Below are 72,089 nucleotides of genomic sequence, written 5' to 3'. Positions count from 1 at the left end.
CTATCATGGCTTGAAACTAGGAACTATAGACTCTTTTAGTGCTTGGTCAAGGATTTTCTAGTGTTGAGGGGATGAGCGTAGAAAATCAAGAATAGATATTTGTGTAGGAGTCTTGCCAAGTTGGTCAACAAGATTATAATCAGAAGTAGCTAGAGCTCTAGAGGAATTTGCAGGTCTAAGAGGATCTAGAGGTCTCGAAGGGGCTCTTGGTAAGGTAAGTTTTGTACAACAGGTAGTAACAACACATTGAGGATCTTGGTTCTTAATGGTAAATGTGTATACATGTGTATCAATCTCCTCAAAGCAGTTGATAGTATAGTCATATTCAGTGCGGGTGTAGTTAACATTGGATTTACCATTTGAATTTGAACTAGAGGCATTTTCTTTATCATGGTCCACCAAGGATTTTTGAAAATGGTGTGATCAATATTGGAAGATAATAATGATGACGGATCTACCTCAACCAATCATTAGTCTATCAAGTCTTGAACTGCATGTTTAAGTTGAAAACAAGAAGTTGTCTTATGTCCTTTTGTTCGATGGTAATCATAGAATTTCTTGTCATCCCACCATGAAGGTTTTACTTCTGGTTCATCTTTGACTTTTGGTAGTTGTATAAAGTTATTTTGGATTAATTGTTGAAGGACAACATCAAGTGGTAACCCCAAGGGTGTAAACTTTCGGTCCTTATTTCCAGGAGGTTCTCTGAATTGATTCTAAGCTGAAGTATCAAAGGTTTATGTTCAAGGTGTTGTATGAGGTTTAGTTTGTGTGTTTTTTGTACTAGGACCCTTGATAGTGAACTTGGGTTGTGTGGTGCTAATCATTCGAGCATCAACAATAGCATCATTTGTGACATTCTTATTTTTAGAAAAGAATTTTTCTTTATCAGTGTTTGTGCTCATGTTGTTTGTATCCTTATTGATCTCTAGGATTCCCTTGCAAATAAGGGCATCTTCAATGCTAACCCCTTTTTTCATTAACTTGGTAATGGTGCTAGGACTCTTGATCTTAAGTTCATACATCAACTCAGAAACTAGGTTCTCAATACATAAGCCCACTTGTTGTTCTTCTAGGATATCTATTGTGATTTGATTGGCAAGATTTCTCCAACGTAGTAAGAATTTCATAAATGATTCTCCATTCTTTTGCTTTTTTATACATAGATCAGATAATGTCACTTCATTTGTTATGTTAAACAAAAAATGGGATATAAATTTTTTTGCCAATTCATTCCAAGATTTGATTTCGCCAGATAGTTTAGAGTACCGTTCGAGTGCTGGTCCACCAAGGCTTCGAGGAAATAATCTCATAAGATACATTTTTTCTTGATCTATTTCCATACAAGAGGCACAAAACTCTCTAATTTGGTCAAGTGGATTTCACTTGCCTCAATATTTATCAAATCTTAGTGTCTCAAAGTGTTTTGGAAAAGGAGGCATCTATAGACTTTTATCAAATGGATTAGGACACAAACCTCATTCAGTGTATAAAAATTTCTTATGTTGAAATTCCAATGCCTCAACTTGCTTACTCAATTAATTAAGCTTTTGGACCATCTCGTTATTAGGCATAGAATCAAAAGTAGTTATTTTCCCCTTTTTCTTGTGGGTTGACCTTTTACTTGAATGAGCGTTATGTCGACTATGCTCTAATGCATCTGAATCTGAAGTATATGGGGATGCATCACTAGGTGGCGGCAATATGTTAGCACCATGGATACGAAATGGTTGTTTTTGTGGTTGTGTCATTTGTTGTACATGTTGTTGAGGTACCTCCACTTGTTGTTGGGTCTCTGGAAATGTATGATATTGTTGTTGTGGAGTTAATTGTTGGAACTATTGTGACACATATTGTTGTTGTTGTAGCAATTGTTGTTGGTATTCTTGTTGTTTTTTTAATTGTTTCCATGCCATGTATCTTTGTAATTATTCATTGTGTGTTCTCAATTATTGGTCATGAATTTCTTTTTGTTGTCACATTTGTTGTTGGTACATGGCATGTATGTTATGTGGGTTTTGTTTGTGTTGTGTAATAGGAGGATTGGATGCTTGACTCACATATTGGTGTTGTTTTTTTTCTTGTTGCTTTGGTTGATGATTATTTCCTAAAGGTGCAAATAGCATCTTGAGATATTGAACCTTATACTTTTGAGGTTCTAAGATGTTTCCTTGGGACATCATATTCACTTGGTTTTATTGCAATTATTGTTTTTGTTTAGGTTGTATGTTCTTTGGTGGAACTAGTGTAATGTCAATGAGACTCTTTTGTTTCAATTCAACAGGCGCACTTGCAACAATAGTTGTGGTTACACGGTCCTAGGTTCAAAATGAGGACTAAAGTGAAGATTATGAGAGATATGCAAGGACCTAGGTGCTAAATGCATGCAAGGCATCAAAGGATCAAAATGAGGACTAAGGACTAAAAGATGAAAAATGGAAGTGCAGGATAAACCAAGCAAGATAGCTTAAGTGCAAATAGAATGATGATTATGCAAGATGAAAATGAGTCTTAAGGGTCATGTCAATGAACACTAAGGCTACAAGTTTCCATGTCTACAATTGTTTCAAATGTCAACAAGTGTTTGTTCGCAGGAATGTTTCAAAAGTCACAATGTGTTGTTGAGAGAGTGTACAAGTTATTTTTGCAATTATCTTGATTAATGAAAACACTCACACAAGACACAATAGATAGAATGGTTGTTGTTAAAAATGAACAAACACACCACAGCCTAGGCTAAAAGGACTGTATCCACTGAATTCTCGCTTGAACCAAAATTCAACTATGCTTATCTAGAGTAGACAACCTAGAATATTGGTAGCACATGCTCTCCCTTACAGTGCACTCACTTCTTGGGCATACCAAGATCTGCTTCCCAAGGGGCATCACTTCCCAAGGGACTATTGTCTCTACTAAGGACCATGAAAGTGTGAGATGTCTTCACAGGCATGGGTGACCCCTTGAGCCAATGGATAGAAGGGTTTTGGCCACTACAAAAAAGGTTTTTAGTATGGGACACTCTGTTCAGCAGGTGGATGATAAACTCTAGTAGGAGGTCTCCCAGCCTTGAGAACTAGGGTTTGACGCACCTCTAAGGGTACTGGAGGAGAGATATCTCCTAGCCATACCGTTGATTAGGCATTACCCACAATCAAGCCTTTATATAGCAGTTAGAGAGGAGACCTAGCTTTGGCCTATTACCGCCCTGAAGTCATCGCCTGGCATACCCAATATTAGATATTTTGGTCCAAGGAAAGCTTCTCTAAAAGAATTATACAGATCTCTCTTATACCCAAGATCCATGAAGGCGAGGGGAGAGGATATTCCTGTATAACCCTCTGGGATTTTAGACATTGTAGACATGTCAAGCAGAATAGAAAATGTTCATTTTAGAGCACCAAAACCAAGTATTTTCTAATCTACTAAAAACCACACACAATATTTTGACAAACACACAAGGTCTTCATCATACGTCCTGCATCAAATGCATTAGTAGTTATTAGTATTTTTCTTCGTCAAACAAAAAATGGACATCTCCTCCTTCCTACATAAAAAATAAATAAACAAAAATTAGTCTCTAAAATTTTTTAAATTAGTTTCTAAAAGATGAATCAAATCTATTTTAACAAAACATTAAAAAAATAAAAGTCAATCTAAAGTTAATCTTAATTAAAAAAATAAAAAACTAAGTTAACAAAATTTTTAAAAATAATAATAATAAATCTAACTAAAAACTAATCTAAAACTAAACCTAAACTAACTTAAAACTAAAAAAAGACCATTTAAGAAAGTCTCTTTTGCTACTCCCTCAAGAGTTGGGCGAAAGCAAGATCAGGAAAAAATTAAACTTACAGGAGATTTATTGGTAGAATATGGGGTTGTCAGGACCTTGGATGAGCATTTTCCCCACTCTACTCAATGATTATTCTCTCATGGAATGTGAGGGGGTCGAATAGCATCCCCAAAAAAAAACCTATTCATGAGCTGGTGGTTGAGCATTCTTCGAATATTCTATGTATCCAGGAGACCAAGTTTTCAATGGACTCCATGTTTAGATGTGCTCCTAACATTTGGTTTCTAGGCCAATATTAGTGCATTGGTGCTTTGGGGAGCTCTGGTGGTCTTGCCATTTGTTGGGATCCTAGGAAAGTTATGCCACTTTACTAAGTCTCTTGTCTCTCGGCTATCTCAATGTTTTCATCCTCTCTAGAAACTAGAGAGATGATTTTTGTTACTAATGTGTATGCTCCTATTGATCTCTCTAGCAAGCTTAAGCTCTAGGATCATATTAGGCATGTCAGAATCTGTCATCCTTTATTGCCTTGGATTGTGGCTAGAGACTTCAACTCTGTTCTCAGTCTTGAGGAGAAGAGGGGTGGGTTGGCTCGCTTGGGTCCTTCTTTTGAGTTCCCAAAATATTGATCATTTACATCTCTCTGATGTCAAACCTCTCAATGGGCTCTTTACTTGGGAAAATCATAGGGTTGGAAATGATGCCATCTCAGAACACTTGGACAGGTTCCTTGTTTCTTGCTTTTGGAATTGTGGCTCTCTTTCGCTCTCTTTTGAAATTTTTGATTGGAGAGGTTCTGACCACAGGCCTATTAAGCTCACAGCTAGCTATGTTGTTGTCCCCAAGAAGCCTCCCTTTAAGTTCCAGTTGATGTGACTTTGAGACTCTTCTCTTCATGACTTAATGGCTTACTAGTGGAGATAGGGAGGCCCTGCCTATGGCACTACTATGTTCTCCTTCTCTAAAAAACTTCAATATGTTAAAAGGAAATTGAAGCATTAGAATAGGAATTGTTTTGGTAATCTTCATATTATGAAGAAGAGGGCTCAGGATCGTCTTGATGTTATTACCAGGCAGATTTGGGATTTGGGTTTTTCTAAAGCTCTTGGTATAGCAAAATCATGAGCTTTTACTAATTTAGCTGAGTGGGATCTTAGAGAATAAATTTATTGGAAACAAAAGGCTCAAGTTGACTGGCTTTAGGAAGGGGACAAGAACAGTGCATTTTTCCATAAATCTATATAGGCTCGACGTAATAGGAGTTACATTTCTTCTCTTGTTACTTCTGATGGGATGCATCTAACCTCCTCTCAAGCTATTTCCAAGGAAGCTATTCAGTTTTACTCTACTCTCTTTTTAGATGATTTAGCTCCAGCAAAGATTGAGGAGAATACTATCTTGTCATGTATTCCCTCTATTGTGACTAGGGAGATGAATGATTCTCTTATGAAGCCAATTAGTGTGTTTGACTTGGAGGGGGTAGTCTTCAGCTTGCGAAAGGGCAAAGCTCTGGGGCCTGATGGCTTCCCTATTGAATTCTTTCAAAAATTTTGGGATATTATCAATCAAGAGTCCTATTCCAACAAAGAAATGCTTTAGGCCTTTGTTGATAAATAGATTCCTCTCTTGTTTCTTATGAAGATACGACTCTTAATGCCTAAATAATGAACAATATCTATTTACAACAGTTGAAAATTCATTCTCTGATTACTGGTTTCTCTCTGAAATGGTAGGTACAGCTCCCTGTGTGAATGATGTTCAAAGAATTGTGTTTTATTCCTAAGGCTAATATGGGGTATTTTCTTAACCTGAGAGCAGAAGAGACAAACCAAATTAAGCCTAACTAGAACTTAATTCAGGCGTGAAAGACTTTTAAATACTGAAGTAGATTCACGTATCCACACTTCTTATGAATCCATAAATCTATTCGCATATGACTAGAATAATTTGAAATTCAAATCTAAACTATGATTGATAAATCGAGAAAACTAAAGGAATCCTTTTGTCAAATGAATTATAACAATACTTATTACATTCATTTGTATTCTGGAAAATAGGGGATATGAAACTCTATTCTTCCTTAGTTATCTGGAATATAGAAAGGAAATATTCACTAATCACAAAATCTACTGGAATGAAAAATGATTGAAACAAAATACCATTCAACTGTCTCTGCAAAAAAATAGTACTTCACACCAAAATTTTGCTGACCTTTGATTAATCATTGAATTTCATACATATAGGATTTGAGAGATGACTGTTACAATGGGAATGTTAATCGGTTCATCTTCTCTTGATGACAAATAGCAAGATGCCAATTTATCATATCAAAATATTGACAAAGATTTCAAAAATTACAACAAAAAATGAAAAGGGGGTAATCTGAATCACTTGGACTTCTTCCCCTTTTCAGTTTTCATCCTATATGTTTTAGCAGTCACCATGATGGGAATCAACTCTTCATGATTGGGTACTTGCACGTTGGTGAATCTCAAAAGCCACCTTGAATGCTCTAGAGCTAGTTCTTTTACTTCATTCAGCTGACTTGCCACTTCTTCAGCAGCCATGTGCACGCATCCACCAAGTGTTTATAGTTCTGTTACCCTGTTTTGACTGCTTGAAGCTATCCTAGATAGGTTACTTAAATATGTAGAGAAATTATTCTTCATCACTTCTTTATTGATAAAGGATTTCCCTTGTCCACTAGTTTGTGACTCAGTGTGCAATCCTCGCATAAGCTCAAATGCTCTGTCTTGGGTCTTCTTCACTTTGTCCCCTGCTTCCCTAAGTCCTTTCTTAGTCTCTTGAATCATTTCCAGCTTGAACTGCATACTCTGGAGCCATTCATTCAGAGGTTCATTTCCTTTCTTAAGAATCTTTGCTTCAATTGCATCCTTTGCTTTCATCTGAATAACCATCATCAAGAGAGAAATACATTCTATACACCTCGCTCTTTCTCCAGCCAAGGTATTACTATTAGACATAATATTATCCTTTTTAATTTCTAGTCAGAGGGTAATATTCCCAATTTGATTGATTAGGGAAACTCCATCTACATTGAGTTTCTCGATCCATTCCTTTCCAATCTGACGAAAATGCCTATCTTTTTGGAACTGTGATATGAAGGCTTGTACCTCTTCTGCTGAAGGATTTTCAGTGGTAGGCACACCAGTAATAGTTGCCAATGGAACAACTAATTGCCTGATGAACCTTCTTAACTCTTCTATTTTAGCTTTCATTCTGATCTTTGATGACTTGAGGCTCTCCAGTTGCTCTTCTATCACCTCATTACTCGATTTCCATAGGCCTACCTTTGTATCATGTCTCGCCTCTCCCAGATCAATTGAATGTAGAGTGAAGTCCTCTGGCATTATATCTTCAATTTTCCCTACCTTGTTTGGTTTTTCTACCTCCATAGTTAAGTGCCCTATTTCTAGATCTTGTCCCAATATTGACAAGGTCTTCTACTTTTTAGCTTTTACTATGGCAAATCCTGAGTGAATCGCTTGAGATACAACATCTTTTGAAGGAACACTTTCATCTTTTCTTTTTCGCTTCTTCTCCAAAGTATCCTTGAGCCAAGACTCTATATTAATCACTTTGGAGGCTATTCCAAGTGATTCAATGCTGAACATTTTCTTCTTCACTGGAGTCGTTGTCGCTGTAGTTGCAAAAAAGGGGGTCTTTGGATCTTGAGAAAGAAGCCTAGATGAACCTGGAGTATTCTCTTATTCTTGAGTTTTCTTTGCAACTTCATCAAACTCAGTGGATTCACTACTACTACTTTTATCATCTCCAATCCCTACTATTTGAATAGGAGAACCAGTGGGCTTTAGAAAATGAGCACTTATAGATGGTGTAGGGCTATGATGAGGGGATAAGACAGGGGCAACATGAGGAGATGAGACTGGAGAAGCTTGAGGAGATGGGGGTAGAGTGGCATGTGGAGGTGAGACTGGGGCAGGAGATCCATCTTTCTGTTCTTTCATTTCTTTTTCAGCTTTGGCTTGAGCTCCAATGATTGGTAGTGATCCACCTTGACAGGTTGGGGCTATTGGAACATTCTTCTCTGGGGGTTGATCACCTCCTCTTGCAGATTGAGCTGGACCTTGAGTAGGTGTAGTAGTAGCACTAGGTGCGGCACTTTGAGATGAAGCAAGAGTAGCTGCAACTGGAGAAGCTTGAGTAGTTTTGCTCTTACTCTGGCCTTTCTTAGCTATCCACTCAACCCACTTCCCAGTCCTTTTGATAATTCTTGCCATCATGACATCAAAATCTTCTTCTATGTCAACATATGGTTCAGAGCTAATGGGAGTATTCCTCAATTTTGTCAAATATGTATTATTGTACATATTTTGACCATCGTCTTCCAACCCTTCCACATTTAAATTTATACCATATGTCTTTACTTGATCAATTGTAAATCTAGAAAAGGCACAATCTTGACTCTCCAGTTCATTTTTACAGTCTGCCCAATAATCCTCCATGGTTGTCACATGTTTGATTACGCTTCCAATTTGAAGCATGTCTCTGGCATATCCATTTGGATCAAACATGGGCCTTACTACCTCATATTCTTCCAATTTGTATTTACTCTCAAATGCTTTGAGTATATTCTTTGCATCTGATCTAGTCTCACAATTGTATGCTCTGACTTTTATAGGGAATTCATATGCTTTCTTCCTCAGGCTAGCGCTCAACAGGTTTACTTGTATTTCTTGCCTCATGATCTCCATGAGCACAATCATATCATCTAGGTACCTGGGCAGCTTCAGTGGGAATCCATCGAACGCTGCAAGATGCAAATAAGAAAATGATGAGAACTAAATGAAATAACTGCCAAATTGGCTGATAGTCACCATCGCTTTTGGACTAAAACTCCGCTCTGGACACCCTTGGAGCTCCCTGCAAATCCTCATGGTGAATGCATCATTTACCCGGATGTATTCTGCATAACTATTCTGTATTTGCAAGCATGGATAAAACTCATAACTTTTTACATTATCAGGAAAATTCTCAATTCTAGGGAGTCCCGGCCACAATTGAAGAGAAGCCAACATGTATATCAAGAAAGAGGACATATAAAATGAATTATAAAACTTAGCCACACTGAGAGCCCTAGAAAGATGCTCATTGACCTCATACGCCTAGTCAATATACTGTGTCTGAGAAAATAACTTGCACCAAAAAGAAGTACTGCTCTAAAAAAATAAAAGCTTCTACCTCACCTTTGAGTCGATGCAATAGAACCAAAATGTCAACAATTTCTGGTTTGAGGTCTGTGCAGAAAAGATTTTTAGGGACTTTACTCCTAGCTCCCCTTGGCTTTTGAAACCAAGACTGCATGATCTCCTTCCTCCAAACCATCTTCTTCAAGGAGAACTCATACATAGCTCCACTCATCGTTAAATCAGAGAACTCCCGTTCTAAAATCTGCAAGCAATTCACCACTGCTTGGCAATCAATTGAAATCAATATTGTTTGGTCAGGCAATAGAATCTACCTTGTATCCGGGTTGTAATGATTGATGCATTCCAAAATCAACTTTGAGGCTTGTACTACTACAAGGAACCCAGTTGCTTCCACTAATCCACTTCCTCAAAGTTTCTTCATTATGGGATGAACTGGCTCTGCTCTTAATCTCCTTTGAAAATCTTGCATATCATAGAAACGGAGTGAAGTATCTGTGATAGTCGACCACGCTGACTTAATTCCACCCAATCCATCGAAACCCGTGAATCTTGTTGCCATTTTATTTTATGTATGATAGTAAAAACTCAAACAGTTGCAACTGGCACAAGAAGCAAACTTTGTAACTTTGAAAATTACTTAAAAGTGTTATCTGATACAACAGTATAATAGTAAATGGTAGTTTGAAAATCTGTTACTTCCCTCTTTATAGAATAACCTTGGATTTGCCCATTGAATTTCATAAATCGCACCACACGAGCGGAATTAAGGGTTAATCCATTGGATTGGTGAAAGTAAAGGTTCTAACGGATTTATCTTTATCTTTTCACTGTTTCTGTTGGCTCAATGGTAACTTTCACTAATTACTGGTTTACTTTCAGTTTTCACCCATCTTTCGAAAAAATAAGAACGGAGTACTTCCTTGGGCAAAATTCGCTTAACTCAATTATGTTTGCAAAAACCTAATCAATCCACTGATTTTCTTACATTTACTTGCCCAAAATAATATGCAATCAACTCACATACTTACCATGCTTGCAGGAATGATTTTTCTTGAAATGCGAAAAATGGCCTTCGAGGGTAGAAAACCCACAGCGGAGAAGCAGATTTTTTATTTTCCTCGTAAGCTTCTAATTTTACCTTTCTACCCTAAGCACTTTACTAAAAACCTTCGAGAAACATAAAAGAGGCTTCACGAGCAAAAAATAGGGCCCGCTAGTAACTTTACCTTTCTATTTAGGCCTTTGCAGAAAATTTACCTCTTGGTTCGAAGTCCGCCAGAGGAGTAGCTACTTCTGAGTTTTTCGACGATGCTTATCCTGATCATCTTAATGAGTTTCGAGTAATTTCCACTATGAAAACATGATAATTTTGAATTATTTGACCTTAATATGGCTTACCTTTCCTTCTTTCAACCTCCAAATAGCATTTATGGATCACTGCAGAGTTTCACCTTCTGGGTGCAAAAACCCGCTATTGAGAAGAAGAAACTTTGTTTTTCGCCAATGCCCATTGTTTTACTTCTTCTGCCCTATTCACTTTATTTTAAGCCTTTGGAAAACACAAAACTGACTTTGCAAGTGAGAGATGGGACCCATTGGATCTCTTAATTCCTTTACATACACCTCTTTGGAAAACTAATTTCTGACTTCGAAATCCGCCATGGAGAAGCTCTTTACTAATTTTCCACCGATCACTATTTCGATTATTTTTTGGACTTTAAAATGATTCTCGCTATGAAATCATGACATCAACTAAATGATCTTTTCATAACATGATTTTCTTTACTTCAATAAAGCTTACAAATAGCATTTTCCAGCCTTTGCGAAAATTCACCTTCGGGGTGCAAAAACCTACTAAGGAGAAGTCGGAACCTGATTTTCCGCCAATTCAATTTTCTCTATCTCCAGACTAAATGAGCTGCAATAAATTCAAATGATGTATCACAATTTGAGAATCTCCATCGAGTATGGCTCTAAATTACCCCTAAGACTCATGATAATCAAGAAATACCCACCCGGGCTATATGTGACACGGGAGAAGGGAAAAGATGAAAACCCGATGGAGAAACTCAGCATCTAAAGAGGAAAGAGCTATTGACCAGACTTTGACAAAACATGAAATTAGTTCACTTTCCACTTTGCAAAATTTGTATATGGTGAAAAGTGGGGCAATAGCCTTGAATGCTACTTTCTTAGTCCTTATTCCGAAAAAGGAAGAGGCTAATCGGCTAGACTTTTTAAGGCCCATTGCTCTTTGTAATGTGGTCTATAAAATCATTACTAAGCTCCTAGTAGAGAGGCTTAAATTTTGGCTTCCCATGCTTATCTCTAAGGAACAAAGGGGTTTTGTGGCAAGAAAACAAATTTTCGATGGGGTGATTATTGCTTCTGAAGCTATTCACTCTATGTGTACTTCCAAGGAATGTGCTATGTTTATTAAGCTTGATATGGCTAAGGCTTATGACAGAGTCAATTGGGATTTCTTGCAGAAAGTTCTTTTGGCTTTTGGCTACAATTAGGAATGGGTTAGATGGGTTCTTAGTTGTGTTACTACTCCTTCCTTCTCAGTCCTTCTTAATGGTGAATCGATGGAGCTTTTTGGGGCATCTAGAGGTCTTCGCCAAGGCAATCCTCTCTCTCCATATTTGTTTATCATTATGGCTGAGGGACTTGATAGACTTATGAAGTTTCATGTTTCCCAAAATTTGATTCAAGGATGGCAATGGGGAAATGCTTTGCCCACTCTTTCCCACCTCCAATTTTTTGATGACACGGCCCTTGCTAGGAGAGCTTAGATTCAAGAAGCTAAAGCCTTTCGGCTCACCTTGAATACTTATTTGGCTATCTCTAGGCAGAAAATTAATGACCACAAGTCCTCTATTTTTTTCTTCAACACTCCTGAGCTGATCTAGCAAAGGATTGCTAATATCCTAAGATTTCAGATTGCGTCTCTCCCTCTGACTTACTCAGGGGTCCCTATTGAGGTGGGTAGATAGCCTAGGCTTTTCTGGCAAAGCTTGCTTGAAAAACTTTGACAAAGAGTCAATCATTGGACTCACGGGTGGCTCTCTACTGTTGGTAGGGTGACACTCCTTCAATCTATGATTTAGGCCCTTCCCATATACAAAAGTATGGTTCAGGCTGCCTCGATGTATTTTCTTAAAGAATTTGATGCCCTCTCTCACCAATTTATTTAGAGTGGCAATTTGCAAAATACTAAATGGAGCCCCGTCAATTGGAATATTGTTTGCAAGCCAAAAAAGGAAGGAGGCCTCAACCTTCATTCTGCTATCTTGTGCAATCAAGCTCTTGTTGCCAAACTCTATTGGCATTGGTGTACTAGTCAATCTCAGCTTTGGGCCCGTATCCTATCACACAAGTATTTCCCTAGTGTTGAACCTTCAGATTTCCAAGTTTTCTCTTGAGGGAAGAGGCTCTATGGTGTGGAATACTCTCAAGTTTGGTGCTCACCTGGTGAAGAGAAGTTTATTTTGGATCTGTAATAGAGGCATCGAGGCTCTATTTTGGAGTGATTCTTGGAATGGGCATCCTCCTCTCTTATCCTCTCATCCTCACTTGTAGTCTCTTTGTGGTGCTTTCCTTTATGTTGGATGGAACAAGGTGGCTCATTATAAGGAGGCTTTTAACCTGGGCCTTGATGTGGGTTATAGATAGAATAATTCTTCTAATTGGCTACTGGATGCCTCTCTGGGGGATCGGTGGGAACTATCTCAGATATTGGCTTCTAGGGAGTGTAGCTTGTTGCAGGAACCTAATGTTTTGGCTTGGGGAGGTGCTTCTTCTAGCAAGTATTATGTTTCTTCCAAGTACCTTGCACTGACGAAGAAACTTTTTGGTGAGGTGGAGGTCTCTTGGTGGAAGAAAGTTTGGAATAGTTTTTCATGGCCTAAGTGTAATTTTTTTCCCTAGATTCAAGTTTACAATCATTGTCTTACTTGGGATAATCTGTGCAACTGAGGCTTCCAAGGGCCTTCCATCCATGTTTTTTGCCACAATAATGAAGAGACTATATCTCACCTTTTTTTCTAGTGCCCCTTTGCCAAACAGATTTGGCACTTCTAGTGGAGTGTGTGGGGATGTACATGTTGGCATGTTTCCTCTCTATCTGAATTCTGAGACTGTTTGGGCCATTCCCCTTCCAAGACTTCTTTTCTTCAAGTTGCTTAGACTATTGGCCCTTCCCTTATTTTATGGCGTGTTTGGCTTGAGAGGAATAGGAGGATCTTTTATGATCTACAGTTTGAGATCAGGCACCTGTGGGGGAAAATTGTTAATTCTCTTCATGAAACACTCCTAGCTAAATGTGATATTGGTGGAGGTTTGGATCCTAGAGATGCTGGTGTTTACTCTTGCCTCTCCTTTTCTCTTCAAGGCTGCACTCCCTCAATCCCCCACACATACTTTGGGAATAAAGCTAAGAAACACTCTCAGTGTGTTAATTATGAGGGACATTGGTCTCCTCCTGAGGTGGGCATTCTTAAAATCAACATTGATGGCTCTTCAAGGGGAAATCCTAGTCCGATTGGTATTGGGGAAGTTGAACGTGATAGTTCTGGTCATATTTAGTTTTTGTTTTATATATGCAAGGGTTACCATACTAATAACCTTATGGAAGCTCTGGCTATCTTGGTTGCAGTGGAACAATGTTGTCAACATGGCTAGAAAAGAATCATATGTGAGACTGACTCGCAGATGGTTGTGAATTTATTGAATAGAAGGAACCTTATGTGTGTGGATTGGCATTTGGCTCTAGTTATTTAGCAGATCATTCAGTTATGCAATTCTCTGGATTTTGTGTCTTTTACGCATATCCCTCGTGAGTGGAATGGTGTGGTTGATTGTCTGGCTAAATGGGCCTCTGAGCAAGGGCTGGCTTGGAATATTATTGATCATAGGATGCTTCCCCTTGATTTATCTCAAATGTTGGTTCAACTTGTGGACTAGGATAAAGCTTTGTAGTTCCCTTTGTTTCTTGTGTTGTTCTGATCTCTTTGGTATTCAATAAAAATTTTACCCCTCTTTTAGTTCAACTTAAAACTAAAACTAACCAAAACAAAACCACTTTTTAAGAAAAAATTCAGCCCTTATGGAGTGTATTTATAAAATAGAAACTAACGTCTATGCCTAAATTTGTCAATGTTAAAAGTCTTTTTAAAGTTAGTTTATGCAAAAGGGAGAACACATGTTATTTCAAAAAAGTGCGGATATTTACAAACTTCAGAGAAGTTATTGCTAGATAAATGCACAATGCCAAGATTTGAGTTAAGTAGAACAAATTGGTTTATGCAGATGTAAATGAATAGTGTCCAACACATATTCAATGCCTATATAATGGCTGTAAATGATTTTTTTTTTTGGCTGAATTTTAAATCATTTTTTTCCAGCAAACATTAACTCTATGGGTGCAGATTTGTCATTGCCTTTAATAGATTTAAAATTATTTTCAGCATGCACTATGACTTAAAACATTTTTTTCCAGCAAACATTAACTCTGTGTGCAGATTTGTCATTGCATTTAGTAGATTTAAAATTATTTTCAGCATGCACTATGACTAAAAATATTTTTTTCCAGCAAACATTAACTCTATGTGTGCAGATTTGTCATTGTATTTAGTAGATTTAAAATTATTTTTAACATGCACTATGACTTAAAACATTTGCCATTTGAAAATAAGTGCAGCAAGAAGCTTGCAAAATTTGAATTAAAACACTATGAATTCATTATTGAAATCATATTATTAATCCTCCAACAAATGAATACAATATTTTAAGCTTCCAAACTTGCAACCATTCACAAAACCACATTAGTAATAGCATGATTCACGTCGGGTTCACCAAATGTAAGACTAGAAAATGAGTAAATTTGCATAATGAAAGCAACCACAAACTTCCAAAGAAATGCAAACCAATCTAATCTACCATTGAAACCATTGAAATGAAAATGCATAAATAAATATGAAAAACTCATAAAAGACACTCCCTTCACATAATGCTCCAATGTTATCATTTCTTCTCCATAGAGTTGATGTTGATGTAGCCCTAATTGACAAGATGCGCCTACAATTGAAAGCAAGATAATGATATGATAGCAAGAATAATTGGATTGTGGTTAGCCAAAACAAGTGCATAATGGCTCAATTTATAGGATTTTAAAGCCAAATGCAAGAAATGGAAAGAAAGAATGGAAAAGAGAAAGATGTCATAATTATGTGTGAATTTTAGAAATTGCTATGAAAAAGAGGTGAAATTGGAAAATTTATGACACAATATGACAAATTATGACAATGTGACAGAATTATGCATAAAAATGTGTAAGGAAAAATGGAAGAAGAAAGTGTAAGAAAATGCATAGAAAATTATAAATTATAGAATTGGAAATAGAAAATGGAAAATGAGAAATAAGAAATTAGAATTAGAATTTAAGAAATTAGAAATTCCCATAATTCTTGAAAATGGAATCAATTAATTAATAAAGATTAATTAATTGATAACAGATAGTAAAGAGGAATAATTAATAAGAGGGGATGAAATTAAATGATAAAGACATAGGAATAGACTTTGGGTTATCTAATCCTATACAAGAAATTAACAAATTGATTGGCCAAGATGATGAAATAAATGCAAGATAATCCTAGTGAAGGATCATGATGAAAATCAAATGTGATGATATAAAGAAATGATTGAATGAAATAACCAACACTAGACGAATGATGGGAAATGATGACTTGTCAAGGACACATGACAAGGGTTGATGACATATGACATATGACACCACAAGATTGATTGAAATTGATTGATAGGGATTAATCATAATAACATCAACAGACACAATCATTGCTATCAAATTAATTGAATAAAGACATGATTAGACATTAAAGGACTCAACAATTTCGAGGATCAAATTGATGAATAATGATGATATGCCAACGACACATGATATATATTAATGAATGTTGATAAGGCACTGAAGGACATAAAAATGCCTAAAGGATCGATGATGATGAGATGATATTGAAATGGTTTTTGAATTGATTCTAAGATGATTTGCATTTTGATTGAATGATGATCAAGTTGGACAAAAGATCAAAGTTAGTGAAATGAGAAAATGGGACAAGTTAGGATATAAAGGTGATAAAAGAGTGGCACGAACCATTTTTGAGCATCTACAACTGTACGATTGCTTCACAACCTGAGTCGAAGCTAAGGGCGAGAAGAAGGTTGTAATAAGTTGTGTCTGGGTCTGACTCCTAGGAAATGATAGTTGTAAAGTATAGTCACGAAGCTATAAGGACTCATGGAGATAGAGTGCAATGCAACGCTGATCTATGTACCTAAAAAAATCTGTGAGAGATCTACAATCTCTAAACAGACAATAAAATCTCCCTCTAATCTCATAGTATATGGGGCATCTGAAAAGGAAATAAATCTCAGATTTTGCCTCTACTAATGTACAAAGTCTACACACCCAATCCTCTCTAGCAATATGGTGATCGACCTAGATCTGGGGTTGGTGCAAGCCCACCTTGAAGGAACCAAGGGAGATACACAAGACATGTATCCAATATCTATGTAAGTACTCAAGGCATAGAATAATCTCATCCCAAATATCTAAGAAGTGTTCAGCATAGAAAGCCATCTTCGGACATAGTCCCCCTAGAGGATCAACCTAGGTCCGTATAATATACTGCCTATAGATGTCAAGTTTGGCATGCCCGTTCAACTCTTGTCGAGAGGGGAGGAGATGAGTAGGAGCGCCCAATGAGAACTGGCAGGGAGGTAGATGGTCAATGTCGATCCCAACTGAACTCAATAGGATAGTAGCCTGGGCATATCAACAACGGACTCTAGTGGCTAGATCGAAGTCTGCAATAGCAACTAAAGAGTAGTAGGCTAAGTAAGGGTATCTATGTTGGCCTTCAGCCAAGTCTGCAAAGCCATGAAGACAATGGAGAAACTAGATCAGGTCAAAATGGCTACAAGCCTGAAGGGTCTAATTGTGCACACGAAAATGGTTTGAGTCGCAGACACCATTAGCCAAAGGAGAGTTGCTAATGGTTTTTTCTAATAGATTACAATTCCACTTCCAATGGGTGTGACCACTCTTGATAAATCTAAAACACCTATGTGATATAGTTACTCAACATTTCTAATTCACCAAATGTGATTAATAGTTTGATTAACAGACGTAACACTAAAAGAGTTATTCTCTTAGACCTAAAAATATTTATTATACATGTAGCTTTATTTCAAACAATTTTACAATTAGATTGGTAATTATAGAATTAACATATCAATTCTTTTTTTAATTGGAAAATGATGGTGGAAGCGAATGTATGCCCCCTCCTTCTCAATGAACACTCGGAGCTTGTCTAGAGATTTTGGAGGAGAGATACATTTCAATGGGATATATCATTGTGTTTAGTAAATTTTATAAATTTGATATCCTTAGTGACTCCTTATATTTGACCAAATTATTCCATACTAGAAAATGCTATTACTTAGTACAAAAATTGATGTGTTAATCTGTACTTTGGTTTAGTTTTAATATATGAAATTTGATTAATGGAAATACCTTCTTCAATATTTTTTTTTAAAATAATAATAAGACTAAAGTCTTACATTTACATCAAGAGACGAATGAATACTCACAATATATGATAACTAAAATAAAATAATGCATGTAAGTTTGTTTTACTTTTTTCAATTGCATATTACTCACATACTTTTGATACTTTTGTAGCTTTTTGTTCTACACCTGGGCAAACAATTTTCCATGCATGATATCATTATGTTGACATATTTTATATTTATAAATAAATGTATTGGTAAGATAAGATAATATAATGATATTAATGTCCAACAAGAGACCAACAAAGGTCTATGAGACTGAAAGATACAACAGTGCAAAGAAGAATAAAATAGCAGTCCAAGGTACAAAAATAATTATTTTTTAAAAAAAGTATACATCTAAAGAATGTTAATTATTGATAATAGTATAAATGTATATATATTTAATTTTAGTAAAAATCTTATCAAAAAATTTATAGAAAGAAAAATGGATCTAATATACTAAAAAAAACATTTCGACTAAATACTTAAACAATAAAAATAAAATACAACACAAAATCAAATATAAGTTTGACTTCATGACAACAAAAAATTATTTTCAAAATATCCAATGTCAAAATCTTGAAATCCAATAGATCAAGTTAAGTGCTAAACAATACAACTATGTATACCATATGTTTAATTTTTGTTTCTAATTTATAATACCCAAATTAAGGTCATTAATTTAAAAACAAACAATATAACCACATTGATAACACATGTAGAGTTTGATAAGTACAAAGGGTGTTTACCCCATTGCATAAAATCCACCAATAATTAGTTTGTTTACTTAATATGTTTTTTTTTTTGTGTTAGATTGCATTAATTCTCTACTCTTAGACTCAATTTTTTTTTTCAAATAAAGATATCAAAGAAATTTCTTCAAATCACAATTGGCTTATTTATTTCAAGTTCAGAAAACATTGATAAAAATCAAACAAATAAATATAACACATTATTTTCCATACAAAAAAAGAGAACAACATTATTTGGTATGAATTACACACCAAATTGGAGGACTTTGAGTAGCTTAAAATACCACTCGATAGCCCTAATATATAGAACTCGAAGAAAAAAACTCCCCACTAAAGCCTTGCACAATCAATACATACAAGTTGAAGACATTGAAAGTAAAGATTCAAATATTTGAGCAATTAGAGAATTATGGGAGTATGGCCACATTCATCTCTTAGAACATTTGGCCAATGAATATTTAGTTATTATATTATGATTCAAAATATTTTATTATTATTATTAAGATTTATATTTTTATTAAATTTAGGTAATTGTTTTTTTTGTGTTTATGGATAGAGACAAGACTTGTTAGTGGAGATCTTGGTGAAGTTATTTATGATTACGGGTTACGTTGTAACCCACCAAGTGGCCCCATATATGTTGCAATATGTTTTGATAATTACTGTGGATTGTCATGGAATGAACATGATCCAAAGAGAATACTAATTGTCCCCTTATATAACAAAGTTGAAGACAACTCCCACTCATTATGTCATGGGCTATTGTCATACATTTTGGTAACTTCTTACAATTGACCATGGCAAAAAAGAGACATGAGATAACATTTACATCTATGTCAAGAGTAAGTCCCAAAATAATCTTTGTATCCAACTAGCTTTTACCTTTGAGAGGTATGCTAAAATGCCAAATAACTCAAACATAAAATAAACAAATCTTACCTCGATCAACTGACGTTAGAAACAAAATGTAACCATGAAGTAGTAATATAGAAATATATCTCTCTATGGGCCATCAATCGTTGCTTTTTAGTATGCCCGCTGCTTTCAAGCCTTCCCAACAAGATTGATTGGTTTAGGACTTAGACACTCTGGGAGTCCAATGTCAGATGTTTAAGCTTCCTGGCCTGTGATGTTGAGCTTAGAGGAGATGATTGATGTAAAGCAATAATTTTCAATGTGTTAATTCACTTATGCTGCTTAGGTTTGAGAATTCGTAATGGAGCTCTCTGTCTCCTGGCAAAGCGTGACTTTCCATATTTATTTTGATTAGCATGTTAGAATCTCGAGTTTCTTTTTGTATAGTTAGGAATTGGAGTGAGGTTTCTAAACTAATATATTTAAGATTAGAATCTTGGAGATTATGAGATGGAGCTCTCTGTCTCTTGGTAGAGTGTGACTTACCATTTTAATTCTAATCAGCATGTTAGTCTCTCAGGTTTCGATTTGTATATTATAGGTATTGGATGGAGGTTTCTGAACTAATATATTAAGATTAGAATCCTTCTCAAAATATTATGTTGTAGGTATTGCTAAAGAAATATCCAATAACAATATCATATTTTAATCAGTTAGTAAAGTTATGATGATATTCATTATGTTGGAAGAATTATTGTATCTAATACAGGAAGATCATAATTTTTTGGTGACTTTCCAAGGCTTTCATTAACTTGTATAGATGTTTGTAGTTTTCGCTAACCATGTTGATTGCTAAGCCAAGGAGGAGGAATGAGTGCTTTGCTCAATTCGGGAGGAATGTATAGCTCAATGGCAAGACTGGCTCTATTTAATTTGGGCACATATGCTCCTGACAAGTGTATTGATCGACTCTATAATCTTTATATTGTCACAATAAAAATGATGTAATTTGACTGGGCTATGCCCTTTTTATGATGTAATAATAAAAGATGTTTGTCTCAGGCTAGGCTAGAGGTTTTCTTCTTCGTTCTTTCCTACCAGTGCCCGTTTGAATGGAGAAATATTGTTGTAATTTATTTATTTGAATTAATAAATATAATCAAGGCCTAGATCATTTACCAATCAAAAAATATATATAGAAATATATCACTATCGACATAACCCTTACACCCTTCAAAAGTACAAGTGTTGGTTTTTAAAAGAAACTAACAAATTGTACTTATACTAGAACAATGTACATCATAACTTATTAACTCTTAGATTATCCATCTAAAGGAGAATGCAAATTACCCAAAGGCCACTTAAAGCTATGGTACATCTCTAGTAAAGATCAAAACAACTTAAAATTCAGTAACCTCCAACATTTGCAGTGTAATTGCAGTGTAATCAATTCTATTTTCAACACATTCGTGCTTTTAGATTCATTTATTGCTCTAAGTTAATTTCCTTTACTCAATCGAAGGAATAGCTTCTTGCCCCCCTAGTTTATATACAGTTATTGACATTGTCTAGAAAGACACGCTCCCCTAGCTAATTATTTTCCATGCAGTTATGTCCATCCAAGTTAAAAAGAGTATATTCACAGATTTTGTTGACCTGTTGAACAGACTTTTAATATGTTAACACTTCTAGATGGATTAAATCATTTTTACTACAAGAGTTGAATATTTTCAATTAGCAATTTGGAAAAAGCATTAACTTCGACTAAATAAAATTTTGGTGGTTGCTTTACTGCTTCCTAATCTGTAAGAGTTCTACTAAATGAAGAGAGTTTTTATCATAAGTAATGGAATGAATATTTATTTTCACATCATTTGACCATATTCATATCATCCGGATACATTATGAATGCCAAGTCGGATGCCTAGGAACCTCGAAAAAAGTATTAATTATTTCATCCTTTGTAGTCATCCTTATTTTCAAGCAAATTCATTTCTATAAGGTCATTCTTAAGCTTGCAATGCGTTATAATCTCTTGGGTAGGCATGGACCACCACAATCTTTAAAAGGTAAATTTGTACTAAATTTGCACAGCTACAAATAAATACAACCATTAAAAATGGAAAACAAGGTATGTTTCAAGCTCCAGCCATTACTACAGATACATTAAAATGTAAAAGCTTAAAGCAGTAAACATTAAAATAACTTCATCCATTATCTATTTCACCCCACCATAAGGTGATATGAAGAAGAAACGGCAACATAGTTCAGACTACCAAAGTACACATGTTAGACAGTACTATACTAGCAATTGCACCTAAGGTTGCAATAAGGTCATCGGAGATAAATATGTTATGTTATAATTATTTGGGTAAGAAATAACATTTAAAAAAAATTGGTTCTATTTAATTAAAAATAGGAAAATATGATATGTTCTAATTTTGGTAAGAAAAAATTAACAAATAAAATTAGGTTATATATAAGTGAAGACTATATAATTTATTTCTATACAATTGAAGACTATATAAATGTGATTCTAAAATCTAGAATTTGATTATATATAATTTTGGTAAGAATGGACATTAACTAAATTAAATATGATTCTATATAAGTTTATTTCTTTATAAGTGTGATCCGTATGGAAACATATATAGATTACATTCCATATTTTTTTTCCTAAGAAGTACATGCGGAAATAGAAAAACAACATAGATTAAGTACATTAGTAAATATAAATAATGAGTTATCATTCCATGGTAAAGGAATTAAATTATATAAGAAGCTATTAACACTTGTGAACAGCAGAGTATTAAATTTATGGAACTCAAATAAGATGTTAGATGTTTATGTTTTTTTTTTAAGAAATCAATAAACATTTCATTTTATTGTGGCAAAAATGGAAAGGTCGTTGAATATATTTTAATTAAATAAATTAATCTGATTCAAAAGCTCAACCAGGAAAGAATTAGGAAGAAAATCGGGAATCATTGCTATAAGTACAATAGTTTATAACTTCAAAATTTACAAACAATTCCTAATTCAAGGAATCGTCAAAATCAACAAACTTTACTATAGCTTAAAATTGAATGGGAAATACAATGAATTGAATAACATGAGGAAGCCTAATTTACTTGATATAAATGAAAAGTACAAATTAGGAAAATGTAATACTAAAATGTACATATATAGCGTGAATCTTGAATTTGTGTATGTAGGTTCCAATGTAAACTATTTGTAGTTTTTCTTTTCACCTGTACGCAACATTTATAAAAGGCAATAGAATTAGGTGACAGTGTGTCATATAGAACATGTTGAAGAAAAAGTATAACTACTTGTCAAATATAGAAAATGATGTTCTTATATAGTAGAAGTGGATGATTGTAATCTAAATGTAGATACCTGATTTATTATAATGTTGATGAATATGATGCCTTTGTAGAGAGTTGAAGTAAACGTGCCTCCTCAGTTGTCAATGAGCAACACATGGATTTGTTTGCATTCGTGCATACCTGTCAAATGTGAAATTGGGTTGTATGCACAAGGAAGAAAGCTCTTTGACTCTTGAAATTGTTGTGAAAGTTAGTCCTTGGTGATCAATGTTGCCAATGTCAATTGTGGCATGTTGCAATGTAAGTCCTTGTGCCTTGTGTATTGTCAATGCCCATGCCATTTTAAGAGGAATTTGTCGAGAAAGTCCACTGCTCAATGGTGTTATTGGCATATCCATTGGGTGATTTGGGTCCCATGGTGGGCCTATGTAGTTTCTAAAGTAGACAACAACGAAGAGAGTGAGTTGGGGTGGTTTCTCAGTGCTTGCATAAACAAATTTTTTTACTTGTCCAAGTGCACCATTAACAAGGCCTATTTGTACCCATAAATTGGAGGCTAACATGACTTCCTGCCCAATACATAGAAGTATCTTTGACTCTAGTTATTCATCAGCATCATTTGAAATTGTAGAACCTCTAAGTTGTTCTACAATGCAGAGGGCAACTAGCATTATTGAAGATATTAGCATATGTTTATTATGTAACAATGCCATTTCATTTGTGGCAAATAAATGTGTAGATTGTTGGAAACTGGATTGTTGTTCTGAAGTTACTGAGGAGCTTGATCTTGTCATTAAAAGTTTTCAGGTAGTAATCGTTGGTGTTGCATTTCGTATGTTTGACAAAAGCAATTGAAATCTTACTTGAGCATCATCTTCCCCATTTTGTAAAAAAAATTTCTACAAAGTAATAACTGTGTTGGAGTTGTGCCATAGGGTTCCCCCATAAGATGTTGAGGCATACGTTGGAATGTCTTTTACTAGTGGTAATTGGCCCAAATCACCAAATAGAAGCACTGAACGACCTCCAAATGGGATGTTGTTTTGGCATGGAAATGCTTCACGCAATCATCTATCAATTTTTTCCATTAGCTTTGGCCCTATGAAACTCATTTCATCAATTAGAATGTATTGAATGAAGTGCATAGCTTGTTGGAAAGAAGAAAGTGATTGACCTTGCATAGGTACCATTTTTGTAATTGGAATCCGAAGTGTCGAATGAATTGTGGATGCTTGAATATTGAATGCTATTGCCCCTGTTGGTGCAAGGAGAAGTGGCGAAGGGCCATTTGGTGTTGATTTGATTAATGTATTTTTTATGCATCTAATCAAGTGAGATTTTCATGTCCCTGTCATACCTTGAACAATCATTTTTAGTGGAGTTTGCATTGTGGTTGCTTGTGCATCGGAAACAACTATATCATTTACCACTTTTTGCCCTGGTGACAGAGTATTTCCCAAATTTTCATAAATATCATGGGCTACATGAAATCTTTGACAATCGGAGTCAATGAAGGAAGTTGCTATAACTTCTTCAAAGGTATTGCTTTGAGATTCTCCCCAATCATGGTTGATATCTATGTTGCATCTACCAAGCATGTTTAGTTCATCAACATGAATTAGCTCTCCTAGTTGTAATTCGGAAAGGACCTACCATTCATCACAATTGTCTTCTTCCATTACTTGTGTATCCATATCTGAGCTTTCTGGAACATCTTCTTCTGTTGTTGTTTCATTTGATCTATGTACATGCCATGGACTATACATGGTGTTGAACCTTTCCCAATGTTGTATGATGTCTTCTTCTATATTTCCTAAATCTTGTTGAATTTTTCTGAAAGGGTAGTACAACATTAATTATGTCCAACAGAATGTATAGAATGAGCTATCATTCCTAGCTGGGATAGTGGTGAATCTTGGAGAAACTTGAACTATTGCCTTCTTAGATCTTTTTTTCCACTTATTGTTTTTGCGACTAGCTCTGTAAGACCAATTTTGAGTTGTGTCAAGAAGTGACAATGTTTCTAGGTGTGGTGGTCAAGACATGTATATATCAATATGACTTGGAGATATTGTTGTGGATGTGGGGGAAATGGAAATGCGGTCTGCAATCTGTTTATGGATAGAAAGTGAAATAAATGTCCTACTACAAATGGATAGGGGCGATTTGAGGAGGAGGTGGGATGTTTCTTGAGCTCCAATGTCTCTTTCAACAAGTGAGTCTGTTAGCATTTTTCTAAATGCAATTGACGATGGTCTATTTGATGCACAATTGGTGGATATATGAGATAACATTGAATGATATGTTTCAGATTTGTGTTCTTCTTTTGAGGCATACTTTGCTATATACTTCAGAACTGCATTTATTGATAGAACTGGTTGACAATCTATATTGGCTCTCCAAATGGATAGAATTGATGGGTTGTGTAGATTAAAGCAATCATCATTTCTGGCAGCATTGTATTTTGGGTGTCCATTTTCTGGTAAAGAGATGTTTGATTTGTCTTACATTGGCCAAAGGGCTTGTATCGACAAACCATACTTGATTGCTTCTTTCAAAGACTAGTTTGTGTTGTGCATTTATTATGTCGTTGGACATGATTGACAAGTTCAGTGTATTCATCAAGAGGGTTTCTTATCAAAATATATCTTGTTTTTTATAAGCAAGGATCATCCATTGGTGAACGATGAATTACTTGATTCCTACTCTCGATGGTTTGTGGGCTCCATGCAGAGACATACTTATCAATGTATTCGACTGCATTTTCAAAAAATTGTTGATCATTCCAATCCAATTTGTCAAAATTTGGTGCATTAGGAAGCCAAATGAACCCATGGATATGTGGGGAACCTCTGTGTTGCCATTCATACCTATGAAAAAACAAATTTAGTACATAAAATATAAATGGATATAAATACTCATTGGTAAAGGTAATTTTCTATGTACTTGTACCAAAAGTCCTTTGCCCCTAAAAGTTTTTCAAGAACCTCTTCTCAAAATGCAATGAATCTATGGTGCATGTAAAGCGATGTAAGGTGAGGGTTTTCAATTATATTTTCTAGTCTCCTTTTAGCTGTTGCATGTTGGCTTGAAGGAGTTGTTTTAGGCATGACATTTTGTAGATCTGCCCATTTAGTATCTGCTGCACTGAGGGTGAAGAATAGTGTCGGGCAACCAAGTTGGATAACCAAATCTAATAGCTCCCCTCTTCTTTCACTCTAGAAAGGCTTTGTTCCCCATATCTTGGATGTGAATCGCATCAATTGATCTATGAGCTTGTCATCAGGTAGATCCTTTAGTCTTTTTCGTAAGGAAGCAATAGTTGGGGGCAATGAGTTAGCAAGTTTTCGTTGTACAAAAACTAATGTTGTTGCTTGTGTTCGATGTCACATGATTAGGTTTAGCAAAAAGTATCTAAAACATGGAAGTTGCCCAAATCTATTATCATTGAATCGCATGAGGTGGAGTGCATATTCATGCATGTGTACATCTTTTAGTCGTTGTTGCTTGAAATTTGCGTTGCCCATGGGAAAGAGTGTTGGAAAAGCCATTACAAATAAACCTTCAGTATTGTACTCATTAATGGGAAATGGAGAAATTATTGGCCATTGTACTTTACATGTTGAGCAACCACTTCCTATTTCAAGTAAAGATCAAACTTCTGCAACCTCTGTAAATGTCAGTGGAAAGTTTGCTACAAAAGAAGATTGAACTTCTTCAAGGTTTTGTAGAAGGTCATCTTCTATAGCTTTCGTTTCAAAGAAACCAATTTCTTCATGATCAATTGTTGATGTTGTTTCATAGAGGAGGTTTGATATATCAGTAGAAGTAGTAGGCAAAGATGATAATGCAATGTCATCTATTTGTACATCTTTGTAATATGGATCATTTTGTATTTTGTACATGAGTGCTTCATAGACTCAATATCTATTAACATAAAAATTGTACTATTGTCGGCCAATGCTCTCTCTATTGACAATAATTATGTCTAGTTCACCTATGCGCCTTGGCAAGTGAGATGCAACCGTTGAAATATCTTGAGGGAATAAAATTGTGTGACCACTGTATTTGAGTTGTCTGCCTCTTACATAAGTAACTTGAAGTATTGGACTAACTCTAGCAATCAACATCTCTTCTATTTGAGTTAGTACTTTCAAACAAGCAAGTTGTTCTCCAGGTTTCATGTTGTTCCATTTAGAGTATCGATGACCATTTTTTTCTATTGCACATCTACAAAATGTTGTTTTCCCATCCAAGAGTTTTGTTTTGATTCGTAGATAACTTTCCATGCATATCAAACATGTTGGCATGTTTGAGAGGGTATCTAACTTTGAACAAAAGTTTTTTCTTGTTGTGTAGTACTGAGGACTGAATTGTGGGGTCCTTTCAATTGATTCAAGTGGGATGGAACTTTGGACTAGATTTTCAAAGTGAGATGCAATTGTTTGCGAGATGGTTGTTGTACCTAATGATGGCATTGATGGTTGACATCTAGTAGATTTTAATTTGTGTTGTTCTCGACGTTTCTTGTTGATAACTTCTACTCTTTGATGGTATATTTTATGTTGCATCTCATTTCATCGAGCCCTTTTATCTTCATTTATGTCATTTGAGACTTCCATTGTCAACTTCAATATTCAAGCTTTTGAAGCTAAAACAATCTGTAGACGATGAGTTTTTTAAGCAAATGTGTTTTAAAGTGTTTCAGAATAGTAAATCAAATAATTGAAGTAATAAAAAATAATTTAAAGCATGTTACATTTGTACAATATAAGGAAACATTGATTGGAAAGGTAAAAAATAGTGTAGTACATTTGAATTGTACAAGGAAACATTGATTCAAAAGGGTAACAAATAATGTATTGTACCAATTTATCAAAACATAGTAAAAACTAAATAGATATAATATCTAATTACATTGGGAATAAAACATTGGTTCAAAGTCTCATGCTACATTATGTAAATTGTATCCAAAATAATAAGTGCTAGAATCATAATATTTACAAGACAACTTAAAGAAAAACTTGAAAGTAGTGATAGCATATCTTAAACTATCTTAAAGGCAGACATGATGATGCTTTGTGTAGCATGTCCATCAAATGTCGATGCCTTGATTTTAAGATCAAAAAGAAACTGACAATTAATGATTTTGCCTAATATATGTTCACCACCATCTGGTTCTACAAGTAGTAGTTGAAAATCTTCGGCAGACACCCCCAACAAGGCATTTGTTGGTCCTTCAAATATTGTAACTCTTTGAAGTTCCCTTGTTTGATCTCGCATATCCATTTTCAACATGTAGCTAAAATCATAGTTGGGCACATTAATAGAACATTTTGGGCATTCAAATGTACTAAGGTTTGAGTGAATTTTTTTTTTTTTGTATTTTTTGTTTTCAAAAACTTTTGGACATGAGAGATAGTAAAAATTGTCCAGATGAACCTTTGTAATTGTGGCTTTTATACATGCAGCTTCTTCCTCAAAAAAGGCTCTATTCAATAATGATGAAATAGGAATTGGATTTTCAAAATTGGGGAAGGATAAGGTGGTTCTTGACAATGATTTTGATGAATTAGTATTGGCTTTTGTGGTAAACCACGTTTGAAGTGTTCTTGCTTCCAATAAATCTAGATTTATTGTAATTGAGGTTAGAGATATACTATCTAAAGCCTTTCCTCGCCATGAAATAATGCAAGTAGATTGGATCAAGACTATTGGTGGAGTTGGTTGTAATGACACTGCTGAAATTTCCCTTCCTTGAGCTTGGCAAAGGTCCCCCCAAAGTGTTATATCAATCGTACAATTAGAGATATCTATGATGGAAATTGTACATTTGTTTCTTTCAGATCCATCTAATTTGCAGATGGTTGATGTTGGACTGATGGATAGGACAATGCCAATGACATCTACAAGGCTATTAGGTAAAAATTGCAGTGATTCTATGCTCCTAATGTTTAAACACTGCATAGGTATGGTGGATTCAGTAGTTGTTAAAACAGCAATGGTAGATGAGCTGTGTAGAACAATCTCAAATGGGTTAGTTGAGCTACTATATTTCATATTAGCAACTTTGACTCAACCATTAGAGATGACATAAAGCCCACCTGATTGGATAACATTATTAAATTCTTCAACTATATCATTGAAGCAGGTGACATGTATCACGGTACTTTCTTTATCAATATAGTCAAAGCCAAATACTTTTCCATCACGTCCACCAGTTTTAAATCTATGAATGGGAGTTTTACTTAATGTCCTCCCTTCTATAGTCCAAATTTTATGATACAGAGTCAATGCTTTAATGGGGGTTATTGTTGGTGCTGGGCAAAAGTGTTCAACTGTAGAGCGTGCTTCTCCACAGCTAGAATTTATTTCTTTTGGACTACTTTGATATAGACTGTGCTTGCTCGATGACAAAGTGGTTGCTTTCAAAAGAGGATTTGGTGTTCCAATAGTTGTTGCAGTAGTTGATATTACTTTAAAACTATTGACTGAAATTGCACTGCAATAAATAGTTTACAAAATTTAGCTGACAGTTGTAAGGAGGGAAAACAACTAAAGACCATAGAAAAATTTTAAGAAAACATATATGAAATTCAAAAATTGTTTGCATTTGTAATCCGTAAGGCTAATGATTGATCCTCCTTACAAAGTGTTGTCTTCAACAAAATTGTTTAGTTGTTGAGGAATTAGGCATGGATGGGTGTGTATGCCATCACAGAGATGTAGACGATAAGTAACAGTTGTGGACCATTATTGCTTCATTGGTTGTATACTCGTAACTTGTAAAAGAGGGTCCATAAGTGGAATTTCTACTAGGATTTCCACAATTGCATTTGCAGTAATTGATGGCACTATGTCCAGGTTGTTTTGCTGAAAGAGAATGCGTAATAAGAAGTATTTATTTAGGCCATCTTATTATGAGATCACTAATTTTTTGTTAAAAGAAAAAACAATCAAAGTATTTACAAGTACAATAAAAAGTACAAAAAAATTAATGTGATATATTAGTCAAAAATGCATAATGGTCTTTAAGTTACATCACTATTCACAAGGATATGGCTCACGTGTGTCTAAGCTTAAGTGGGTAGTTAGCTGATAGTTACTATTTCTGAGATGGGTACAACTCGAAATCTTTGTTAGGATTTTTACATTTTCATTTGCAGTTATCGATGTCCTTACATCCAGGTTGTTTCGCTCCTAAAAAAATGTGTATTAAGTAATTTTTTAGGGTAGCATATATTGAGATTAGTAAACATTTGTAAAAAAGATAAGCATTCAAAGTGTTCACTACCACAGTAACAAGTATATCAAAAATAATGTGATATATTATTCTCAAATGCATAATTTGTTGGAAATATTCAAGACTAGCTAGGTTACTGAGAGGGGAGGGGTGAATCAGTAACCTCAAAAACTTTACCAAATTTAGATCTTAATTGCAATAATCCAATCACCATTTAGTTCATCAAATCAGATCTAACTGAATGCATGAGAAACTAAAAACATAAAACATTCATAACACTTGAGCACAATAATTTGGTGACCTAGAAACCTTCCAAATAGAAAGTAAAACTGGAGTGGGGATGATACCCACAAAACTTCAATACTGCAGCATAAAGTTGACCTGTTAAGGCTTACAATGATCACTTCTGATGCTCTACCCTGTTAGGAGCAATTAGGACTGCTAGGTCCGCTTTGGTAGAGTTTTTACAAACACACAATGAAGTATGCACTCTGTTAAGAGATTTAAGAAAAGATTGTTAAAGTCTACACTATTAAAGGATTTGGACTAGTTCACTTGTTAGGATGAAACAGTAGATCTCTAACTCACAACTAGATTGCTAATAGAGATTCTTTAAAGTGTTGATCACCTTTATGTGATAGATATGACACTGCTACTCCTTTTCTGATATGGCCTTCAATATACTCTATCTGTTGTTGATTCACATTCGCATGCTTCTTCACATTGCTTCACATTTTTTATACTATTCCACACTTGGATATGATACTATATGTATATGTATATGTATATGTATATGTATATGTATATGTATATGTATATGTGTATATATATATATATATATATATATATATATATATATATATATATATATATATAGATATATCCAATTTACAAAATTACAAAGTCAACCAATATACAAGTTAACACCAATATTACAAAGTCAGCCCAAATGTAGATACTCAGAATCTAAAGACTGACTTGGTGAAATTCTAATACTCAACGTCCACTATCACTACTCAGCATCGTCATGCATTCAGTAGAAGTAGAAGCTCGGTCCATACTAATCATCTCAAAGTAGTCTTGAACTCGGTCTGCACTAGTGACTCGGCAAATACTATGGAACTTGTTATAAACTGAATTACATGTTTATCATGACTACACTTGGTAAACACTAATCATCACATAGCTCGGTTAACACTAACTTCACTTCACATGAATTGCTAACTCGGTAGAAACTACAAAGCTTGGTAACCACTGAAATGTTGGGGTTGAACTGCTGGACTTCACACGGACTGATTCTACTTGGTTTGAACTGTAAAGCTCGATGGCTACTGAGCTACATGGAAAACACTATAGACTGTTCAAGAGCTCGATAACCATACAAAATCTGAATAAGTGTTGTCACTAATAGCAAACTTGACTGAATGTCAACATAATTGACTTTAAGTTATATCACTATTGACAATGATATGCTCCATGTGCATATAAGCTTAAGTGGGTAGCTAATTATTTGATAGTTACTATTTATGAAATGTGTTATATTATATAATAATTCTTATATCATTTTCAACAACATAACAAGCTTTTAGGTATAGCCAGATACACATTTATTGTGTCTATTCAGAGCTACAATCACTCCCTGTTATGGGCTCTTCTTGGCCTTCTAAGTCTGATGGTATAAGCCTATATCCTGGACTGGCTACACGATGTAGTAGTTGTTTGTTTGCCACGATTTCAGGTGCTATTTCTGGTGAAATAGAAGCCGATGCCTTTGGTTTGCATGCATCAAGTGGAGATACATTTATGAGTGGTCGCATTATTGGCTTTGGTAAGGAGCGAGACAGAATTGATGTTGTAACTATTTTCCTACGGATTGGAGTCCATATCTTCCTTTGTTTCTTTATTCGCACTAGTGCTTCTAGCAAAGTTTCATTGTCACAAGGCATATCACACTCAAAACAATCATATTTGTGCGTCATTGCTTTGTCAACTTTAATGTAGGCCAGATGTTGAGGCCTTTTCCTTTTTGTAATTATTGTTATTGCCACCTAAAGTTGAATAAAATATGAATTGTAGTATCTACAATTATAAAGGAAAGTAGGAAACATAAATAGCATATGTAAATATAAATGTAATAATGAATGCAATATAAAACTAAAAAGAACGTTTTATGTAATAAATATATTTATGAATTTGAATATACAATAATCATTTCAATGGTGTATGTCAATATAATTCTCTAAATCTAATATTTTGAAAAGTAGTTAATTTTATTTTTTAAATAATGATAAAGATAATTTCTATCAAGTTTTTTACATTTGTAAGTTATGGGCTATGTAAATAGGTGTACTTGATGTGTACCTTGATGTGTTTGAAATGTAGAATCTGGAATATCAAAAGCTTTGTTTGAATTATGTGTGCTATAACTTTTGCAAAAAAGATACTTTTGCAAGATCATGGCACAAAGCTAATTTTTGAGCTTCATGAATAATGATACTAACTAAACATAAAAGCACATATTGCAAACACATTTTTTACAAATAAAACTAAAAGTAATGGTTAACACAAAGTAAAATTGAAACATGAGAATAGTTGTACTTTTCTAAATGAAAACCTTAAGTATTGATATTGGAACCATTTTAGAGAGCTTAGTGATGGAATCAAATAGATTGCAGCTAGAAGCACTCATGATTCACTAATTTCATTGTTATTGTTTGAATTAAATATAAAAAATAAAAAATATTACCAATACCACAAGTGAATAAAACATAACTATTACCATTGAGGTTTATTAAACTATACAGGATAATGATGTATTCAATCAATGTATTTTCTACGAGTAATAGTATCTTAATTAGCTAGTAAATTTCTATTATATAGTGTAGATTAGTTGCCTTATTGTTGATAATTGTTTAAATTCTGCGACATTTCATAGCAAAGATTGACTATAGACCAATTTTACATCCATTGAAGTAATGATGAGGGAAATTTAAAAACTAACATACAATGGAATGATAACTCATTATTTATATTTACTAATGTACTTAATGTCTGTTGTTTTTCTATTTCTGCACATACTTCTTAGCTATAATATATATATATATATATATATATATATATATATATATATATATATATATATATATATATATATATATGTTTCCATACAGATCACACTTATGAAGAATAAACTTATACAAAATCATATTTACTTTTTAAAATGTCAATTCTTACCAAAATTATATATAATCAAATTTTTTTTTTTAGAATCACATTTATATAGTCTTCATTTATAAAGAAATAAATTATATAGTCTTCACGTATATATAACCCAATTTTATTTGTTAGTTTATTGTCTTACCAATATTAGAACATACCATATTTTTCTATCTTCTACGACATTTTATAGCAAAGATTGACTATAGGCCAATTTTAAGCCCATTGAAGTAATTATGTGGAAACTTTAAAACTAACTTACAATAAAAGATCATTTTATGATTTATGAAAAGTTAATGAAAATTGTTTAAATTCAAGGACATTTCATAGCAAAGATTGACCATGCTCCATTGTTATAAATCATAATCTTAAAGTTTACAAGAAACAATAAACTATAACCCTAACCCTAATTAAAATGGTAACCTTAATCATAATAGTAACGATGATGTAGCCCTCTATTCTAAACATTATTATAACTATAATGTAAATCTAAACACTTAGTACAACTGTATCCCTAATATAAACGTTAATTACAATCATGATTAAAACTTTAAACCCAAACATAATCATAATCATAATCACAAACCTTTTTAATATTTATTAAAATTGAAATAATAATAATGTTATATAATTTTAATTATATTTAAAATAATATTATTATAATCTATATATTTTTTAACAATATTAAAATATTAAAAAATATAAAAACCAAAATCAAAAATTCAAAATATAATTTAGAAAATAAAATGTAGAAATTTAAATTTTTAAAAACTATTTGAAATCGGTTTAAAACAAAAACTTGTCTAATAATATAAAATTTGGCCATTTTAAAAACTATTTAAAATTGAAACCCAATAAATGTCGGCCAATATATGCTGATAGGTAGGATGAACACTACAGAATTTACTCGTGCTCTCCTCACTTCCCATTATGCACAAACATCCAATTTGACACATTCAATACTCGGAGTATACATTAACATATTAATTGTCAAGCCAAATATGGTAAGAAACAGTTGTTAATATTGTGTGTTTAATTTGACTTCTAACTGATCCAAACGGTTCATAGAGAAGCCGAGTACATTAATCTTGACAGTGATGTGGTTGTGGTAGCCATGACCAATTTATTCAATGTAAGTGGTCAGAAATATCTAATTATAGCCCCCTACCCCTGTTGTAACAGATATACCATGGCATGAGAATGAAGTCGCGTGGGGAATGACAAATATGGTATAGTTAGTAGGATAAGCGGAACTAATAATAACACAAGGAATCATAAAAATGCTTCCTAAAATATTGAGTGAATCCGATCCATACAAATACGTAGATAAATAAATCTATGGCAAGAAATAGTGAAAACGTTCAAAACAAGGGAAAGTTCTACTCTTTGTGACAGCAAGCGAGTTGCTGTGTCAGCTGATATTCTGAGGAGAAATCTGAAGTCTGCGGTCCACATGGGATGCCTTTCCGTGACAACGACAACTGAAGAGTTTAAGGTTTTCGATAATTTTGACACAGGAATAAGTTTCTGATGTTCCTGTTGTTTGCAGGGATTTTCGTGGAATATAGGAGATTCTGGATTCTATCTCACACCGCGTCCAGAATCAGAAACTCCAGTTACTATAAGGGACGGTATTTGTCAAATTAGGTAAAAATTGAAGGTATCACACACATTTCATTAAGAACAAAAAAGTTCATAGTTTCTCAACCCTTAGAGCATCAAATTTTTCTAAACACTATTTAATAAATAAATTAGAAGTTAACAACAAGTACCTGGATATTCAAGTTTCTTCAAAAATCTGTAAGACGTCGTTCTTAATTCCACATAAATATTAGGAGCCTTAGAAATGAGTATCACGTTAGAGGAGGACCTTCAAAAAAACAATAAATGAGTTGGAAGATTAATTATAATGCACCGATATGCAACATATATAGACGTAGTGGTGAGAGAAATAAAAACTGATGAGAACAAAAGCTTACAAACTGAATTTATTTTCCCTTTCTTCGCAACTGGCATTCTCACTGATGTAATTTCCCTAAGATGATAGGAAGATAAAGATAATTATAGGATGCAGGAGAAAAGCGTGGTCAATCAGAAAACAACTACATAATACAACAAAGTTGGTAAAGTTTGCACAGATGTCTGATATGGCTGGAGAAGATGGTGGAAAGCGTGACAGACATGTCACAAAATTAATTAATATAAGCAGGATTCTGAATCACTCTTGTTAGAGGAGAAACGCAAAACAACAACATTCTGAAACGAACACTAATTTTAGAAAGGGAAACGCTTGTCGTGGACAGTAAAAGAAATTAAATTTGAACACTGCGCCAGTAATACTGATTTTCATGGGAACTTAACCAAAATTGCAGCAACTGTAAATAGTCAACTCGTACATTCCTGTGCATGTCACCCTTGTCATGGCAGGACAGAAAACTTGTGAATTGGATACACCTAATTGCAGGGGACAAATTAAACGGCCAGGATGATTTTCATCGTCTTGCAAACCATTTAAGTAAATATTGTACATTGATTCTGAAAAGACGTTTTGATAGTTCTGCAAAGGGACGCCTTCCGCGTAATAACTTCCATTCTTAAATCTACGTTCTAAGCCAGCTCATGATTGCAGGTGGAAAATACATCCATAAATCTAACCTTCAGAGCCAAATTCATTATTAACGAAGTGGAAAATACATCAAATCACGAACATTAAACACCATTACTCAAACTAATACTGGCAGCAAAGCATGCAATCAGACAAGACATCTTGTGAATTGGATACACCTAATTGCAGGGGACAAATTAAACGGCCAGGATGATTTTCATCGTCTTGCAAACCATTTAAGTAAATATTGTACATTGATTCTGAAAAGACGTTTTGATAGTTCTGCAAAGGGACGCCTTCCGCGTAATAACTTCCATTCTTAAATCTACGTTCTAAGCCAGCTCATGATTGCAGGTGGAAAATACATCCATAAATCTAACCTTCAGAGCCAAATTCATTATTAACGAAGTGGAAAATACATCAAATCACGAACATTAAACACCATTACTCAAACTAATACTGGCAGCAAAGCATGCAATCAGACAAGACCATTAACAGCTTGTGAGTTATAGAGTCCAGAGAATTTACGTGTAATTATAGTTGTTATTTTCCTACAGATGACAATAAAAACTAAATTGCAGATAACGCATCCATCTTGGAAAGCATCTATTTCTAATAGCCTACAAAAACCATAAACCTACAATTGAAAACCAAGTATCATTCTTAAGACATCTGAGAAAATCCTACTGGAATATGGGTGCCAATATATGGAACAAATTTGTTGCAATATTGCCGGAGCGAATGCTAAAATCCATTATCAGATAGCATGTTTTTGCATGACCGTCATAGATACGTGTAGATTGTTTATAACTTATAAGCTACTTGTCCCAATTTGTGGCATGACAACTTATATATCTTAATAACCTTGGTTATAATTTCCAGGTTGTGCATTGCTTTGTACTGGCCGTTCCATATTACTTGCTGGTGGAGGTGGATTGCTTTGTACTGGCCGTTCCATATTACTTGGTGGGGGAGGTGGGGGTGGCGGCCGCTGGTAAGCATTGTTCCTCATTTCCCTTCGCCTCTCAAAGTTCCTTGACCGATCAAAGTTTCTTGGCCTGTCGTTAGATCGTCTCTCATTGCAACGTGCATTGTTCCTCACCCACTCCTCATGGTACTTTGGGTCATAGGGTACTGCTTGTCCATTGATGAAAGGCTCCCCTGAAAGATAACATTCCAATTAGAAATTAGCCATGCCCCATACAATCAAAGCAACTATAACTTAACACAGTAAACATATTAAAATTATTACCACAAATTAATATAAGCGGCTAAATATGTGCGATAAAATGCCAAAAAAATGAGGTATATTTAATTTATGTTGACAGCCATGGCCTTCGTATTCATAAAATACACAAGATTCGTCAAATTAAGAGGAAGAACCCAAAATGTAGGTACAAATCAAGTCGAGCATCTTAAATAACAATCACACCAAGATGTTTTGTGATGCCTTGCCACAATGTTCCAACTTTCAAATTGCCAAGTGCAAACAGCAGTCAACAATTTAGACAACAGAAAAGTAATGTCTTGTTCAAAAGAAATTTATACAGTATCTTATAATGGAAAACTAAAAAAGCTGTACATACCACATACTATGGGCAATGAAAACAACAAAAGCTGGTTTAGAATATTGATAAGTAGGAGATAATTTCCACAGCAAGTCAAATTGTGATATTGCTATCAGGATTTAACTGTGTAGTTATTGATTCAAGCTCATTGACCCATATTTCATGAGTAGTGATTCAACATGAATCCATCTCTCATGAGAATAAATGGAACACTTAGCACTCACTGGATCTAGCTGATGCTCACAGAGATGAAGCACCGGGACTTCCCAGGAGGTCACCCATCCCAGTACTACTCCAGCTTGAGCGCGCTTAACTACGGAGTTTCCTTCATGGTTAAACCCACTCTACGGAGTTTAGAATAGCTGCATGTTTTTTAAGAAATAGATGCAGATTTATAAAGAAATTTAAAAGGAAAGGTCATTTTATAGTCCCACCACACCAGCTATTTGTTTTTCGGTCTACATATGGTGACATTGATACGGGACTACCTTGTACTCCATGCGGGAGGTACCTAATTGCACTACATACAAAGCGTACATAACTTACTCCCTTGCAGGATCTGAACTTGTGACCTCTCTTTCAAGAGTACAAGCTCTCCACCACTAGGCCAACTCAGGTATATCAATTTTGTATAAAAATTGTCTCAAAATTTTGCATAACGATCTATGGCCACACAGAAAAATTGGAATAGATGAATGATACAATTCATAAGATACCAATAGCTGAATGATATAGTTCACAAGATAAGATACCAATTCCTCCAACATTCAACATGCATAATGAACAAATTTCAACAAGTAGCAGAGAAAGCCATTGGATAAGAGAATGGTTTGTAATTGTCACCCATCACTGAATGTTACTGCTTGCCACTTGCATCAACAGCCTACTCTGAGTCACGAGCAGCAACGGTCCCCAGTTCATCTTGTGAAATAAATTTGTAGAACTTATAAAATAACTTTAGCAAACCATTTTAGCTTTCCCAACTTCATGAAAAAGTGGTTCTTGGTTTCATCTGCCTTTTCTTATTTAATAATTTGACATAACTCTGCAGATACATTACAATCTGGACTACACTTCTCCCCATAGAGTTGTTCATCACCAATGCATATAAAGCAGTTAAATTCAGAGGTAGCTCCATGTTAAAATCTGTGGTAAAGCAGGTAGGATGGATGAGCAAGCACAGATATGCTTCCCTGTCTGCTTAATGATATGGTGTAATGTCTATGGCAAAAAAGGTTGATCCTCCTACGAGTCTTTCCTTTTGCAGGTGAACCCACCTTGTATTTGTGCAGCACTCAATGTTGACCATGGAATTCCTTATCCTTTGTGTCAGTTTTGGTTTTCTAGAAGTTGTTAATTATTTTACTCATGTTGAATTTGTTCTTGCAATTAATTGTTGTATTACTTGCTTCACATCCCTGTTGCTACCCCAGCAAAGCTTTGCCTGCAATCAAGTTTGTTTTCACTAACCATGTCATTTTTGTTGATTTATAAAAATTAAGTTTGGATTTCAGAATAATTACGACCTCATTGGTTTGCTACTAACAATGTTTGCAGATTGCTCCTGGGTAAGAAATGATACAGGAGTCGATGATTTGCTTTTTAGTTCAGAAGCGTATGTTCTAGTTTACTATTGCAGTGTGGTCTGCTGTGTCCTGTTTTGGTTTCGTTTTGTTAGGCACTGATGTTGACTAATTCTCTAGTAGAGTGATCATGCTTCCACCACCTGAGTGACTGGGAATGAGGGATAATGTATTAGTTTAATAATTTATTGGTTGTGCTAGGTAGCTAATGGTTAGTAAGTTGGGCCTATGGTAAAATAGCTTGTAAGGCATTTATGAAAGTCACTCAACAATGTGATTCATATTCAAAAACCAAATATAAGATATTTTTTGTGTTTTTATGTTATTTGCAACCATAATTCTTGATTTTATTTGTGTTGGATCCTAGTTGAGAAAAGATAAATTTGTTAATGTCCCACAAGAAACCACAAAAGGGATCATTGGGACTGCTGAGAACAACAAAAATGGCCACCCTACAGCAGGGATACCAAACAGTGCCCAAAGAAAGAGAACAACCACTAAAAAAAAGAGGCCAAGAGAAAACCCCCCAAATACCGCTAAGGATTCTGAACAGCCATATGAAGAATCCCAAAACTAAAGAATAGGCCATGCGGTTAGCCAGAGCCCTGGGCCACCTCGGGGTGATCCAAGAAGAGGAAGATGCTACTGATAGGAGCCTATATTGGGCTTCACAGATCTGGAACAAGCGGGGCCAAGCCAACACTTGGTGTGACATGCTGGGTGTATCCCTATGAAGAAGGAAGTAATGAACTGACAAGACTGAGGCATCGCAGGATGCGAGTGTTGGATTTCATGATCTCAGAGCTTAATGGCTTCCTAAAGATGAAGGGCAAGGCACCTCTGGTCTATCTAAGTATCTGAAGAAGGTGGAGAGGGATAGTGCCTCTGTGAAGAAACAGTAAGACCTCCCTCTGATCTTGTAGTATAAAGGGCATAGAAAGATGAAATGCTCCTGAGACTCAACCTACCCGATGCTGCAAAGCCCACAAATTTTGTGCACTCTATCTATTTGATGATCAGTCTCACACCAAAGACGATGCGAACTCACTCTAAAAGAACCAAAGAGGATCTGAAGGGAATCAGAAGGGAATGTGACTAGTGGTAGGATAAGTAGGAAAGGTGGACAATAAATCTGTCCAACTCCTGAAAGTGCTCTGCAAAAAAGGTCATCTTTGGGCAAAGACACTTCTAGGGTTTAACCCAAATAGTATGAACGGATTGTCTGTATATGTCATATGAAGAAGATGAGGGGTGTCAAGAGAATATTGTACTGTTGAGGGAGGCGATCCATCTCAATCCCAATGGATGCAAGAGGGGTTGAAGTCTCAGCAAACCAACCACAAGCCATGCCATACACTTGAATCCCCAAAGCCTTGAACATGATGAAGGAACCAAACCAGATCAAAGATGGCATCAAGCTTAAAGAGGCAAGCCCCAAACTTTGCAAAAAAAAATGTTGTGCAGGATGGACTGCTTTTACCCAATAATGTGCCAATGAAGGAGAATCGGAAACCACTCAATGGAAATACAGAAGGAATCCAGTAAGGAATGGCCTCATACCACCAAATCATAGAGAACAGTAGGTCTAGTAAGTATCTGTAAGTGTCATTTTGGAAAGTGTCTTGAAAGTGGTGCCAAAAACCTCTCACAAACCTTATCCCTTATTTAGCCGCAGTTGAAGGGCGGGTAGGTGTCATACTAAAGCGGGGGTCGGAGAACTTGACCCTAAAGTATGTTTAGGAGGAAGAGATCTCCACCTCCAGACCCCTTAAAAAGAAATGGAGGTGAAAATTATTGAGTGCAACACCTTGGTCTTCCCCAAATTAATTGTCAAATGTCGTAACTCACAGAAGGATGAAAGATTATCCAACTATCTTTGCAAACCCGCAAAGATGAGGCAAAAAGAGCATCATCCACAACAAGCAAAATAAAAGCCAAAACCTAGTGATGAAGGAAGTCATCCCCCTCAAGAGTATGACCCTAAAGAAGCCTCTCCAGCGCATCAATGTAGATATTGAATCAAATAGGCTACATGGGGCAGCCCTACTTAACCCCAATAGTGCTCCTGATGAAGTCTAGGAACCCAGAAGGGGTCTCAAGATGACGCAAAACCATCTTGTAGAGTCTCATAATAGCCACTAGAAGAGTCTCAGAAATGCCAATGTCTCTAAGCCTCTAAGAAAGAGTTATCCTCAGGACAAAGTCAAAGGCTTTGTAGAAGTTAACAAAGCAACAGTAAACCTTTGAGAAGTGGTGGTGCCCCTCCTCAATAATGCCCCAAAGAGTCAAGATGTGATCCATGGTATAATAATCAAGACTGAAATCAGCTTGACCCTTGGCACGAATGTGACGTTGATCCAAATCTCTAGAAAGAAAAATATGGAGAATCATGGCATATAGTTTGGACATGTGCCCAACCATAATAGTCCTGTAATTACTGGGGTCTGAGGCAAGACCCACCTTTTAGATAGGATGGATAACGTTATGTGACCAAGATTGCGGAAAACCTGCGTGAGCAACATGATTGAAGAGATCGAGTAAATAGGAGCCAAGAATAGTGAGGTCGTGTTTGAAAAACTCAGCTTAGAAACCCTCCTCATCCATCGTGTTGCTACAACTCATAGTTTTCTAGAAAGATTGCTCTAATAAAGATGTCTTCGAGCACAGAAGTATGGGAGATCAGTAAATTGTGGTCAAGCTCAAAGGGAAGGTAGGTATGTTGGAGAAAAAATATGCCAAAAGGACTTTGGTGACCAGCAGATACAAGCTTGAAGGATATGTCTACAATGGGAAATGAAAAAGCTTTTCTTATGGTGGAGGAGAAAGCAGTGGATCTTCAAGGTGGTGTGAGAAGGGTAGTTGAGCAAAAAAGCAAACCACAGGGTCCAATGAAAAGCCTTTCAATCTTTATCGTACCATTTGTTCATACGGAAAGTGTTCTTTAACAAGGAGGGCTAGGGGTGGAGAAATGATGGGATGAAACCAAGGCAGCATCCCAAATGGTTGTAGATAGACAAGAAAAGTATTAGAATATTGTAATGTTTCTTTAATGGTCATCTTAGTTAGTCTTTAGCATTTTAGGTGGTTTCTATTTCCATATTTAGGTCACAATTGTTTCTTAAGCTTTATTAATTTTGATACTAATTAAAATCAATATATAAAACATAACAAAATAAATAAAATAAAACCATAAAAAAATTTAAAACATAACAAAATAGTTTTAAAAAATCCTAAAATTTACTTACATTAAATGTCAAGGTTCAATTTTATCATATCTTCCATCTTCTACATGTTATTAAAATATAATTTTCAAATTAAAAACACATTTTGACGGCCTCCCTAATAATGATGTACGTGAAAAGGTGATAGTTAGGGGTGATGATCTAGAAAGAGTGCTTAATAGAGATGTCTTCAACCACAAAAGAATGGGAGATCAATAAATTGTGGTCAAGCTAAAAGGAAAGGTAGATATGGTGGGAAAAAGTATGCCAAAAGGAGTTTGGGAAGCTGCAAAGAGAGGCTTGAATGATACATCCGCAATGGGAAATGAAAAGGCTTTTCTTATGGTGGAGGAGAAAGCAATAGGTCTTCAAGGTGGTATAAGAATGGTGGTTGAGCACAAAAGCAAACCACAAGGTCCAGTGAAAGGCCTTACAATCTTTAGTGTACCATTTGTTCATAAGGCAAGTGTTCTTAGGCCACGGAAGGGCTAGGGATGGAGAAATGATGGGATGAAACCAACACTGCATCCCAAATGGTTGTAGATAGACAAGAGAAGTATTAGAATATTGTAATGTTTCTTTAATGGTCATCTTAGTTAGTCTTTAACTTTTTAGGTAGTTTCTATTTCCATATTTAGTTCACAATTGTTTATTAAGCTTTATTAATTTTGATACCAATTAAAATCAATATTTAAAACATAACAAAAAAATAAAACAAAACCTTAAAAAAATTAAAACATAACAAAATAGCTTTAAAAAATCCTAAAATTTACATATATTAAATTTCAAAGTTCGATTTTATCATATCTTCCATCTTCTACATATTATTAAAATACAATTTTCAAAATAAGAACACGTTGTCAAAGTATGATAACAAGCGACACCTATTTTTTATTTTAATATAAATTATATATTATTATAGTAAAAATCTCTATTTTTTATACATTTTATACAAGTTTTAAAAACTAGTTGTAAATTATATCTCTCATATGAACATATCTAATAATTAAAACAATTTTTTTTATCTATTGAACATTAAAGAAATACTTTTTTTAGGTAAGCTTCTACAATTATGGGGCTAGATCCCTATATTAATGCAAAAGGATGATTATATTAAGCTTTTGCAAAAGACCCACATAGACATCTAAAACCATAACCTAAGCAAAACCTCTAAACTCCTAGAATCCTATAACGATAGAGCATTACAGATGTCTAAGACATTTTTGTAAAAATAAGTCCAAAGATTAATTAGCTTGAAGACTTGTCTTTGGGAGAATAGAGATGCCTCTTCATACAATCTTCTATAGAGCCTCCATAACTCATTATGTTGTGTACTCCTCTAAAATTCAGCCCAAATGATGCTCATGGGAGTCTTAGTATTATCTCCTATTTGAATCGGTCTCTCCTTACTATCTCAAACTTCATCCTACACATTTCCAAAATACATAGAGAGGCCAAAACAAGTTCATGAGCCCAATATTGAAGGTTCCAAACCAATTACCAATGTTGAAGCCCACTACCTGAGACTTGATCGTTGGTACAATAGGATAAAATAAGTTACTAAAGATTTCCCCATCATGTTGGTGTGTGTATTGAAGCTAGCATTGACCATCAGATTTGTAGCATCCATTATTTGATTGTCCTCTATCTTAAACAATATTTTGCATTGTTTTTCCCTCGATTCATTTCTGCATAGTCAGTCAAACGCATCAAAATCCATAAGATAAGTGTGTAGAACACTCAACCTGCTACGCCATAAATACTAAAGGACTTAAATCAAATTAGAACTCAAATAATTCAAAGGCCAACAACAAGAGGACCAAATGCTACTATCAATCTCTTCAAACCATGGTGTAGGTGCAGCCTTTAGACAATATGATAAAAACAAGGCTGAAAAGAGTGTTGTCCAAATGCTAAGATCACAAGAAATAAACTTACAAAATGCATCAAATACTGCAACACGCTTGTTGGAAGGACTATGAGAAGGCATACATCCTTTGCCACACCACTGTCAATCTCTCCCTTTAAACTTACTTAGGTATCTGCAAAGCACACAGAGTCACCTTAGCCATCTTCTATTGTGAAGAAACACACTATCTTTATCAAGTTGAATGAACTCATCAATCAATCACCAAATCTCTTCACTATTCAAACATGCTTCCACACATTGTTCAACAATCCCTTTATTTGCCAAGTGAATCAACAACTTGTTTAGCATTTCTATATATATTCAAACATGCTTCCACACATTGTTCAACAATCCCTTTATTTGCCAAGTGAATCAACAACTTGTTTAGCATTTCTATATATATATATATATATCTGTGTGTGTGAATTTGCAATATCCTCCAAGAGCTTCGGGCCTATGCTGACTTTCAGTGTCCTGCTTTTAAGTTTTTGACTAGTCACATGTCCTTCGATTATTGCATTGATGAAAAAGGACAAATCACTTTCAACGTTTACTTTCTTGATGCCTTTGCTTATACACAGCCAAATGCCCCTTTCCACAGCATCCAACTTTGGCTCATTAGTAGTAGCAAATAATATAAACCCATACATTGCCAAAAATCAGACTTTCGTGTTGTCTACGATCACTCCCAAAACCAATATCCCCTTCGTTTCTTCTTGATACCCCATCTATATTCAATTTCAACCAACCCATAACAAGAGGAATCCACCTCACATCCTTTAATAAAATAAAAAGATTTCGGTGAAATCTTAGAGCGGACCTTCAAATTTGTCCAAGTATTTTGAATCTAGAGATCCCAATTAGACAAAAACAAAATATTTTTCCTAAAGATTTTTGAACTCACTACTTCACAAATACCCTATTGAATTTGACCAATTGCCTACTCAACAAAGGAAGCCTTCCTGTTGAAGATCCTTCCATTTCTCTCCTTCCCTATCCTGTACACCGAACATGAGGGACTCACCGCCCAAATACTTCCCCATATGGAATGTCTATGGCCTATTGGCCAACTCCTCATAAAGTCCAATAACCCATCTTGTCTTGAAGAGGATAAGTGAATAGAAATCATCAACCAATCCAAACATAGAGGGCATATGCTAGGACCAGAAATATCAATTGATTAAATAGTCTTTCCCCTGTTAAAATTCTACTATGCATAGCAACCCATAAGAATGCCCCCATCCAAAGAGCCACTCTCAAATCCCAACACAAGTTGTCTAGCCACTTTGAATGCTCAACTTTTCTCATTAATACCTCATAACCTGCTTTAACAGCCACGCACCACACCACCTCATCTTCTTCTGATGACAAGATAATCCTCCTCTTATATAGCTCAGCTTTAAGCTTGGACGAATCCACAAAGGAAGCGAGGAATCCCTCCACACACTTCCATTCAAAAACCATACCTAACCAGTCTTGAGATATGACATGATCAGCCACACGATCCTATGTAGCAAATTCAACTTTGAGCCCAAACGAATCCACAAAGGGAGGAGAAATTCCTCCACACACATCCTTTCAAAAACCATACCCTAGTCTTGACATATGACATAATCTGCCACCTGATCCCCTGCACTAAGTTCAACCTTAACAACCCAATAAGCACATTCAAAAAGCTTGATAGGCGAGACTTCCCCATTCCAAGAATCTCTCCAAAATTTGGCTCTTCTACCACTCTAAATCTTCCATGATACATGATTACAAATGATACTCTTGCTCTCCAAAAGAAATCTCCAAATGACTTGGCAATTGTAAGGATTCTAATGAGATCATCACTTCCAATTATCTATATCTCATAATTTTACATCATAATTTGTCTCGATGCTTATACATCTTCCATAAAAGTTTTGCACCCAGCACCAAATTTCGATGTTCGGTCCTCCTCAAACCTACCCCTCCCTCCTTCCTAATTAAACAATCATCTTCCCATTTAATAAGCAGAATTTTCTTATGATCTTTGCACCTGACCAAAGAAACCTTTTGAGGATCCCTTCAAGATTGCATACAATTTTGTGTGAGTTTAAAGCATGACATGACATAAATAGGAATGGAGCCAAGACTTCTTTTATCATCACAATTCTCCAACCTGAAAGCCACTTATTCTTCCATAAGAAAGCTCTATCCCAACTCTTTTTAATCAGATAATTCCAATAAGTTGATTGACTGATCCCATTGAACAAAGGTGCCCCAAGTTATTTGGATGGGAAAGAAGAAATTTGGATACCCAAAATTCTTGAGATCTTAGCCTGCAAGATTTTTGCTAGTACTAAAAAAGAAAATGTTCAGATTCAGCCATACTCATATATTGTCCAGACGTGGTTGTGTAAACTGGTGAGTGGCTTTGATGTTTTCCACTTCAGCGGTGGAAGCCTCTCCAACGAGAATAGTGCCGTGAAAAAAACAATGAAATATGCAAACTAGGGCACAAGTCTGTTAACAAAAACTTTTAGAACTAGAGCATAAATCTGTAAATGAACGTTGCATCAAATTATTCTAGTTACATCTGAGATTTCAGATCAATTATAGAACCATAAACAGAAATTTCTGATTGATGTTAAGTCATATGACTACAAAATAACCCAGAATTTTCAAGAAAGGTATACGTCTGATTTCCACTAATTTTTTCTGAGATATAGACACGAAAATAGACAGATTTAGGCACAAAGATACCACACATAAATTTAGGCACTTGATCAAACCCTAGTTGTCCACAATGGCAAGCACTAGACTCCGAAAATGCCTGCCAAACAGTCTGTTCTAGTTGCTCCTTGTTCTCTCAAAAAACTCAGAAATGGATGATCTGCTCCCAAAATGCCTGCCAAACAGTCTGTTCTAGTTGCTCCTTGCAGCAGTCTCTCAATAAACTCCGAAATGGATGATCTGCAGCAGTGAATGCCCCCATATCTGAGTCTCCAAAACTGATATTGTCCTCATTTTGGCCTCCATACCTGACCAATACTTGCAGCCCAGAACTAAAAATGAGCGAGGGAAGTCAAAAAATCAGAAAACAAAACAGCAAGGATTTTATCCTGGAAAAGGCACTCCTACTCAAGGTAAACAACCCAGCCCGCCAAAATATAGGATCTTTACTAGTTTTGCAAAAACATATTACTAAAATTATGCTCCCTCTCAGGTCAGGAATAATGTATGCAAGAAGGAGTTCCTTCACAAAGATACAATTCTGTGAAATATAATGACTTATAGCCATGCTTCTAAAATGCAGAATCAATTAAAAACTTTAGAATACTGATGGCAAATTGTTTATGACAACAATAAATAGAAGCACCCAATCTCCTATCTCAGTTCTCTGAAGGAATTGCCGCCGTGAATTGGTACACAGCTCCATAAAACACACACCCGACAGTATAGGCAACACTGAACAATAACAGAAGCAACAACGCAGATACAAACAAGAACTGTTGCTACATCAATATGAACCGACCCATACAACAGAGTCATAACTGCACCATAAGGAAGAGTGTTCATTCTCACCCAAGTGACGACAGTTACAATAACACTAACATCTTCAATGGAGGAATCAACGAGCTCATATGGAATACCAAATCATAATCGTAACTTAAGTATAAGACTATACTGCTGTCATTGAAGCCAACCACACATGAGGAAGCCAGCTAGGAATCAAAAATGGTGACATGTCAAACTATGCCAGATAATAATATAATGCCTAGTCACCATTTCATCTCAGTGAATGGACAAAGTCAAATACAATTAGAATGATAAATCTTCCGCATGAAACAAAAGAGATGGAATGTAGGAACAGAACAGGAGTGACAGGAAACATGAACATGTGAGCTCGACTGACAGAGAACTGCAGAGTTATGAACTCAAGGCACACAAAACAAAGCTTGTAAGAACTAGACTGCAAGTCATCATTGGAGGAAGGTCTCGAACGCTGCTACAAATTTTGACACTTACAGTTTCAATCCTCAAACCAATTTGCAGCAGCAATAAGCAAAAATCTTCATCATATAATGAGCTCTAAATGAGCTGTTTTATAGAACTTTCAAAAAAGATCAATCAATCTCCGCCCTTGATATTCCACCTCTTAATCCAACAATCCAAAAAAAAAATGTAAAGTCTGCACCAATGAAACTTTTTCAAGCTGGGCTCCACCTTGATTTTTTGTCATATGTTTTTATTAAGTCATTTAAGAACATAAAAGAGGGGATAACTTAAGACCCTTAGCTAGGCATCACTTACGATGCCTAAAAAGACGTGCCTAATTTAAAATAACTTATGTTCACTTATAAATAACTTAAGTCCACTTTAGTTAAATCAAAAGACATGCACACAACTTAAAATTAGAATTTAGAACGAGCCAAGGACTTCGTTTTCCCGAAGGCATTACAGCCTTTTAAGAAGCTTGGAAAATAATCTTTATCGATCATGAGACATGTCTTGTCTCTTGCACACAACCTTGCTAGTTGGCGCTACTTTCTCGATCCTCCCGCCACCCACTAAATATTTGACGGGTGAGATTTGTCGGATTCTCAATGGAAGTTCCCACCAAGAATAGCCTTATCACTTAATTAAAACCTCTCAAAGCCACATTTGTTATTATGAATTTCAATTACAAAATGTATTAAATTAAAACTTGACATCTCAAAAAAGACAATGCACGGTTTTATAGTGAAAAACATGTGAAAGACACATTTTAACCAACATTTACTCACATCATCATTTTTATCCACTTTTTTTCTGCCTATAAAAATGCAAGAATTACACTCGTGAAAAAAAAATAGTGCTCAGCGACTTTGAAAGTTTGCAAACTGTGGGCTATAACCAAATCTTATATGAGGGGAAGACGGAAACAAAGTGGATTACATAGGTGGGTAGAGGGAAGGGGCCACTTATACGTAATACCATGGCTGGGTATCGTCTTCAAACTCTCAAATGAAAATCACAGAATAAGGAACAGAAAATACTTGCAACTGAATTTATCAAATATTCAACAAATAACCAGCAATTAATCCAATAAAACAGATTCCAATAATCTCAGGTTTGTTATTTCTTTATACATCAGCAATATAATAACTATTATTATCACCAAAAAATCTAATCTTAAAAACAGAATTACAGTCAGATTGAAGATGCTAAAACAAGAGATGCAACGAAGCACTAGTGAGCCACCTGAAATGATGTCTCCACTACGATGGGTTTTCATCAATTGTATTTTGTCTTGTGGATTTTCATCCTCCAAGCGGGTTGAAAGCCGAAGCTTCCAATTGACTCTCCAAGAGAGATCAATATCCAAGCAAATAACCAAATGTATATCCAAGCATCCTGAAATTAGCTTCTTTTCCCCTTTTTAAACAAAACCTGGGGACTTTTCATATCCCTCTGCCTGACTCTTCATTTTCCAATACTATCTTTGTCCTTTTGCCAGTTCGTCTCTTATTGACTAGCCTTTTGAATTATTAAATTTACTTCAATAACTTGTATTAAGCCCTCAATAGTCAGTATCAATATAAATAGGGTTAGGCAATTGATTTTCAAATGTTCCAGAAAAGGGGGACATTATGTTATATTTTGATTTGTAACGGATGTTTAGCATTCAAACTCATACAATACAGGGAAAGCCCATTTGTGTTGTATGTTTTGGGTGTGCATCAAAGTTTCCTTCCATTAGAGCAAACCATAGCATATATTAGTTACCAAGAAAAAATACAAGAAATTAGTTGTAAGATCAGCAAATTATTTGCTAACAAAATTAAATCTTGAGGAATTAAGCCCCCTCTCTACCACCATCTAATATTTAACTTGTAGAGAACAATTTTTACCACACCTAAAGAACAACCTACAATATTTACAAGATCAAAGCAACTAGTGGAATCAACATTGCACAATGAATTCAGTGAGATCAGCTTATTGCAAGATGTGCCTATGCAAATGAATTGGCTCTCAATGTTGTTTGCTCTCCATAATGGCAGCACATAGTGGAAGTAATCAATGAGGCTCCAAAAGGGTACAAACACTTCAGTTTTGAAAAAAGTTCATTGCACCTTATTAAAAAGGAAGTGCAGTTCGTAAAAGAGTCATTTAAGCACATAAACAATGCTTGGGTTGAGATAATGGCATGAGTTGATATAGGAACATTTGTCATTCCCAATGGATGGAGGGATGCAAAAAAAATACAATGAATCAATGTCACTACAATGTCCCCTAAAGGGGCAATGTTTGTGAAGGCAATGCATTCCAATGGAAAGGTGAAGGACGATGCATTTGTCACTAACTTCCTCTATCAAACCATTGAGGAATTGGGACTAATTTATTAAACCATTAGTAAAGTGAATAATTTATCAATTGAAGAACATGCATCTTTTAAATAACTCGTGTAGTACACTCTCTCAACCTTATGCTACAGAATGGCACCAATATTGATTTGATCAAAAGCAATGTAATTTATTAAATACTTAATATTGTTGTAATTAGAGCATATATATTTTTTAATTATGTCATGTATTTTTAGAAGTAACGAATCTTTTTTAATTATTGAAATAGGTTATTTGGAACAATTTTTCCTCTAACAAAATTGTCTTGAAAAAACTTGCAAGAGTTTGAGAGGCACTCTTAACATGGCCATCAACCAAAATGCATCCATAAGAGTCAATCTAGCATTGCAAAGACAGCAAATACTAAGTGAAGTATCCTAGATGATGCTTAACAAAATCATGTTGAAAATCCCTTCATTTTCATCTAGCACACCTCAGGATTATCCATTATATTGACATGTGTAAGCATTGTTTTGGGGGATATATGATGGCTTTGACTAAACTGTTGGGAAGATGAAGACCATCACAAATGCAAAAAGAGTTCAATCTTAAGAAACTTTCTCCAAACACCTACACAACCATTGAAGAGAGATGAAACAATAGACTACCCTGTTGATCTTCCTGCCTTTTTATTGAAACTCAAATGTTAAACTATTGAGATTCTTTTTGTGTTGACAAAAATTTACCCATATAAATATCTTTAATTTAACATAACGTGCAAAGCAGAGCTACACGCTCCATTGTTCTAGACAAGTGAGATGCAATTAAACTCAAGTTCATGTATTTTGTACACTCCAATGACTTTAGGAATGGTACTCTTCAATACAGGCTTAAGATTGCTGCTTACATTAAGTGTGACCAATCATTCGAATGCCTACAACCTATTGCAATCAAAACTTTGTCACAAATTATAGAAAATAAACTACTGTATTTTACATTTTATTACTTTAACTTCTATTTTATAACTATCTAATTTTGACTTAACAAGATTCTAGTTCATTTGCATCCAAGAATACTTGCCACATATATTCCATCCACTTAATAAAGTTAATTGCAATCAAAAAAGGTGAAGGACTTGGTGTGTGCACATTCCATCTTAAGCCTCCTTCCACGCAAAGCAGCTACAAGGGGTCACAAGGAACTAGTGTATCAACCCAAATCTTGCTGACTTAGATGCTACCACTCCAAAATTGCTCCACTTGCTGATTAAGACAGGGCTAGCTAACGTGCATGATAATTTCTCTACTAATGGCACTATTTGTGATTCTTCCTATATACTAGTATCTAAATCATCTAATATGAATGGTGTTGATACTAAAAAGATCCATATGACAATGATGCCTAACTGGTAATGGATAATTGTGACACTAGACATTATTATTTTTTAATTAAATATTTACTGTAACATTGGAATTTGACTAATTCACATTGTAGTATTTTATAATTAAATATTCTATGATGGTTTTACCTTTATATGATGTTATGTGGTACTACAAACTTAATTACTACTACAAATATGTATATATTCAGATTTTTATATTTCAAATGAAGGAACCCAAAACCACCCAAAAAAAAAGACTAAATCTGCAAATCAAAACCTAAACTAATAATAAGCTCAATAATATAGTAAATGAATCAAACATGTTTTTAGAGTTTCCTAAAATTCTCTTAAACTGTTTCAACCCCACAATAGTACTTCTACTATGATATTTTTTCCAACTAAATTAAACCCAAGTTTCTGTCCACATGGACTATTTGTTGACATTAACCACAAACAACCATTAAATACATGGTGTTTCACATTCACCAGACAACATAACAGAATTGATGCAACAGAGAATATTTTAAAAACTCTTAACAATAGCACAAAATGTATTGAACATTGGTCGCTTACTTGAAGCTTTAAATTGCTTTTCTTTCAACCAATACGAACAAGCATTTGATGCCTGCTCCACTATGCTGTAGAGCATACTCTAGAGTCTATCTAGCATTCAAGATACACCATAGTGTATACCTAGCTGAACATCCAGTCAACACATGCACAGTTGGAGAACACAATCACAGTCGCTGCATACCTAACACGTTAGGCTTGCAGTGCTGCTGCTATTAGCAATCCTTTCATTCGTGTGGCCTCATTTACATTATCATTTATCGCAACTTAAAAGAAGCTTAATCAAAATCCCTGTAATTATATGGTAGGACAGCAGTGAAAAAATATCAGAGCGAGGAATTTAAGGGCTATTTTTGGGAGAAAGAGGGGTGACGACTAATATATACATATATAGATAAATAAGAAGAGACAAATTTCCATAAGTTAGTAGAAGACAGCATACAGCATGTCATGTCCCTCTCTTAGCAACATAATTATAACAGGGGATTTGCCTATCATTGACTCTCGTAGGCAAATAATTATGGGAAGAGGGTCGATTTTGTCTTCCAATTAAGTAAGCGGGGCCTACTCATTCGAATATTAAATAAAGGTTGTATTCTAACTTTATAAAGTTAATTATTTAATTTTGTAAAGTTAATATTTGTAGTGCAAGATGATTCCGGATAATTTCCAGAAACTTCCCGGCAAAGAGATAAATAGAGGACATAGGGCTCTCTTTGAAGCAGGCAATTTTGTGGATTCGATTTCTATTCTATTGGAGCGATTTGTAGCCATTGGTCTGCAAATTCTCAGACTATCTTTGGGAACGTTAACTCCCATGGATAAGCGGTTTTGAGGGTGTGAAATATCATCCGAATCATCGCGAATTTGGGAGTGATATCACTGTCACTTCATCTGGACAAAGTTCTGCGATCTAAGACCAGTTCGTGGTCATTAGGATATCATATAGAAGGTGTCAGCTGTTGCAGGTCTGGAGGAATTAACGGGAGCTCAACTCAGAACAATTACCCCTTCCAGACAGGGCCGAAAATCATCATCCAGACTTACCGCCCTCCAACAGTCCCAATCCCGAGCATAGGAAAAAAGGACGTTCGTTATCGGCCGAGACAAGGAAGCACCGGATTGCTACAGGTCTAGCTTACCGACAACCCCCGGTGTAGAGTTCTGATAACTCAGGGAGGAGGATCGCGTGGGAGAGGAACAGATCTAAACTCACCTTACCTTCCGACAACGACGTTGTATGAGAACGATCTCAAATCATAGGCCGCAGTGGACAGGCTAAGAGCGAACCCTTGGACTCAGGGAATGATCTTCCAGCGTGATCGGCAGTCTATTCAGCGCCATTGCTTTAGAGGTAAATAATCGCAAATCTTGGTCAATCCGTGGACAAAGTATCGCTCATTGCAAGAGACAATTTATTCGCAACCTGGCTAGAACGACTGGGGAAATCGTGCCTTAACATTTGGAACGGGGGCATAGCAGATTATCAAGATTGGCGGCAGCATGAAACAGCGGATTCAGGTTTAAACATATTCAGTTATCTAAACTTTCTATATTCTGTGGTTCAGTTTATAAATGATCCTTCATTGAGTATTGCTGGTAAATATATTTATGCATTTTCAATCTAAAGATTCCATGATCAGTATTGGGAAAAATTGTCCCAATCCAGTTTGGTTCTTGTGAACTCATATAGTTGGAGCTATTCTCATGGTTTCAGAGTTTGTCCACAAAGTGTTTGACGTAATGTCTAACCCTTAAAGTTGAGTTTTTTTTGGTTTTTAAGAGGCAATAACCTGTCAGGGTTATCTCACAGCAACCACATTACATGACAGCGATAATTAAAATGATGCTAGACCGTGTCTAGAGAAGCCTGCACCCCAAGCACAACCTAGAAAAAGTGTATTTCTGCACTTCACATAATACCGCACCATACCAGACCATGCACATTGCACTTGAAATCTCTTTTGCAACTGACAATAACAACTGACTCTATTGCCATATTGAAAATTTTGATGTTTGATAGCTTCAGTTTAAAGTTAGAACAATGGAATTTAAGTTCAAATTACTGCTATTAGCGTTCACTGTTGTAACTTATATGATGTTTCATTAGCTCCGAATCTGAAAATAATATATTTATCGTTGTTATACAATTTTCACTTTTGCTATTCTGTGAGGGAAGAACAAATATCACAATTTGTCGACAAGATAATAACACTAGAGTGTCGGACAACATTCTTTACCTCCATACGACTTGGTCCGAGGATCCAAATACGAATCAGGCAACACCCAGCGAACATTGGGAAGTGCTACAAATAACGACAAAATACTCATCAAAACTTGCATAGATAATTCCTAAAGATGTTGAAAAAATGCCACAGCTACTATTATCCAAGAACTACTCATACGTTTGATCTTGTAGGACAGCTCTTCTGAAACCAGGCACCCAAAAGCAAAATAATGCTTTGTTGAAACTGAGTAAATTTTCATCCTGGCTTCATCTTCGCTGTAAAATCAAAACAATCAAAAACATGTTAAATCACACTAATGCCCGATTTTATCTTGCACTCACACAACAAAACCTATGTTTTTTTCCCAACACCCAAGAGTTCATCTTTGCTGCACTTCTGCACCTACATAGCCAAAACTATGGAGCTTCCCAACACCAAAGATTTTATGTTTTTTGGACTAACCTAGTCAAACCTATGCTTGTTCCCCAATACCCAAGACAAAAATAACGATCATAAATGCCTCAATGCTAAAACCAAAACCCCATCTGCACATAATAAACAAAACTACAAGAGCAATTTTGTTGGGACAAAAACAGTAAAATTAGAAGCATTCACCTTCCTACGACTTGTGCCAGCGTCTTGATGTAGCTATCAATAATCTCATCTCTGGTAGGATTACCCTCAGGGGGCTCCATGACAATAAGCCAATGCTCGTAATCACAGCCATCGAGTAGAATCGTTTCCTTTGGGGGACGATTGCTCCAGTTCGGCGACGGATCGTTCACCGACGATGTAGTGGGTATTGTTGCATAGCGTCTCAGAGCCGGTAGTATAACAGGTTGCGGAATTGATATCCCTCCGAGAAAGCGCCCGTTGCGGAACCCTTGAAATGAATGTGAAGAAATCCTTAAGCCCCTGAGACTTCCAGCTCTGTTTGTTAATAGTGAAACCTTGTTAGAAGAACAGACATTTAGAGTTGCCCTCAATGACAGGGCTGCTCGCACCAGTACCACCATTTTCTCTGTAGGAAACTTGAGTTGCAAAGTAGATGTGACAAACTAAAACCCTACACGGGCATTCATCAAGCAGACCAATATTTCTGGATGAGGGTTTAAGAGGGTCGATCCTTAAAAAAAACTATACTTTACACTAATTCTTGAGAGCTTACTCTAGAACTCTCTATATTCCGAACATTACTAAATTTAGGGTTATTACTATTATTATTTTATTATTATTATTATTATAAGAGATAAAGCTTTGGCCAGTGGAGGTTCTCAAAGTTCGGAAAATGTAAATTTCCAATACTGCCATTGTTGGAGGGTTCTCAAAGTTGGGAAAATGTAAATTTCCGTTCTTTATATCTTAGGGTAGAAAATGCAAATTTCCGTTCTTTATATCTTAGGATAGAAAATGTAAATTTCAGTTCTTTATATCGCAGAGTAGAAAATGTAAATTTCCTTTCTCTATATCTTAAGCTAGAAAATGTAAATTTTTGTTCTCTATATCTTAGGAGTTATTCATAGCTCTGTTTCAATTCTAAATTTCTAAATTTTTATGGTAAGAAAATTAATGATTTTTATTCATATCTTCTAATGTCTCTTATTAAATTATCTTTTCCAAAGATTAGAAATGTGATATTTAATATTTGGTGGTGACTTGTAGTAGTTAGATAAGAAAATTAATGATCTTTATTCATATTTTCTAAAATTTCTTATTAAATTATCTTTTACACAAAGGTTACAAAATCATATTTAATGGACCATGAAAATGTAATGTATGGAACTATATAAACATGATAAATTATATGTTCACAACATAGCTTCTCATAGGAGTATCCTAGTCTTCCTCATCTCACATCATTCAATCTTCTCCACCTTTGTACCCAACCATTTGCCGTATTTGCCCCAATTGCATTAAGTTGAAAGTTTCTAAAATGTTATCTACAAATGTGTTTCATGCATATTGTTCAATCATCCCATTCCATGAGATGACATTGTGTTGTAACATTGTATTTTTTATGTCTTTATTCATTTAATTTATGTTTTAAATATATACATAGAGTGCGAAGAGAACTAAATAAGTCATTAATGACAAATTAACTTTTTACATTTTAATAGATTTCATTTTATTTTTAAGTTTATATTTCAATTTTACTACTTTAAAATTTAGCTTTTGATTTTTAACTTTAATATTTTAGATTAGAGTAATAATTTTCATTTTTCAAACTAAAAATTAATTACATTATATTTTCTTAATTTAAAAAAAATATTATAAAAGTATGAAAAAGATAGTATGCTAGTAATTTTTAAATATTATGGTGAGGATGTTTCAACACTCATTTATAATTATCATTGTTAATGAGTATAGTTCAAATATTAGATATTTTTCCACATCTAAATCTTATAAATTATCTATAGCTCTAATATAAAAATATATTTGCATTAGTAAGAAGTGATATTATTTAGTTATAATACAAATAAAAACAAAAAATATGAACTATATAATTTATTCTCATTTCTGATTTGAAATGTGAACTATAATTTCTTCTTGTTTCTAATTTTTGTAGGTTCCTCTAAATGATAAATTTAAATTAATTAATTATGATTTTAAAGAACTACAATAATGATTATAAAACTAAATTATTTAATTAGCATATTAATAAATCTTCAAAGTATTTTTTTTTAACACTTTCCAATCTTTAACAATTGTAAGCTCTATATCCTTGGACTAAGTTATAGGTTTTACATTTCAATCCTTTTTTAAAATAGTATAAGTTTTATAAAAAATTGAAAAATAATTAGATCTCATTCTTAACAATAAGTAATAATAAAAATATAAATATAAATTAAAAAAATCTTCAAAATATTCTTGAAGTCAATCTCTTTATCACAAGAGACCTATAAAAAAAGTTTGGTCAATCTTCCATTCAAAAACAAATCTTCTTAATTTTAGTTTTCTTATTTCATCAAATAGCTAAAATGGACTCAAAGAATAATCTTGCACCATTTGTCTCCGATGTGGGCCTCGTCAAAGGAGAAATGGAACAAATCAAATAGTTGCTTCTCGTCTAGAAAGAAGGAAAAGAAAGCAAAACCCCACAAAGCCCGAGCTATGAAGGCACTAAAAGAGCCAATGGAGCAAGTGTTGAGGAAGGCTAAGGAAGTTGGAGCAACTAGAAGGCCAAAGAAGCAAGCTCCATAGGTTCAATATCCATGTTATAAATTTTAGAAGATGCAAGGAAAGCATATATGATGATTGTATTCGATGAGCTTCTCATACATAGTCGAGTATTCATTCTCTGCATTTCAACAACAATTATGATGCCAATCACCTCAAAAAATAAATTTACATCCAATCTAGGCAATCCTCTATTGGCTGGCTTTCTTACTAAGATGGGTTTTTTCTAATGACAACATTTGAAACATTTAATATGTCAAAATAAAATATGAAATAATAAATATAAAATATAAAATAAATAAACAAACTTGGTTTCCTCTCAAAATCAATTGTGTGTGTATTACCCTGAGTCCATAAATGCAATTATGTACCCATGCATGACCATTCTCAAGGACTTCAATTCCCAGAGTTTTGAATCCTTGTCTTTCTCCCTCTTCAAAACCTTCTACACTTTGCATCTTATCACAATCGACAACTGCAAATTGTTCCGGATGATTTTGTTGTGCATGATTTCAACCCTTCACAGTTTTCTACCTGAAACACTTTAAGCTCTATTAGAGAAGATAGCCCTATTATTGATATTGTTTCCGATTTGGGAAAATATGCCACTTTAAGAGACTATCTAAGTTTGGGACAAAATTTTCCACTAACTTGCAATCTACATGAATTAATTATGAGACTTGTGAATTTCGAAAAACAAGTCACTAGAGACAAATAAAAATAATAAGCATGTTGTTTATGAAAATGAAAAACTTGGTGGTCTTGTTTCACAAGCATTTTTGGCTTGGAATTATGTACACATCCTCTATGCATTAATTAGAAATAGATGTGGACTCTGAAGGTCCAAAATGATTCAAGGTCTACTGGAGGAGGAGTTGCAGAAGATTGGTCCAAAGATCTATTCAATTCGATCTCTTCATTCAATTGGTCTGTGCTTAGACATGGTGCAATACAATTTGTTGTTGACCAATATTGTTTCTATTGCCTGACTTGTGATCAGTTTCATTGACCCACTGGACAAGGCTTGAGTTACTTCTTTTGTCTAATGTTTAATCATGTAGTGCATCAAAAGTAGATGGTAATGGGTCCATTAATAAGCTAGACTAACCTATTCAAATAACAGAAAGTAGGTAGACGTGTACAAAACATATATAATTGTGCTTAATTATCTCTATCAAAAAAGTTGTATCTTCCTTCCAGTTCCTCAAACACATAATTTATGAAGAGGACTTCTGATTAGATAGTGATCAGTTATGTTTTCCGCCTATTTTCATATATACAACATGGATATGAATGCGTGCATCAATACAATTAGTATCTTGTGAGCAAAATCTGGTTGGCACATTTTTGTATTATTGGTATTTTCGTGATGTGGTTTAATAATTTAACAAGTGGTTTAATAAGTGCCTTGTATTGAGAATGTATTGGTAAAGTTTCCCACTCCCGTGACACAAAATCCTCCAATTAAATCCTCCTGACATATTTCCCTAATCACTTTCAAGCCCAAATACATACCCATTTACCTGTGGAGAGGGGATTGAGGAAGTCAGATGTTTTGAAAAGATTAAATAATGCAATAGTAACTTGTATCCAACAATAGTTAGATGATATCAAGATAAAAAGAAAAGGTGAATGGGGATGGTGAAAGATTGAGGAAATCCAGAGCTCCACGTGCTCAAATGGTTGGTATTGTTGTTGGGTAGTGGCAGGGCTATTTATCATTCATGTTCTTGTTGTTATGTGGGGTAGTAAAATATTGAGTTGTGTCTTAAGCCACGCGACTCTTTCAGGAACGTTTGTCCATACCCATCTCCACTTTCCATTCCACGACTCTCCACCCATCCATTTTCTGCTTTGCTGAGAGAACTAAAACAGAGGTAAAAGGAGGAAGATAGAAGAAACCCAACACAAGGAGCTATAAAGAGCACAAAAAGAGTTTTGAGTTTGGTGGTGGATTTTGAACGGAGGAGTCATGTGCAACATACATAAACAATAAAAGAGGAGAGAAGAAACAAGCATCATGGCTGGTAAGGTTGTTATATGACCTTATGTTTTATTTTGGTAGGGAAGTGATTGTTTCTTGTCAATTTGTGAAAAGAGTAAATCCGTTGCATATTATCGAACCTTCTTTTGTGGTCCATGGTGAGGGTGATTTGAGTCCTGTGTCTAATATTGATGTTATTACGAGGTCTCTCCATGATTTTCCAAATAGCAACAATGATGGTAATGAAGGAGAAAATGGTGATTTTCTTCCTGAAATGGAGATTAGCATGCTTGACCTATCGGTGTATTCGCCATCTCTATCAGTAAACAATAGCATAGTTAGCTATAAAAGTGAAGAGGAGAATGTTGTGAGTATGGAAACAGATTCAGTGTTTAAAAGTTCTAATTTACCAATTGCGAGTGAAGATAGTGTCAACCTTGGTCATATTGCTAGTCTCTATTTTCCATCTTTGGAAGAGGAAATACCAGATGAAGCCTTCAAATATGGTAAGAACTAGCAATTGCACCTTAGTGTGCAATAGGTACGTTGAATAAATTTTGAAGGTCAATTATGGAAAAGATCATAACCTAGATTATAAACATAACCCTAATCTTAATTATTACATAAACCTAAACCATTATCCTAACCATAACCCTATGCTTAACCATAAAATTAAATGTGTTCCAAAGTCTAATTCTAATTCTAACCTTACCTGTAATCCTAATCCATGATAATATGTATGTTGTAATCCCTTATACTAACCATAATTGTAACAGGAACTCCATTTTGGGAAAGAAAATCATGATCTAAATTAGAAAAATATTGGCTTCAATGAAAGCAAGTGTTTAATGTTATTTGATTGAATTCAAGTTTGAAATATTTGTATTTCAAATCCTAATAGATTAAAGTAGTATACTAACAATAGATAATTTTTAAACTAAATTCTAATTTTAATCATTACTAAATAACTTATATTAAATTTCATAAATTAACAAAACACACAACTATGCTACAAAATATATATATATTTAAAAACAAACTAACAAAATAATAATATGAAGATTTTTAAAATATCTAACAATACTAACTTTTTAATAAAATAAACTAAACTAATCTAACTTAAATTAAAACTTTAAATAAAAAAAACTAAACTAAAATTTAAATACTAATTAAAAAACAAAAAACTAACTTAAATTAAATATTAATTAAACAAATACACCAATCCTAAACACTAAAAACACCCTACTTTATCATTAACCGCCCACACTCCCAAAACCACGTCAACCCACCTAAACCCTATCCTATACTAACACCCCTCACCCACCCTCCTGCCACGTGGGATACCACTCCCAATGCAGGGGCAAGACTGGATGGCGTGCTATCCAAAGGAGTACACAGGGAGAAGAAGGGAATGGTGGGACAGTTTGGTTTAAAATCAACGGACTATACACCTTCAATCGTCTTGCACTCCCCTTGTACACTACGAACCGTCGATGTAATTCTGAGGTTGGACAACTCCAGTATAGGAACGCCTTCGGCATAATAAATAGATTATAATATGTTTCTCAATTCGCAAAAAATGAAATGATGTCATATATAGGCATTAGAAACCTACCAAATTAGCAGTATAGATCACCAGCATCTCCCTCAAATGGTTACATCTAAGGTAGTAAGAGAGAGTAAGGTTATAAGCACACCTATACTAGTGGACTTCAAACTAGAATTTATCAGTTTCATCCAAGCTTCAATGCTTTGCCTGGATAAAATTCTCAATAGAAATCATCGTAGCGAGGTGAACCGCCATCATCTCATGATATTTAAGATTGTATGAAATCTGTAATAGCAGGAGTTCCTGAAGTAATGACAGTCACTGGCAAGCACCTTAATCTTAGGCGTTATACAAAATTATTTTGTAGCATGTTTGACTAAGAAGCTGATGAGAACAAAACCTCGCTAGTAGCTGTTAAGAGTTTGTAATGACATGATGCTCCTTGTGCGAAAGGAAATACTCTCCCATAAAATTTCTATTGTACTACTGAAAATATTTCCTAAACAAGAGCTCTTGGTGAGCTTAAGTCCCTGCCTTTTGGCAATGAAGTTGAAAAATATAAACTAAGGTATATGTAAGAATGGCAAAATAATTAGTAGGATGTGAATTTTTTGAAATATGTAGTTTAAATTTGATAAGAAGAAGAATAGTTAAAATAGCTTCCATAATTGAATTAATATAGTGTCTAATTAATTGATATATTATTGTTAAAATGGTAAATAAGAAATTGTAAGGCAAAATTAAAATATAAATGTATAATTAAAAACTAAATCTAAATTCAAAAACCAAAGTTATATAATCAATATTATAAATTCATCTTTAGATTAATTTACATAATGATTTAAAAAGTAAATTTACATAATAGATATTTTATATATATATATATGAGATTAATTTTATAATATATATCATATTAATTTCTGAGACGCCTCATTTAGGGCACTCATTTAATATATGTCAAAGCTTATCCAGAAGATTCAGCAACCGGTGGATCCTGTTTCCAGCTATAAAGAAACATTAGTTATATTGTATGCCCTTAAATATTTGTCACAAAACAATATTCAAGTCGTAGTGGGAGAGAGATATTAACGATGGTAAAACCTGATAGTACATAGCGAAGGGAAGCTATTGAATTGAAAGCTGACTATCATGCTGAAATCAGCAGTAAATATCCCATGGTTGTTCCAATATTCGTGAACATTAAGTGTAAATTGTGCGCACCCACTTGATGAAAGAGTGCCACCAAACCTTCCTTAGCAAGTTACAGGATATGACCAGACACAGAGTCATCTCTTTTTGTGTGGCCTCAATTGAAAAAAGCTCTTCAAAAATAAGAGAAATGGTGCCCGATATAATTATACAGTGCGCTGGAAACAATTAACAAACCCTCCAAATCGTGTTCTCCCTCATGATGGCTCCCATTGTACTTGCAATTTTTAGCACGGCAGTGATAGAAGATTCACTCACGATGCCCGCTCATAATTATATGAAGAAAACCTCCATCGTTTTGTATCATCTATTGATCACAGTGTTCGCCTCCTTTGTTTCACAATGCCGACACTTAGGAAAAACAAAATTTCTATCCTGCTGTAATCTTCATTGATCACAAAAGCTCCCAAATTGGCGAGTTCACCTCTTTGGCATGGCCAAAGTTCCTTCACTTCAAAACATTGGGGGCCCTTCATACCAGTTACGTCCCTTCTCACCATAAATTTGCAGTCATTGTAGTATGCGCACCTTGCTTTGTTTTAGCGAGATAACTGAGATCTTTTCAAATAATTAATTTGCAGCTTGAAGTTCTTTAGCTGTAAATATTCCCTTGAGCACCCAGATGTAGACGAAATTTTCATTCTCTTCTGAGATATCACATACCCACCCTACTTGTTAGCGGATAGAGCGGAGCAGAAATCACATCCGATGGAAAGAAGCGTTGATTACTGCTTCAGGTAGAGTCTCTCAATGGCGAAGCCACCATGGCCACTACTGACTTCATAAAGATCATCTTCTACAATTATAAGAGATTCCTGGAAACTCTAGAACTTCTGGAATGGTAGGGAAGATTCCAAAGGTTCCAGAGCATTGTAATTTTATGAATTTTTTTGAATGAAAAAAATAATTAAATTTCGTAAAATTAGATCTAGCCAATCATAAAATAGAAATTTTTGTACAAAAAATAATTTTGAAATAAACTATCTTAAAACTTTAGAATATAAAATTTTTCAAGTATGGAATTTAATTGAGGGGGTCTAATGAAAACATTAGTTTCCTACCTATAAATAGGCAAGGACTAATAATCTTTTGCGGACATAAGACATTTTTCCAGTGTTTAACAAGTTCCTGTCAATGGGCATTGCCTAAAAAATAATATTATGTTATAATTTGTAATAATAATAAAATTTATTAAAGTGTTTTTTCTTTTTTTTTGCTTTTTTTTCATTGATTGGCAAGAGTTTTCTTTTAAAAAGTTTTATATATATATATATATATATATATATATATATATATATATATATATATATATATATATATATATATATATATATATATATATATATATATATATATATATATCTTTGGCAAACATATTTATGTAATGTTATGTATAGACTAGTCTTTTGAAAACCTGGAGTGAATGTAAACCAAAGTTTGTGTAGTTTCTAAGTTGATCCATTCTCATTATTCTTCAAAAGGATAATAGGCATTGTCATGTATAGCAATATGAGAGTTTTATTCCATAGATTTTAATGCTTTCCTTCTCTTGCTTCCTTTTAATTACAAATTCCTCTTAATTTTGCCCTTTCCTCAAGACACCCTCATTTGAAGAATAATACTTTATATGTTTATTGAAAATTTATTTTTTTCTTTGATTCTTATTTATTTATATAATATTTGCATTTTTTAGAGGCAAAATTTATAATTTCATATATCCTAACTTTAATAAATTATATCATCTTCAATTAGAGGTTTAATTTAATTTTTTAATTTTGTAGTTCATGTTTTATTATTTGTTTATGATTATTTTTCTTCACTTATTTTTGTGAAAACATTTTATTGATGAGATGATGCAGTGCAAGGTATGGAGAATTCACAAGGGAGATTTCCAAACCTCCAGCTAAGAGTCACAAAGAGGAATCATCACAATACAATAGAGATATAATTTTTTAAAAAAACACTTTTTATTCATAGAATCATAAAATTTTCATACAACATGTCAGATTGTAAGGCCTTCCCAATTACAACCACTACAATCAAGAACAATACTCGAACTTAAATTTGGTCAGCCATACCCAAAGTTATCACCCCACAAAATGCTCCTAGCCCTCTACTATATGCCTCACTATCCCTTGCTTGTCGTCACATGATCACAGGCCCTAAATTCATACATAAGCCAACATAGGTTGACATTCACATTTGCACATTTCCCAAGACCATTCAGCCTTCAATTACAAAATAAATTTATAAAACAAAGAAACTTCTGAAATCAATAAGCCACCATGTCGGCCACACGAGAATCCACCTCAACATTCCCATTGAATCACTTAATCAATCCAAAGCTTCTATCACAAACCATGATCAACAAACCAATTAACTACTTCTAGAAATTTGATAAACATAATCAGTAAAGAACAATGAACTGGTAAAAAAACCCAAACTAGTAAATAGGAACCAATAGGTGAATGTGACCTAGCCAATGAACATAAACTAATTAATCTAAGCTAAAGAACATAGTGATGACCGAGTGTTAACAAATTAACAGTTTGTTAAAGAATCACTATTTGAGGCCAACATAGTTGAATTTACGAAATGGTCAAAATGCATAAATGATAAGGATTGATGAGATGGAGTATTTAATGCATGATTTGAGTTTATCAAATGATCTAAGGTAGAGAGTTAATGAGAAGTTTCCAGAAGTTTCAAGGAAGGAGTAGAAGGACAAAATGATGGACATATTCAATGAATCTAATCAAACCTTGACATCTACGGTTATGTTTAAGTGACAAAAGATCCATGCTACTTATTTAAGGAGGCATGAGAGATGTTTATGTTGTTGGTTGGGTTGAGAATTTGTGAACAAATGGAGAAAATTGATAAACATAATCAATAAAGAATAATGAACTGGTAAAAAAAACCCAAACTAGTAAATAGGAACCAATAGGCGAATGCGACCTAGCCAATAAACATAAACTAATCGGCAACAACTAGAACCAATTGGTGAACAATAGGAACTAGAAAACCAAACTACACAACTAATCATAAAGAATAATTCCAAAAGAGGTGTGATCATCAACATAACCTCTATGAACACTAAGGAACAAACCCTTTTGAAACACACACTATGGATCTCTACAAATTAACCACACTCAAAATCTCAGGAAACTACCAAGAACAAGGAATTGTTGGAAACTACACTTGGAACAATTGTTATGTTTCCACTGATGTCAAACCTTATTAGTAAAACTTCAACTAATAGTGTAGAGTGTCATATCAGTCGATTGAAAAAGAGGATTTGAAAAGAAGAGATAGCAAGATGAGTTAGTAAAGTTGTTGAGTAAACAAGAGTTAAGTTTGATGGAATTATAATGGGCACTTGATCAGTTAGTATTTGATAAGATGGTGTGTTGTTTTATCATTATATTAAGTGGAGAAGAAAGTTGAGTTGAAGTCTAGAACAGATGATTGATAGAAGACAAGAAGTTAAGTAATAGCCAAGCAAAATAATATTAGCCGAGTGATAGTAATGTTCAAGCAAGATGATGAAGAAAATAGAAGTGGCAACCAAGCATAGTATAATCCAAGCAATCCAGTGTAAGTTGAGCAACACAAAATAATAGAGACTGCACATAGTGATGACTGAGTGTCAACAAATTAACAGTTTGTGAAAGAATCACTATTTGGGGCCAACATATCTGAATTTACGAAATGGTCAAAATGCATAAATGATAAGGATTGATGAGATGAAGTATTTAATGCATGATTTGAGTTTATCGAATTATCTAAGGTGGAGAGTTAATGAGAAGTTTCCAAAAGTTTCAAGGAAGGAGTAGAAGGACAAAATGATGGACATATTCAATGAATCTAATCAAACCCTAAGATCTATGGTTATGTTTAAGCAACAAAAGATCAAAGCTAACTAATTAAGGATGCACAAGATATGTTTATGTTGTTGGTTGGGTTGAGAATTTGTGAACAAGTGAAGAACATAGTTGTAGAGGAAAAATGAAAAGTTAGTGATTACGAGTTTTCTTGAAGAGTTGCCAAGAAGATCAAAGATGGAGAATATGATGTAGTCTAGTCAATGAGCTAGGAATGAGCCAAATGGATATCTAAATTTATAAAGTGAGTTGTGTTTTATCAGATTAAACGTAGTTGTTACTTTCTAACCATCGTGGCAGTAAAATCCTTTAATCAAGGTTGACCTAATAGTCATATTGTAAATCCTTTAATCAAGGTGACATTCTAATGGAATGTTCTTAAGTCCTCTAAAAAAGTCACTCCTAACAGGGTAATCAAATCCTTTAAAAAGGTCACAACTAACATTGTGTTTTGTTAGCTTTAGTAGGCTTGGCTCTTAATCGAACTCACTTCAAAAGACTAAAAAGTGGTAGCATGTTACTTGGTGGTTTTTCCCAAATTGGGTTTCCATGTTAAATTCTGGTGTCACAATTGTGTGAATGTTGTTTCATGTTTCATGTTATTTATTGTTATATATTTTAGGTTATTCAACATATACTAAACAGAGAGCTAGTGATGAGATGATAATTTGAATTGTTGATGAATTGTTATATTAGTCAAGTGGATTTATAAGTTTGTTTAAGTTGATTAAAGTTGATTTGGTACATATGGACATGAAGATAATTAATTCACTCCCCACCCTCTAAGTTATTCTAATCATTCTAACAAGAGCTCCAACTAGCCAATAGGAAATTTCTCCAAAACTCTAAAAAATTTCCAAGAGTCTCATACGCTCCTGCATCAATGAGATACTTCTAAGTTTTATTTTCCATTATTATATGAAAATAAGCTTATGGTTGATAGCATTAGAATTTTAAAATACTTTAAAAATAAATTTGTAAAGTTTTTTGAATAGAAATTGGTTGAAATTTATACAATGTTTGTGGATCCTACTTTATAGCCCATCTTCAAAATGGCTATATAAAAAAAATTACACACCTTTATCCAAAATCCCTATGGTTGCTGATATAAAATACCCTATTTATGTATATGACATTTGGGTAAGTGCACCAAGTCGTGGTGCCAAAAGGGGGGTATAAGTGGACACCTTTTTCCTAAAATTAGCAATTTTTGAACTTCAACAAGAATTTGAAGATAGTTACGCTCAAAATTTTAAGATATGACAAAAATAAAAGTCGTAGTCCTTTGAATCTAGTTTCTAAACTACTAATTTTTTTTCAAAATGGTTTAGTTTTAGGTCCTCAAAAAAGGGGACCACAAAAAGTGGTACTGTTTATCCCAAAAAAACATAACACAGTACAAAGTGTGGGCCCCCTAAAATTTTAACTTTTTTAAAAATTCTTTAATCGCTCTAGTCAAAAGTTACTCAACACTATGTAGTTTATCCCAGATTTTTCAGGTAATTTTATGATGTGTATTTTTTTTTAATGAATTTTTTAACTAGACACATCCCAAAAACATGAAATATATGTGTGCTTCCCCTAGAAATAATTGAAAACTATTCTAAAATCAAAACTTTTTTTTTCAAAGTGTGTAGAATGGAGTCTAGTTTCTAAAAAACTAAGTTGTTGCAAAATTTGATGAACGAGCTAAAATCTATAGCCCAATTAGTACATGGTGGTTTTTGACAAAAAATGAACATACATTCAAAAGAAATTATAGATGAAAGGCTTGAAATAGTTCAAATTAAAAATAAATTATATGGTTATATAGCTAACACAGAGACCTACAATGTCATGTAACCTGATCTTATCGATGCCCAACCACGAGGAATCTTGAAGGAGAGCACACAAGAAAAATCAATCATTTTTTGTATGTTTGTTGGAAAACATGTCTTAGACCTATTTATAAACTCTAAACCTTTGGGTTGGACCTCCAAGGCAAAACCAAGCCTTAGGCTTGGTTTTAATGCAAAGCTTTCAATAGCGCGTACACCCTATAGTGCGCACACGCTATTTAAAGCGTTTGAATTTTAGTGCACATGCACTATTGAGACCTAAATAGTGCATAAAAGAGATGCAAAGCAAGAGCAAGAGAGAGTTGGGGAGGAGGGTGGGGGCGGGAATGGTTGTGTGTGTGTGTGTGTGTGTGTGTGTGTGTGTGTGTGTGTGTGAGAGAGAGAGAGAGAGAGAGAGAGAGATAAAGAGAAAGTAGGGGATGAGAGAGGGGAGAGAGTAGGGGATGGGAGAGAGAGGAAGTGAGAAAGAATAGGGGTGGCAGAGAGAGTACGGGATGGGAGAGAGGAAGTGAGAAAGAGTAGGGGTGGTAGAGAGAGTACAGGATGGGAGAGAGAGGAAGTGTGAGAGAGAGCAGGGGTGGCAGAGAGAGTACGGGATGGGAGAGAGAGGAAGTGTGAGAGAGAGTAGGGGTGGCAAAGAGAGAGTACGGGATGGGGGAGAGAGATTGAAAGTAGGGGATGGGAGAGAAGAATTTTGAGAGAGAGTAGGGGTGGTAGAGAGAGAGTACAAGGTGGGAGAGAGAGATTAAGAGTAGGGGATGGGGAGAGAGAGATTAAGAGTAGGGGATGGGGGAGAGAGAGAGAGTAGGTAGTGGGAGACGAAGTGGGAGAGGGAGAGCGAGAGAGAGGAGGATGGGAGTGCATGTGTGTGAAAGAGAGAGAGTAGGGAATGGGAGAGGGGGGAGATAGAGTAGCTCAAGAGAGAGAAGGAGAGAGAGAGAGAGAGAGAGAGTAGGGGATGGGAGAGAGAGTAGGCGATGGGAGAGGGAGTCAGAGAGGGAGAGAGAGGGGGGATGGAAATGTGTGTAAGAGAGAGAGAGAGAGAGAGAGAGAGAGTAGGGGATAGGAGAGAGTGTGAAAATGTGAGAGAGAGTAGGAGGTAGCAGAGAGAGAGTAGGGAGGGAGAGAGTGAGACTGAGAAAGAGTGAGAGAGAGAGAGAGAGAGAGTAGGTGGTGGGAGAGGGAGTGGGAGAGGGATAGTGAGTGAGAGACAAAGTAGGGGATGGGAGAGGAGAGAGAGTAGAGAATGGAAGAGGGGAGAGAGAGATAGAGAGAGAGTAGGGGATGGGAGAGAAAGAGAGTAGGCAATGGGAGAGGGAGAGGGAGAGGGAGAGAGAGGGGGATGTGATGTGTGTAAGAGAGAGAGTAGGGGATGGGCGAGAGTGTGAGAGTGTGAAAGAGAGTAGGGGTGGCAAAGAGAGTGAGAGTAGGGGATGGGGGAGAGAGAGTAGAGATGGAGAGAGTGAGAGAGAGAGAGAGAGATAGTAGGCGATGGTAGAGGGAGTGGGAGGGAGAGAGAGGGGGAATGGGAGTGTGTATGAGAGACAGAGTAGGGGATGGGAGAGAGTAGGCGGTGGGAGAGGGACTGTGAGAGAGAGAGAGGGGGAATGGAAATGTGTGTAAGAGAGACAGAGTAGGGGATGGGAGAGAGTGTGAGAGTTTGAGAGAGAGTAGGGGTGGTAGAGAGAGCTCGTACAAGATGGGGGAGGGAGGGAGGGAGGGAGAGAGAGAGAGAGAGAGAGAGAGAGAGAGAGAGAGAGAGAGAGAGAGAGAGAGAGAGAAGGGGATGGGAGAGAGTGTGAGAGAGAGTAGGAGATGGAAGAGAGAGAGTGAGAGTAGGGGATGGGAGAGAGAAAGTAGAGAGGGAGAGAGAGTACTTGAGTGAGAGAGAGAGAGAGAGATAGTAGGTGGTGCAAGAGAGAGTGGGAGAGGGGGGAGAGAGAGGGGGAATGGGAGTGTGTGTGACAAATCTAGAGAGTAGGGGATGGGAGAGGAGAGAGAGAGGGGAAATGGGAGTGTGTGTGTCTGTGAAAGAGAGACTAGGGGATGGGGGAGAGAGAGTAGGCGATGGGAGAGGGAGTGGGAGCGGGAGAGAGAGAGGGGGAATGGGAATGTGTGTAAGAGAGATAGAGTAGGGGATGGGAGAGAGTGTGAGAGTGTGAGAGAGAGTAGGTGGTGGCAGAGAGAGCTCATACGGGATGGGAGAGAGAGAGTGAGAGTAGGGGATGGGAGAGTGTGAGAGAGAGTAGGGGATGGGAGAGAGAGAGAGAGTGAGAGTAAGGGATGGGAGAGAGAGAGTAGAGAGGGAGAGAGAGAGAACGAGAGAGAGAGAGAGTAGAGAGGGAGAGCGAACGAGAGAGAGAGAGAGAGAGAGAGAGAGAGAGAGAGAGAGAGAGAGAGAGAGAGAGTAGGTGGTAGGAGAGGGAGTGGGAGAGGGAGAGGGAGAGAGATAGGAGGGATGAGAGTGTGTGTGATAGATCTAGAGAGTAGGGGATAGGAGAGAAGAGAGTGTGGGGATAAGAGTGTGTGTGTTTGTGAAAGAGAGAGAGAGTAGGGGATGGGAGAGGGGAGAGAGAGAGAGTAGGGGATGGCGGATAGAGAGTAGGCGGTGGGAGAGAGAGAGGTTGAGAATAAAGGATGAAAGAGAGTGTGAGAGAGAGTAGGGAATGGGAGAGAGTGTGAGAGAGAGCAGGGAGAGGGAAATAGAGGGGGATGGGAGTGTGTGTGATAGATCTAGAGAGTAGGGGATGGAAGAGAAGAGAGAAAGGGGGGATGGGAGTGTGTGTGATAGATCTAGAGAGTAGGGGATGGGAGAGAAGAGACAGGGGGGATGGGAGTGTGTGTGTGTCTGTGAAAGAGGGAGAGTAAGGGATGGGAGAGAGTGTGAGAGAGAGTAGGGAGTGGCAAAGAGAGAATACGAAATGGGAGAGACAGAGTGAAAGGATGGGAGAGAGTGTGAGAGAGAGTAGGGGGTGGCAGAGAGAGTACAAGATGGGAGAGATAGAGTGAAAGGATGGGAGAGAGTGTGAGAGAGAGTAGAGGATGGGAGAGAGTGTGAGAGAGAGTTGGGGATGGGGGAGAGAGAGTAAGAGTAGGGGATGGGAGAGAGAGAGAGAGAAAGAGAGAGAGAGAGAGAGAGAGAGAGAGAGAGAGAGAGAGAGAGAGAGTAGGCAGTGGGAGAGGGAGTGGGAGAGGGGGAGAGAGAGGGGGGATGGGAGTGTGTGTGAGAGATCTAGAGAGTAGGGGATGAGAGAGGAGAGAGAGAGGGGGGGGATGGGAGTGTGTATCTTTAAAAGAGAGAGTTTAGGGGATGGGAGAGGGGGGAGAGAGAGAGTGAGAGTAGGGGATGGGAGAGAGTGTGAGAGAGTGGGGGATGGGGGAGAGAGAGAGATAGTAGGTAGTGGGAGAGGGAGGATGGGAGTGTGTGTGAGAGATCTAAAGAGTAGGGGATGGGAGAGGAGAGAGGGTGAGAGAGGGAGAGAGAGAGAGAGTAGGTAGTGGGAGAGGGAGAGCGAGAGAGAGAGGAGGGGATGGGAGAGGGGGAGAGAGAGAGCAGGGGATGGGAGAGGGAGAGTGAGAGAGAGTAGGCAATGTGTGTGTGTGTGTGTGTGTGTGTGTGTGTGTGTGTGTGTGTGTGTGTGTGTGTGTGTGTGTGAGAGAGAGAGAGAGAGTAGGGGATGGGAGAGAGTAGGTGATGGGAGAGGGAGAGTGAGAGAGAGTAGGTGATGGGAAAGGGAGAGTGAGAGAGAGTAGGGGGTGGGAGAGGAGAGAGAGGCTGAGAGAGATTAGGGATGGGAGAGGAGAGAGAGAATAGGGAGGATAGAGAGTAGAGAGAATAGAGAGTGATGTGTTTTAACATAGTGCATACGCACTATAGTGCATACACACTATGTGGAATCACCCAAAAATGGGCAAAAAGCAACTTTGGGGCCCATTTCATCCATCTTTTCTTTTGGTCTGTTGTGCTTTTTTTTATTTCGATAGAAATCACGGGTTTCAACATAGCAAACACTATTTCAAGACATTTTGAAGCTAGCAAACACTAAATTGAATCATTGGATACGCGATTTGAAGACTTT

The 72,089-nt window shown here is 35.5% G+C and overlaps 1 protein-coding gene and 1 long non-coding RNA gene across 2 annotated transcripts; both read right to left on the bottom strand.

Moving 5' to 3' along the window:
- Positions 1 to 33,978: 33,978 nt before the first annotated feature.
- On the bottom strand, positions 33,979 to 35,319 carry LOC149540183 (uncharacterized). Its single transcript, XR_016356368.1, has 3 exons — positions 34,991 to 35,319; positions 34,784 to 34,881; positions 33,979 to 34,630 (listed from the first exon to the last, which is right to left on the bottom strand). It is a non-coding gene; the product is annotated as an uncharacterized LOC149540183 (long non-coding RNA).
- An 872-nt stretch (positions 35,320 to 36,191) lies between these two features.
- Positions 36,192 to 55,520, bottom strand: LOC149540182 (multiple organellar RNA editing factor 8, chloroplastic/mitochondrial-like). The gene is made up of 4 exons (XM_089801336.1): positions 54,985 to 55,520; positions 54,547 to 54,644; positions 54,382 to 54,447; positions 36,192 to 36,777 (listed from the first exon to the last, which is right to left on the bottom strand). The coding sequence occupies exons 1-4, from the start codon at positions 55,383 to 55,385 to the stop codon at positions 36,473 to 36,475; spliced, it is 870 nt and encodes a 289-aa protein (XP_089657462.1). The 5' UTR covers positions 55,386 to 55,520; the 3' UTR covers positions 36,192 to 36,472.
- Positions 55,521 to 72,089: the final 16,569 nt, after the last annotated feature.

The sequence above is a fragment of the Cupressus sempervirens genome, chromosome 9 (assembly GCF_028749045.1).
Source record: "Cupressus sempervirens isolate cs-2001-9-10 chromosome 9, ASM2874904v1, whole genome shotgun sequence".
In the NCBI taxonomy this organism is placed as follows: domain Eukaryota; kingdom Viridiplantae; phylum Streptophyta; class Pinopsida; order Cupressales; family Cupressaceae; genus Cupressus; species Cupressus sempervirens.
This window is presented reverse-complemented; position numbering and strand designations above follow the sequence as displayed.

Coding starts and splice junctions, on each gene's coding strand:
- LOC149540182 (XM_089801336.1), bottom strand. CDS start 55,385: ATGGTGGTACTGGTGCGAGCAGCCCTGTCATTGAGGGCAACTCTAAAT. Junction 54,645..54,984: donor CTGGCACAAGTCGTAGGAAG/GTGAATGCTTCT, acceptor TTGATTTTACAG/CGAAGATGAAGCCAGGATGA. Junction 54,448..54,546: donor GCTGTCCTACAAGATCAAAC/GTATGAGTAGTT, acceptor CGTTATTTGTAG/CACTTCCCAATGTTCGCTGG.